Source organism: Pinus tabuliformis, chromosome 1_2 (assembly GCF_031772625.1).
Source record: "Pinus tabuliformis cultivar Carrire ecotype Pingquan chromosome 1_2, CPIR1, whole genome shotgun sequence".
Classification (NCBI taxonomy): domain Eukaryota; kingdom Viridiplantae; phylum Streptophyta; class Pinopsida; order Pinales; family Pinaceae; genus Pinus; species Pinus tabuliformis.
In genome coordinates, this window is record NC_142298.1 from 1,112,312,132 (window position 1) to 1,112,384,220 (window position 72,089).

The 72,089-nt window shown below is 37.6% G+C and overlaps 1 pseudogene; it reads right to left on the minus strand.

Moving 5' to 3' along the window:
- Positions 1-42,558: 42,558 nt before the first annotated feature.
- On the minus strand, positions 42,559-58,365 carry LOC149210043 (bifunctional riboflavin biosynthesis protein RIBA 1, chloroplastic pseudogene; annotated as a pseudogene).
- Between the last annotated feature and the right edge of the window lie 13,724 nt (positions 58,366-72,089).

The window sequence follows — 72,089 nt, forward strand, 5'->3', positions numbered from 1 at the left end:
CCATGGTAGGAGGAGAGTAAGATGAGGATGACTTAATTGAACACCTGCTCCAAAGTCCAAGTCTCGGTTCATTACCTTTATAAGAAGCAGTAAAGGAAACCCAAAACAATCATCCAATTGAATTATGCTTGGCCGATTCCAACCCACTCCATGTCCAAACAATATAATTAAGCCCAGAGAGAACCTTGAAAATCAATCCATCTCTTTCTACTCTCGAAGAGGAGAAGCTATGCAACATGTTAAAGGAAAATCTAGAAGCCTTTGCTTGGAGTTACAAGGAAATGAAGAGAGTACACCCCTTAGTGTGTACTCACCACATATACATCAAAGAAGGTTGCAAGTCGGTCCAACAACCACAAAGGAGGATGAATCCAGCTCTTAAAGATATAGTCAAAGAAGAACTGCAAAAACTACTAGATGCAAGATTCATTTACCCTATCTCCGATAGTGAGTGGGTCTCTCCTTTGGTGTTAGTTCCCAAGAAAAATGGTAAGTGGAGGATTTGTGTCAATTACAGGGAGTTCAACAAAGCCACAAAGAAGGATCATTTTCCTCTACCCTTCATTGACCAAGTGCTAGATGGCCTCACATGGAAAAGGTTTTTCTCTTCCTAGATTGATTCAGTGGGTACAACCAAATCCAGACCTACCCAGAAGACTAGGATATGACCACATTCACCTATCGTTGGGGTACTTTTGCATATAGGGTGCTCCCTTTTGGCCTATGCAATGCTCCTACCACTTTTAAGAGAGCAGTATTGAGAATTTTCGCTGAATTAGTTCATGATGCGGTGGAGATTTATATGGATGATTTTACACCTTATGGCTGTGATTTTCAAGAGGCTCTGTCTAACCTAGGCAAAGTACTACACAAATGCATTGAAATGAACCTACCTTTCAGTCCTGAAAAATTTGAATTCTTAATGACTGTATGGACCATGCTAGGTCATTCAATATCTCAGCAAGGACTGGAGGTGGACCCAAACAAAATAACTATCATCCAAAGGGTCCCACCTCGTCAAAAGTAGAGACATGTCATAAGTTTCCTAGGGTTAGCTAGATACCATCGAAGGTTCATAAAGGACTTCAACAAGTTGGCCTCTCCTTTTGGTTTGTTGGCCAAAGATTCTGAGTTTATATGGTCAAAAAGTTGTCAAGAGCCCTTAGACATCCTAAAGGATAAGTTAAGCACTGCACCAATTCTCTGAGGCCCAAACTGGGACCTCCCCTTTCATATTCATGTTGATGCCTCACACAAAGCCATAGGAGCAACCCTAGTTCAGATAGATGAAACACTGCCTTATGCTATCTATTTTATATGTACGAACTTATCAAAGGCTGAACTAAATTATATAGTGACCGTAAAGGAACTCCTGACTGTTGTGCGTTCATTAAACAAATTCAGGCATTACATTATAGGCTATCAAACATTTGTGCATACTCACCATGCTGCAATAAAATATTTAATGACCAAACCAGATGTGATTGCTCAAATTTTAAGATGGTTACTTTTATCACTGCAATTTGATCTAACCATTGTTGATAAGCCTGGTAAGGAAAATGTTGTTGCAGAATTTTTATCTAGAGTAAATTTGCTTGCAGGTGAAGAAGGAATGGTGGATGACTAGTTACGAACAAGCACTTATTTGCCATTTTAGTTCTCTCTCCATGGTTTGTTGATATAGCAAACTATTTGGTATCAACACAGTTCCAACCAAACTTGTCCTCCAAAGAAAAGAGCAAGATAGTCAAGAAAAGTGCCCCCTTCACTTGGATTTGGGGCAATCTTTTCAAACTTGGCCCAGATCATATTTTGAGAAGGTGTGTGAGAGAAGAGGAAGTCTTTGAAATCCTTCTGACCTGTCATGACGGGCCTTCTGGAGGTCACTTTGCAGCAAAGAGGATAGCATTCAAAGTGTTACAGGTAGGCTATTATTGGCCCACTCTTTATCAAGATGTGAAAAAATACACTAGTCAGTGTGATCAGTGCCACAGGATGGGAAGGCCTACTCCAAGAGATGAAATTCCTCTGCAGCCTCAAGTGACTTTTGAGCCATTTGACAAGTGGGGCATGGACTTCATTGGGCCTATTGACCCTCTTTGAAAGAAAAAATAGTACATTATTGTGTGTGCTGATTATTTCACTAAGTGGGTTGAAACCAAGGCAATTAAGGTAGCAAGAGAAGCGAAGGTGGTTGAGTTCCTAAGGGAGAATGTATTCTACAAATTTGGGTACCCTAGAGAGCTGGTCACAGACCAAGGCAACCAATTTACCTCTAAGATGAATGAAGATCTTCTCATCCATCACAAGATCAAGCATAGAACCTCCACTCCCTATCATCCATAGGCTAATGGGCAAGTGGAGGTGACCAACAGAGCATTGGAGAGCATCTTAACCAAGGTGGTGAGCAGCAGGAGGAAGGATTGGGTAGAAGGGCTAGTTGAGGCCACCTGGGCCTATAAGACCACATGGAAGACCACCACTAGATTCACACCCTATGAGCTGGTCTATGGTAAAAAGGTCTTGTTGTCCATTGAATTTGAATATAACACATTAAGGATGGCAGCTCAACTAGATTTGGACCTCAGCAGTGCACAAAAAGAGAGATTGTTTTGATTGAATGGTTTGGATGAATTCTGAATGCAAGCCGTCCTACATATAGAGGTAGATCAACTTGAGAGGAAGATCTGGCATGATAAAAATATCAAGGACAGGCAATTTCAGGAAGGCGATTGGGCATTGTTATATGATTCTAGGTATAAATACTTCAAGGGAAACTTAAGGGCAAGATGGCTCAGACCTTATGTTGTGTAAAGATGCCATGATAATGGTTCAGTGCAAATCAAAACCATAGATGAAGAAGCCATTCCTTTGCTTGTTAATGGACACTGATTGAAAAATTACAAGAGACCTTTATCAAAACAAGAGTTCGTTGATGATATCAATAAAACTATGATGATATTGGAGCAAGTTCTAGCTCCTCCCTCATCAAATCACTGAGAAAAAAGAACAAAGAATAAGAATTTAGGTGAAAGCCTCCATGAGGCACCTGAGTCCCATCATTGGGTTGAAAATCTTGAGGCAGCCTAATGATGAAAAAAAAGGGAAAAAAACAAAAGAAAAAGAGAATCAAAAGATCCCTGGGCGAAAACCTTTCTTGAGGTGACTAGTGCAAATAGTTAGGGTGAAAACCACTATGAGGCAACCTAGTTGTTTTTCAAAAAAAAAAAAAGATATCATGAAATTTCCATTTGCAGGTGGGTGAGAAGGATAGTCAAGGAGCAAAAGAAGATCCCAAGGAGATCCCTGCCACTCACATATTCATTTGTTTCACTCCTTACCATGCATCCCTCCATCATTTTTGTCATTTTTCCACTCCATTGCTTCGGTTTATAAAAAGACTGTGTTTTCTACAAGATCACCTATATTCCTATAGGATCCCCTGAAAACCTATAGGATGATCCTGTAGGAATTACAGTGACCCAGGAATCCTATAGGAAGTAATCCGAAGGAAAATAATGGACTGGTTAGGTCCCTAAAATTCATCCACTTCATGACCTAGCACCTCACCTTGTCCACCACCATCATCCCTGCACTCACCATTCAAAAAAAGATCAGTTTCAAGAGTTTTTATCTAGTCTTCACAAGAAAAGGAAAAAAAAGGAAACGGAGAGGAGTAAATAGCATCACCTGAGTATCCTTTGCTCTCTACACTCCCACTCATTCTTTCCATCCATGTCACCATCCTCATAGCCCCAACAAGCAGGATGATTAAAGAGTTTTGAGGGAGAAGCAACTGTATGACATCCTGTAGGAAATCCTGTAGCAGCCTATCCCACAAAATACCAATCGCACCAACAACAAGTCTTTGCCATGATGGCCCAAGAGCCCCAAAGGAGCAGCATTATATCTTCAACTATAGGAACCTGCAAAAACAGAGGAGCCATTAGAAGACAACAAGAGGAGGAAGATAATGGAATGCAACAAATATACACAACAACACCTCTAGTCTTCGACAACTGCAGCATAGCATTGAAACCATAGGTAAGTGTCTCGCTCGCTCTCTCATATGCATCATGTAGTCAAAAATTGTAAGGGTTACGTGATAGTTGATTTATAAGTAAAAAGGTGTCCAGTTAACCTGGCCACCTTTGTTTAGCGAGCACATGCACAACCAGGTGTCCTCTCTCATGTGGTTGTAGTCAACTCAAAGATAGAGAAGGAGTAGGACAAAAAGTGGTTAAACTACGGATCTACGAAGTAGGAGCTAATTACGAGGAGTGGGAAATGATGAGGTGGTAGTGGGGAGCAATGGTCCAAAAATGGCAATGTACCTTTGCTGCTAGCACACCAACTCACCTCGAATCACCATTAGACGAAATAAAACATTATTCCCATGCATTCATGCATTTCACCTCCTCAAAACTCCCTCACTCAAGTTGCTCTCATAACCCAGGCAACCCACCGGAAGCAAAGATCCATCGTTCACTGCATAGGAATTCCTACAGGAGCATGTAAAGGAATTCCTAGAGGATACAGAGACTGTCTATAGGATACACAGAGACTGTCTACATGATTGGATAGAAGAGTTCGGAAGGGATATCACTGAAGTTGGCCACTGTAACCACTCTAAAGAGGTAGGCTCTAAAATTACATTCCCCCCTGCAAGTAAATGAACTAAGGATACTCTATATTTAAGTGAATTTAGAAACTATGTGAAGGGAATTTAATATACAATCATCTCTATTTTTCTCCTGCATTTGAAAAATTGTTTCAACCCTCTCATTTTATCCTCAAGCTTCACTAGCAAGATGATAGGAGGGTTTAATAGGATAGAGCCCACAAAAACTGTGAGAATCTAGCAACACCCCCAAGTGCTTGAAATATTCACAAGAAATAATTGGATGGGGTTTTTCAAAAACATTAGAGGGTATGATGATGAGGTGGCTCAAGAATTTTCTCTCTCCCTCACTCCATACACCAAAATTCATGCCACTGTTGTAATGAGGGGCCTCACTATAGATCTCACCCCTGAGCTCATTAGCAGAGTCACCACACTACCCCTAGGAATACCATGGAGAAAAGAAGGCGAAGGAGATAGCCAGGTTGCCAAAAGAAAATTCTTTTTAGAAGGTGAGGAACCCACTGAGGACAACAATGGAGTAAGGAGGGAAAGTCTGCCATATCCATGGAGTGAGGTAGCCTACCAATTAATCAAATGAATCTCATGTGAGGGTAGATATAGTTTTGTCTATGGCTATCATTTCAGGATCCTTGAAGAATTAAGATTTGGAGTAGAAACACCCGCTCACCAAAGGCTCAGCATACCATATTTCTTGCTTCAATCACTCGTAGACTCAAGCAGCAAAGTGAAGGAGAGGAATTACCAACAATTAGCTCACCATGGGTTGATTAGGATCCTCATTGAAGATGCCCTCCAAAACCTCAAAACCCCTATAACATGGTTAGTTTTTAGAGACATGCCAGCAGAGGATGACATCAAAGCTCTCACTTATGATGTTAGTCCTACTCTCAATGAAGAGGAAGTAAAACAAGAAGAGGAAGACACAAAAGGAGATGAGTATGATATGGATGAAGAAGAAGATGACACAAAGGAACATGATGAAGATGAAGAAGAAGAGGGAGAAGAGAAGGAGGATGATGAAGAAACCAAGGAGGAAATTAAGGAGGAAACTGATAGAGATGATGAAGATCTACAATAAGAAGAAGACGGGAAAGATAGAGAGAAAGAAGGCAATAGAACAGAGGGCATATAACACAAGGAGGAGTCATCTAGGGCGTCTCTAGAGGCCACTAAGAGAGAGGCAACAGTTGCCCTCACTACTTTCAGCACCTCAAACAAACAAAAAGGAAAAAGGTAGAGGCAGACCCCAGTATATTTCAGGATAAGAAAGAGCACAAGAATAAGATAGGGGAAGCCACAAACATCAACCAAATTTCCTATTTAGATTAAATATTCCCCTACACAAAAGGACAAAATGCCTTCCCCTAAGTCCCCTATCACCTATCTAAGGAGGCCTACTACTAGATCAATTTCCTCAAAGGGTAAGGCAATCTTACAGGATCTACAACAAAATCTATAGGAAGCAAAAATAGCCCTATAGGATACACTACTAAATCTACAGGAGGCACAAAAATTGGAAAGAAAGGTAGGGGAGCAGCAAGAAGCTAAACAGGAGGACCCAAAGACAAAAGAACCCAGCCCCCAACCTAATGTGGACTCCTGTTACCAATTTATTGAAGGAGGAAGGGTCATACCTCAAAAATTTACCATCCCACTATTCTTCGAGCTTGAGAAGGAGAGGGCCAGAACTCACCGATGGATGCAGATTTCCAAATCAAAGGGGGTAGAAGACATTGGGCACATGGAGGAGAAACTCAAAGAAATGGGTAGAGAGCTAAGTGGCTTAAGGACAGAGAAGATATAATGAGAAATAAATTAGAGACAGAAAATGCATGGCTAAGAGGACAACTGCAGGAAAGAGAGAACCAATTAGCATGTATGGCCAGCATCTCCTTGGAGGCAATCCAGTGTAGGGTGCCAGCTAAATCCTACACTCTCTACCTCAAAGAACAATGGCTGCACTTTTAGATTACGACACTAGCACAGAGGGGAACCATGCCATTTTAGGACTACGGGTAGTTTCTCGATCTTTATCATCAAAGTACACTCGAGGATAGGGCTAGAATGGCTGAGTTTTATTTACACAACATGAACCTAAAAAACATGAATGTATGGGACCCTAATGCCAAGCTAGGAGATCTACAATTAATGGCTTTGACATCATGGATGAACCATGAGGAGTCAAGGGTTGTAGAGATGAAAACGATATTGGCAAGAGAGCAATCTGAACCTCTTTTTGATCAGAGCTGAACAATCAAATCCCATGTCCCTCATCAGTACCCATAATTTGATTGCAAATGACCCTCCGTGAGCACCTAGATATCTTGCTACCAAAGAGCAAGAAATTTCACATTTTGAGGACATGTTTAGGCTGCTAGGAGATGATAGTATACATGCTTGCCTGAGGAGATGGAACACACTGCCATACAGCTTAAAGATAAGAGAATATCACTCCCCTCAGAGGTTCAGAGAGGCACTCAACATGACACCTATGTATAAGCAATCTATGCAAAGGTTGAAGTTCAATTGGATAGGCATAAAACTCATTCCACCACTACTCTTAGGGATGCTAGAAGGGAGAAAATAAGAAGAAGAAAAGAGGCAGTGGGAAGAAGTAGAAAAGAAAGAAGGCTTCTATGAACAAGAAGAGGAGACCATAGCAGAGGCATGGGATATCAGGGAGGCTACTAGAGCCATGAAGGATATGGATATTGATTAAGTTGCACAGAGGATGAGCAACAATTTCAGTACAGGGGTGATGATGAGCCTCATCATTGGGTGATTATATGGGGCTTAATTCACCTCCTAGCTTAGTCAAACCAACTATTCTCATAACTTATTGCATACTTTTGATTATATTTTGTTTATGAGATGAGTTAGTGTTTGATATTTTGATTTGTGGTCTAATGTGCATTTAATGAAGGATTAAAGGAGAAACACAACGAATTTTGGTAAAGACCAAGGTAAAAACTCGAATAGGAGAAGGGAGAGCAATTATAGGAGGTAAATCCTCCCCATTTACTACCCCTCCATTCGAATATTCATCCATCGGCTCGAAGTGCAAACAGACAAACCATGAGGACTAGAAGGCAGTCGAGCAAGTGAAAGGCAAAGCACCAGTTTATCTCGAGTTTGGGAGCTGAGCCTCCCTAATTTTAAGGAAGTCATTGGAGACTTCAGAGGTATAAGTAGAGAGGCCTAAGACCTCAGTAGGATTCAGATTTTGATTGAAAAACTCTACTCTATTTTTCAAGATGCAAGACTTGTGACAGTTCTTCTAATGTAATTTGTTGTTCTGGTAATAAGAATGAGTTTTGTTTCAAGCCAGCACTTAGTTAGCTCAAAGGGCTGAAGCTCTTGGGTTAGGGCCCAACCCTACTAGCCAAGGGTCCTCTTTATTGTAAATGTATGCTTAGTTGTTAGTTTTCTTATTAGATGCATTCCCATTACAAGTAGTGTAGATCAGATTGGTTGTGTGATAATTTGTTTCCATTTGTGCCTTCTTTCAAGTAGGAGGTTATCAAGGAGAAAAAGGATCACAACAAGGTTTTCAGCAGGTGACTTAGCCACACTTCCTCCCTCTAGGACATGACTTGAGGAAGGGACCCTTCAGCAGCCCCAAAAACATAGATTTATAGCTCTTTTATGAGACTTGGAGTTTGTTGTCTTTAATTCAGTAGTTAGTTAATGTTGTAAGGAAGATTTCATTGTCATATTTTTCCATCTCCATTTCTACAATAAGGTCTCCGTCATGCTTTCATTCCCTTCAGCAAATTTCTTCATGCATAATATAGGAAGTTGATTCATGCTTTTATAGTATGTGAAAAATGTATCTTGTTGCATAGTTCTTTTTGGAAGGCACGCATGTTTTATGTAGAGCAAGTACTTCAACTAGAGACCAAGACATCATAACTAGTAGCCACCTTCCAATTCATCAACTTTAGCCATCCCTTGTTTCACCATCACCCTCATTAGTTTTTCATCATTTTTCATTGAAATTCTCATAAACACATTGAGCGAATCTTGCCATCTCTTATCTTGGATGTTGACTCCTGAGTGCTCCTAGATCTTCTAACGCTCCATTCCACAAATCACACACCTTTCCTAAACGTCCCAACACCTCCAACACCTCACAATTAGCTCTCGACTGTATCCTATAGGTTTCCTGTAATTCCTACAGGATCATCCTGTAGGTTTCTAGTACATCCTATAGGTTTTCCTGAAACAACCTGTTTTGAGGCTGAATTGATGGGAAACCTCTAGGAAGTCACAAAAATCCTCCTAGGACCCCTCCACACCATCCAACCACTTCATAAACCTTCTAGCCATCCTCAAACACCTTCCATCCACCTGTCACATCCACAAGAACAATTAGTTTGCATACTTGATTTTGCCTAAAAAACCAAAAAAGTGAAAATAAATTTAGTTTAGTTTCTTTCCTTGAACATTAGTATGGTTTGATGCTTTTTACTTCTGTAACTTAGATAGTAGCATTTGTTTATTGTTGATTTAGCAATTCTACTTAGCATAGCTTCTTAAATGGTTAATTAGGGTATGGTGTGGTTTAGCATTACATGTTGGCATTTTCCATTACTGCAGTAGAGTAACTCTCTTAGAGTATATTTGCCCTTCTTCCATCAAAGAATCAAGCTTCTTCTGACTCTATAAAAGTTTGGCTTGGGACCCCAATGGTCTCTCGCCAGCTGAACTGTGACAACAGACAAAACCATCACTTTTACTTGTGCATACACCACTGTCACCTCCAAGTTTGTACGAATCCCGAGTTGATAAGTAAAGTTGGTAGCCTAGGAGTTACAACATCCTTGTTGCAATACTGGTGCTCATCAATTTCCCATATTTTGAAGAAGAATAATTTCTCCTCTACTTTCATGCCACTTAATACCATTAGGAATTCTCTCGGATCAATTAAAGACCCTATTTACCCCATCGACATGAAAGGTGTCTACTCGATCCCATGTTCATGTGGGGTTCCCTACATTGGGTTGATCGATCACTCTATTAAACAAAGAATCGAAGAGCATGATGCAAACATCAGGCACAACCGATCTCACTCCTCAGCTCTCGCAAAGCATGTAGAGAAATATAAGCACCATTTTTTCATTGAGGATGTGAAGGTCATTTCCAGGGTTGATCGTTTCCACCATAGGAAGCTAAGAGAGGCTATTGAGATTGAGAAACATGCTAAAAAACTCAATAGCAATGATGGGTGGAAATTGAGAAAGAGTTGGATTCCATCTCTTTTATTTTGATTTTTCCAATCTTTTTTTCTTAGATAATTTCATATATGTATAACCATTGGTAAATATTATATTTTTAGAAAATTTTATATATGTATAAACTATTGGTAAATATTACATTGATATTTGTATAATTATTGGTTTATTTTTTTATGAAATAGAAATAAGGTTAGTCATTGTAAATAAAAATGGTTAATATAATAAAAAATGTAATAATAAAAAATTCATATATAATAATTTAATATTATTAATAAATAATTATATTTTTATTATTCGATTTATTGATTTATTAGTTTATATTATTAAAATGCTTTTGTTTTGACTCTGGTCAGTTTTAATATTATTAATTAATAATTTCTAAATGGGTTATGATAATAAGCAATATATATATATAGATATATATATATATATATATATATATATATATATATATATATATATATCTATATCTATATCTATCTATATATATATATATATATATATATATATATATATATATATATATATATATACTAATAATAATAATAATTTTAATATTAATAAATATTAGATATTTATAAATAACGACTAATTTTATAACAACTAGTCATTTGATTGGAATTTAAAAATAAAAATTTATTAATTTATTAATTAACTAATTTCCTAATGACTAGTTTCTAATAGCTAATTCTAGTCACTGATGCATCCTTGCTATTTATTCATTAGGATTTATGGATTTTTTCAGCTTTGTCTTGAGGATGAACCACATTAGCTGGTTCAAAACATCAACCAAATAATACTGATGTGATTAATCCGAAAGGCATGCATACTATAATAGTGGAATTTATTGAAAATTATTGGCCCACATAAACTTGGCCTCAAAACCTCAAAAAATATTAGAAATATTGGCAACCTAAAAAGCTTGGAAAATTTTGAAATTATTGAGAGAAATCCAAGATATTTGTAACACAACTTAGAATCAATAGATTATTAGATGCAACCCTTTGAAAGGTGTCAAAAAATTATATGGCTGTTGGTGAGATAAGAAGATTCACTATTTCTCCACAACTATAGACATCTTAATCTAGATTGTACAATGTTAACATATATTTTTTGCAATTCCATCAAATCCAAAATGCTTTTTGCTAGTTTTTAGGCTAGAAATGTCATTTTCCCTTGTTATTTTGAGTGGTTGAACAACAAGTCAATTTGTAGGTCATTTGGACTATAGGTCTAACCAAATTTTATTTGACGAATATTTTCTAGAGGGAAAATATTGAGAAATTATCTATAATTCTGCAAGCATATTTTTCTCCACCATCCCCAAACCCCTTGGGTATTCATTTCAACAGGGATATTGGTTTTAGGGCTTTCATTCTTTCCCCTATTTTATAGGACATATCTCTTTTATAGGTATGTTTTTATTTTTAATTATTGATTTTTAATTTCTTAATTTACATTACTTTAAAACTAGGGTGCATACATAACCACATAAAGAATGCTACATTGAATAAGCAGGGCATTTAAGTTCTTCATGTTTAGACATATATAATACCAGCTCCCTCCTTGTCCCTAACTATAGCACCCTAAATCTCAGGGACTCAATGGGACTCCAGAGAGTACATGGGATGGCATAAGGGACATCAACCATTATCACATGAAAACCAAATATAAAGTTTAGGGTCTAGATAGTTAGATATCATCTTTAGCTTGCCAATCCTATAATGTGTTATGCAACTAGCTCACAAAATAGAATAAAGAGATAGATCAACAACTTCAAAAGTGGTCTCTTCGAGGGGGAAACCTCCTTTTCCTTATTTGATGATATCCTCAATGAAGATCCAACTTGGTGAAATAAATTTCTCCATGTAATTCATCCAATAATTCATCAATGAAAGGAATGGGAAATTTATCTTTTTAATAGTAAGCTTGTTGAGCTCCCTATAACCCAGACACATGTGCCATGATACATCCTTCTTGTGTAGCAATACCACTGAAGAAGAGAAATAACTTTGACTAGGTTGAATTATACCAACCTCTATCATTTCTGCAGTCATACGTTCAATTTCACTCTTTTGGGCATATGGATATCTATAAGCCCTAATGTTTCGGGGAACACTTCCTGGAATCAAATGAATAGCATGATCATGATCATGAATAGATGGGAGGCCTTTGGAGTCTCAAATATCTTGGAATGATTGTCCCTATCATGCCCCTTAATTCAGCTTCCTTTCCTTCCCAAACAAATTTCAAGAAAGGTTCTTGAAAATTAAAAGCTATCATACCCAAAGATTGTAGCCATTGGACTCCTAGTACAACATCAACACCACCCATTGGAATGGAAAGAATTGAACTATTCATTACATATTCTCCCATGGATAACTTGATATTATGGCATTTTCCATAGGAATTTATGGTTCCTCCATTTGAAACCATCACTTGACACTTTGGTGCTCGATATAGGAAGCAATTCAATTCCTTAGCTATCTTACAATGGATAAAATTATGGGTACTACCCCCATCAATCAACGCTATTACCTTTTTCTTCTTGATATCTCCTTCCATCTTGAGAGTTTGAGGAGTGGTAATTCCTGCCAATGCATTACAAGATATGATCAGATTCATTTCTCCTTTCTCTAGGGTTAGTTCCTGGTGCATATCCTCTTCTTTTGACATTTTGTTTTCCTTTTATTTCTCCTCCTCACAATCTATGTAAAATATTTTCTTTTCAGCACATTTATGACCTTTAGTGTATTTTCTATTGCAACTGTAAAAAAGTCATTTTTCTCTTTTTTCTTCCAATTGTTGTGGTTTCAACATTGTAGGTTGTGGAAGGCTAGGGGAAGCATCACTTTCATCTTTATAGTTGTGAGTGGTAGGCTTCCTTATTGCCATAATTTTTCTTTCAATTTTTATTGCCATTCTAAATGCCTTCTCTAATGAATCAGGTTCCCAAAGGCGAACCTAAAGTTGGATGTTATACTTTAAAGTCCCTATGAACACATCAATTCTATTCTCCTCTAGAATATATTTTACCCTTTGTTATGCAACCAGCTCACAAAATAGAAGAAAATATAGATCAACGACTTCAAAATTAGCCTCTTCAATGGGGAAACCTCCTTTACATTACACAAATGAACAATTCTTGGATGGTACAAATGACAATACCTCCTTTCTATAGATAGGAGTCTAAGGGGTCATAATATAGTCAAGGCAACATAAAAATAATAATGTAAGGGCATATCAATAACAATAGTGAGTTTCTATGGGGCACAATAATAACAATATGGGGACAACATGGACACAAGAATAAAAAAATGGGGCTACAATGACAATAATAATAAAGGAATACAGTAGTATTATAGGGGCCTAACATGCCCCTCTTCTTTAGAAAGGTGTTGTCCTCAACGCTTGAGTAGTTATGTATGATTCTGTATAAAATTCTCATCCTCCCATGTGGGATGTTTAGCGAGTAAGTTCTTCCACTTGATGAGATACTCTAAAATTGATCGATTTCATAGCTGTCGAGTTCTTATTTTTGTGACTGCTTTAGGTTCCAATATAATTTTTCTTTCCTCATCAAGTTGTGGCAATATTGTTTGAACTGGGAGCTTGTCACCTATAACCTTTTTTAAGCATGAAACATGGAAAACTGGGTGCATTCGAGACGCTATAGGAAGCTCCAATTTGTATGCCATTGTACCAATATTTTGCATAACCTTGTGCGGACCATAATGCTTTGGTGATAATTTATTATCCATCTTAGCTTGCTTGAGGGAAATTTGTTTGTATGGTTGTAACTGTAGAAATACCCAGTCACCTACATCAAAACTTATTTCTCAACGATGTTGATTTGCCTGTTGTTTCATTCTATTATGTGCCAAGGTGAGGTTATCCCTTAAGAGTTGGAGAACTTGCTGTTGATGCTCAATGCCATCTTCCACTTCTTGAACCTTAGAATTTTCTCTTAAATATGATGTGATGGATGGTGGATGATTTCCATAAAGTGCCATAAATGGGGTCATTTTTGCTGCATTATGGAAGGAAGTGTTATACCACCATTCAGCTAGAGACAACCATTTGACCCATTATTTATATTTATCAGGTACAAAGCAATGAAGTTATCCTTCTAAATATTTGTTCACTAGCATAATTTCCCCATCAGATTGAGGATGATACGATGAGCTATGAGCTAACTAACTACCCAAACAGGAAAATAATTTTGTCCAAAAATTTCTAGTGAAAATGGGGTCTCCGTTGCTTACAATAATCTTTGGTTTTCCATGTAGCTTTTGAATTATTTCCATAAATGCAATAGAAATTGTAATGACTTTAAAGGGATGAGATAATGCACAAAAGTGTGCATGCTTGGTAAGTCTATCAACTACCACCATGATGAAACCATTCCCTCTAGACTTGGGTAAACCTGTGATAAAATCCATTGAAACCTCCTTCTAACGTTGACTTGGAATGGATAAAGGTTGTAATAGACTTGAGGTCTTAATTGTTTCAAATTTATTTTGTTGGCAAACCAAACATTCCACCACAAACTTTTGAATATAATATTTAAGGTCATCTCAAAAGAAATCCTTCCACTGGTAGAAAATGATGAAACTAGTGACTATGTGACTAAAAAAGTTAGTCACCGTAATTATTTCAAGTGAATTACTACTAAATTGAGCAATTTTAAGTGATTGAACTAAAAATGACTTAAATGACTAATTTAGTCTAGGGATAAAATATACAACTAGATAATAAGCGACCAAACTAAAATCGAATAACTTAAATGACTAATTTAGTCAAGGACTAAAATATATGACTAGATAATAAGTGATAAAATTAATAATGATTAACGTAAATGACTACTATAGTCCAAGAATAAAAATATGACCAAATAACAAGTACACCAAGTATATGAATTACTCATTTATATTAGTAATTTTTAATTATGTCACTCCGAAAATGGAAAATTGCAATTTTGATACTGAAGTGTTACATTTCACTACAGGAGTCTCTGAATCCATCTGCAATGTTAAATTTAGAGACAAATGGGTCTTTGAATCCATATACAGTGTTAAAATTATGAATACCCTTTTGTCTCTAAATTTTAACACTGCAGATGGATTCAGAGATCCCCTTCTTTGAATCAATTTGTAGTGTTAAATTTAGAGGAAAAGGGGTCTCTGAGTCCATTTATAGTGTTAAAATTTAGAGACCCATTTAAGAGGGTCTCTAAATCTGTCCGCAATGTTAAAATTATTTAGGTAGATGGATTAAACGACCCCCATAAAGGGGTCCATGAATCCATCTATAATGCTAAAATTTAAATTTTTTTATACAATATAGAGTATAAGTTTGCAATATATAATAGTTTTATACTCTCTTTGGAAGGAGGGACAAGAAAGAGAGACATAATTCTTAAATACTTATTCAAGAAAATTGATCATGGGAAGATTCAAATATGACCCAAGCACCTTATGATTCTTCTTTTACGATGTTTAAGACCCCAAGTGCAATACATGGTGTAAAAAAAATCCTAATGATATTGAGGCGAAACTTAGAGGCCCCAAGACCCAACTATGGCACAAAAAACCTTCAAATAATACCCATAACATCACATTTGAAGGCTAGATATATCTTAGATAAGATATGTGTGGTGGTTTGAGGCCTTATTCATATCCATTGAACTATTAGAGAAATTTTTTTGAGGGACTAAGGATCATATTTTCCTTCCGTATCCATCGTAAAGGCTATAAACCCCATCCTTATTATGAAAAACATACTAATTGTGCTCATATTCTCAATATAATATTTTTTTCATGGACATTAAACATGACAAATATTTATTCTAGGCCTAAAGCACTTTTTCATTCCTTGGTCAAGATATAAGCCCTAACTCCCATATATTATTTGGAAAACCCCATAATGGAGCCTTTATCCTAGATGGAGGCCTAAATTCCCTCAAAGATGATTTATATTGTTCTTTATGGTTATTTTCATGAGATGTAAGCTAAATAAGTTTCATTTTGGGCCCGAGGCCATTGTTTTCATTCCTTTGCCATGGTACAAGCCTAAGACCCATAATTCTTACTATGTAAAACATATCAATGACACTAAAGATCCCCCATAGAGGCCTAAGATCCCCTATAGAAGTTGTGTGTGGTTCTTTGAGAACTACTTCAGAAAGATTAATCATCAAAGATTCAAATAAGGCCTAAGCCCCTTATGTTCTTATTTTGACCAACTCTACACTTGTAAACATCATATTTGATTTAAAAAGACCCTAATTTCATTAGGGTCCAATGACGAGGCTCCAAGACCCAATAATGATGTGAAAAACCTTTTAATGGAAGACACATCCCTCATAGAGGCCAAAGAATATCCCTTAGAGATTATAATTAATGTGGTGGTTTGAAGCCTTTTTAATGGCCACTAATTATTTAAGACTTAAGTCCCTTTTATAAAATTTCCTTCCTTGGCCATAGTAAAGGTCATGAGACCCATTCTTATTATGCAAAAGATACTAAATGCACATATTCCCAGCTAGAGGTCTTGTTCATGGAAGTTGAGCATGAGAAAGATTGATTTAGGGACTAAGGCCCTTACTTTCCTCTCTTAATCATAACATAGACACTCACTTCCATATGTGGTGATAAATACCTCTTATGGTGCCCATATACTGACTTAAGACCAAAGATTCATTAAAGAAGATCTATGTCATTTTTAAGTCTAACTCACAACCCTTGAGACCAAAAAGCTTCTTGTAAGGCCTAATGCCCTTGATTACCTCCCCTACACATGGTACAATCCTTGACTCCTATACATGGTGTGAAAAAAATCCTAATAGAGTTGATATCCCATATTATCCCTGAAATTATTTAGAGATGATCTATATGGTTGTTCAATGTCAAATTCGTGGCCCTTGAGCACGAGAAACTTCATTTTAGAAGTAGATACCTTTTTCTCCTTACCCCATACTAATTTTTATTATGCAAAGAATAGTAGCGATGCCCATATTCATAGTCTAAGGTCCTTTTCATGTCCATTGGTAAAAGCCTTGAGAATTATTCCCTATGTGCAAAATGTGGTAATATTAGTAAGATAAAGACCCCAATAGAAATTTCTCCATTGTTCATAACATTTTGTAATGTTAAATGTGGGAAATTGGCCTCATTGTAATAGGAGGAAGCTTAGTTCAAAAAAATAATAATTGTCGAAATTTTAGGAGAGGGTATGTTATCATACATTTCTATGTCTATGTTGAAACAAGAAGAAACCTTAACATGATTTTAATGTTGAGCCTTTTAATTTATCTCAATACATGAAAATGGTGGCCACATAAAAAAAAATATACTTTTTGACACACATAAATATCATTGTAGAGAACCACAAATTACATTGATTAAAAATTAAATTTTACATATTAAATAGTTTATATACAACTAATATTGTGTTTATTTTTATTAAAATTTTAAATTAATACTATGTATAATTTTTTTTTTTATAAATATTATTATCGTATTTAATTTTTGCTATAGAATTGGATGTTCAACCCAACGAATCTTCTCGCTCTCCTTTAGTTGTTCCCTCTTATCATAATTAACACTTGGAAACCACATATAAAACCAACATAAAATTAACACGTGGAAACCCATATATAAAACCCAACTGCAATTGCAAAATATTTTGCAATAGATTGAGCGACAATTGATTTGAAAATATTTTGCAATAGAAAGAGCGGCAATAGATTTTAAAGCATGATTAGATATCAGACAATGGAATTGTGTGTAGCACTAGTGCCACCTAGATTTAGGACTCGTCCAAGCTGCTTGACATCTTGCCTGAAACGATCTCAAGACAGAAAGTTTGTTGTCAAAATGCACTGCTTTTGAAGGGCATGGAATGCAGTGACCGAGATGCATGGACTCTTTCAAAAAACCCCAGGACCTCCACAATTTTACACCTTATCGAATTATTTCCTACCACCAACATATAACATTCTTGAGATACATTACACCAACGATACCCATCTGTAGTTATGCAAAGACATGTTATATGAACCCCTAAAATCCATACCCGCATTATTTTTTGCCACTTTTGGGTCCCTGCACAATTCATCACTTAGACTATCAAAAGCGTTCCTTGTATAAAATTTCCTTATAGCCTACTGGACTTTGAGGCCTCTAGGTAGGAGACATTTTTCCCACCACAATGGTAACTTCGTTAATAAAATCTGTGAAGATATCAGGCATGGCAGATGGGATCTCTTACAACAAGATTCAGTGCCTTCCACATTACCCTAATTGATGATCACACATGTTTTGTTGAGGACACAATTAGAACTAGCAATGGCCTTCCAATTCTTCAAATGGGCAGAACAGAAAAATAGAGTAAGGCACAATTTATAGAGCTAGTGCGTCATGGTCAATATTATGAGCTTTGCTAGAATGTTTTAGATGAAATAACCCTGATTTTCCACTCAATATCAGGTCATGAGACCTGTAATGAGGTATTTGATGGGCTTCTACAGACATCAAACTGGTGTAATTGGAATCTTGTGGTGTTTGATATGCTCATCAAGGCTTATGCCCAGTGTGGGAGGGCGCATGACCTTGCTCAGATATTCAGGCTAATGGAAGTTATTGATTCTGTTCCCCACATCATTGTGTCCAATAACATTCTGAATGGTTTATTGAAGTCCAATTGCATCAATCTTTGCTAGGAAATCTATATTGAAATGGGTATGAGACAAATACCTCCCAATGCTTTTACTTTCAATATAATAATTCATGCTTTATGCAGAGAAGGTAACTTGGAAGAGGGCTTTTAGTTTCATATTGTAACATATAATACTCTCATTGGTGGGTATTATAAGCCCTCTCCACTATATAGAAGCTACAAGAGAACCCTCCAGAATATGGTACTCCATGTGTTCGATAGAATTGTAGTCACAAAAGGGTGGCAAGCCTCGTCACTCCCCTCTTTAATTGTATGTAGAGTCAATGGGGTGAGGGGTAACCTCCCCGGAACCCATTTGTCACTTGTGTATCCACCCCATAAGGGAATAATTAAATTGTATTTTTAATAATATTATCTAATTTCATTGATAAGAAAACCAATAATCTAGATATATATATGGTAAAAAAATGATAATATGTAGTTCACTCATGAGTTCACATAGTAATATGCTTATGCAATAAAAACATGTTCACATTTTAAAACTTATATTTGTGTCATTTTTATGCCGAAAAGTGTTTTCTCTATGGAATTGGTTAGGCAAACACTGTTTATCCCAGCCAATCTCCTCGCTCCCTTTTCATCGTTCCCTCTTATCATAATTCAATGCATGGAAACCATTTGTCAGTCACTTCGTACATGGTTCTTCGAGTCTCATTTACTCCACATATAAAACCCAACTGTAATTCCAAAAGCTTTTGGAACAAAAAGAGAGACAATTGATTTTCAAGCATCATCAAATCTCTAACAATGGAATTGTGGGCATCACTGGTGCCACTTGGATCTAGGACTAATTCAAGATGCTTGACGTCTGCATCAAATTTTTTTTGGTGTGTCTCACATAAAACTTTAGACACTTGAGAAGGAAGACTGTGTCAAGAACCACGAGCCATGCCAAGGATTTTTCTTTGTAGTCCAAGAACTTATGGTAGCTGCTTCAGATTCACCATTCGTGCTTCCTAAACTCCTCCAAAACCGTTGACTCAAACTTTAGTCTGTTGACTCTTTTTGAAATTTGTGAGTAGGTTAAAGTTTGTAGTGCTCCATGTCATAGAGCTCAGATCTCCAATGATGATAGGGGCTGATGGAAATGGACTGAGGAGTGTATGCTTAAGGTTTCACTGCCAATAACTCTTTGGGCACATTAAAAATGAAGATACATAATTCCTTCACTTATTCTTATTCTTCTCGATAAAAACTTCCCTTGATTTGAATAACCCAACCGTTCTCATCGATCTTCAATTGAACATCAGTTGTGGACTCCATGTTTTTGAGTCAAAAGAAAATAGTCTCACAAGAAACAAAGGAGAAGAGGTGGGAAATATGTGAGACAGTTGAGCAACTACGAAACCTTATATGGAGCTTCTTTAGTTAATGAATACATAGATCCGACTGGAGGAATTAGGTACTAAAAACTTTCCTTATTTCCTAGCTTCGAAACAACACCCCACATGGGTCCTTATACAATGTCGTTTTTGATAATATATTTCACATGTTTAACACGATTTTTAATTTACGCTGAAAGGCGTTTTCTCTATAGAGTTCATTGGGCAAACACTATTTATCCCAACCAATCTCCTCACTCCATTTTCATCATTCCCTCCCATCAAAATTCAACACGTGGAAACCATTTTTTCTTTGTCGTCAGTCCATTCATCCAGAATAGGGTTCTTCAAGTCTTGTTTACTCCACATATAAAACATATAGAACTATTGGCTCATTAGTTCCAGTGATATAAATTCCAAAACCATTCTTCAAATGCCTTTGTGCCTTCAGCTTGTTCCAACAAGTTCCAACAATTCCATGAAGATTATTGTAGAAGGAAGTTCCAACAATTCCATGAAGATTATTGTAGAAGGAAGTTCCAACAATTCCATGAAGATTGTTGTGGGAGGGCTGTAGAAGGATAGATGCTTCCCAACACTGATCTGGACAATGCAGCCGCTGAATGTATCATTTCTTTTTCCCTATTTCTACACCGAAAATCACCACCTGTTCTTTTTTGTTGGACCCCTTGGGAGCCTTCGCCTTCTTAGTGGCCTTGGGCCCCTCGACATTTGTTTCAGGCTTCACCGTAACAACTTCCTCGGTGGCGATAACAACTCCTTCCACAGGAGAATTCTCAGCAGATGTGGGGGCCATGGTTTTGTTTCACAGGATTCAATCACAAGAAAATCTCAGAGAATTGCAGGGGACTGACGACTCCAACACACAACAATGCAAACATGCCAAGACAATTGAAGAATGAGCATGTATAAATTCAAGAGAGAAATAAGTAAATTCAAGATAGCATAAGGAACGAATTTATTAAGTGACTAATGTACCACGGGTGTCTTTTGGCATATAAATTAATGGAATGAATTGTCTTGACAACCACGTGTGAAATTCCTTGTATCAACCAAAATTGAGGACAACCACCTAAATTTTGATTGCCAAACAATGCCACTGAGGTTCCTCTTCTTCACATCCAATGCCAATACAAATTGAATCATTGAATGTATACTTTAGAGACATGAGGATTATTCAATGAAGAGCAAGATGTGCTCTCAAAGTTGTCCTCTGTATTCAATGCATAAGAGTCTGCACAATCATGAACTCATGTATCACTTACTGGAACTCAAGAAGATTTCAACCGTTCTCTGAAATGTGAAATATTAAAATCAATTTCAACACATGGTCATTGGTAGAGATAGTAGCTTGATTTCAGGGTTTAATTTTGAGTCACGTTTCAAAAATATAGAATCCTAGTGTAGATATCATGTCGATTGTTTACTATGTAGCATGATATTTATCTCACAATGATCACGAATTAGACTTCCACAAATTTGAAACGGGTTGTTGATTTAGTGTACAAGAGGGTTTCCACCATTAGCCGCTCACCTCTCGGTTTAAATGGTAGAGTCACTCATGGTCATGCAATTGAGTCATCAGGGGACAACGATTGTATAACACACATACATTTTTGAAGTCCCATGGAGTATGTAAAAGCTCTAGGTCGTAGGTATTCTAGCACTATAAACAAAGGTGAAAGCTCTGCTGTAGGGCAAACCTTGAACAAGGAGGTGGATAAATGTAGTAAGGCTTCTCTTTTTTCGACTGGGATTCAAGGAAGGAGAGCTCTCAATCATTGCTTTGGGCCATATTGGACTCGAAGTATCGGGCAGGGAAGACGATTCTACTATGTGGATAGATAAATTGTACAACACTTTAGACCAAGAGGGTCGTGACGATGGATTGACAATCCACGACACCTTTTGGTTATTGTATTTCTCAGCTCAGGTCTGGTTCTTACTATTTATTTCTCAAACTTGGAAACTATACTGTATTTTCATCACAAACATTTTGTTTTGATATCCAATGAGATGGAAAAAAAGATCGGCAAAAACCAATTTGCGCAGGTGAGCCACTCTTCTCCTGATACCATTGGTGCTCTGTTATGGTAAAATGGTTGAAACTTGAAAGTATATATTTTTAGGTTATAAGTCTAGCTCCCCTTCGTTTTGTGTTGGAGTTGAGATATTTCTCCCACTACCACTATATTGGTCTTCTAATTTCCTCTTTACCAAACTCCTCTAGGGTTGAGTTGACTCAAGTCTAACACTAATCTTTGGGGAAATAATAAAATCAGGCCCATTAAGAGATAACTTGGTCCGGAGCATTGTCGCAATAGTCAAATTATCTATAAAACTTTATTTTATCTCTAAAAGGAAAAAAAAAGTCGTTATCGTTGTTTATTTATCTAATTTCATAACTTGGTCTCATAACATATAGATGGAAAACCACCTGTCGATGCTATAAAACAATAAGACTCAAGTAGAGATCACATCCATTGACATGACCCCTTTTGATTGCAAGGACTAGAGTGGTTCATGAGGTCTGGAGGTTAGAAAGTTTTTCCCCTTCAATGTGGCATTGTGCACCCCATAAGGTAACACTGATGATGTACCCTGACATGTAGGACAAGGAGATAGTTTCCTTCCACATTCCCAACTCCTTTTGGTGTTCCATTGCACCTCTTGGTGCAATTTCTAGTTTTATAAACATTTTTACTTGAGGTGGGTTTCACCCCATCCTATCCTAAGCGTTATTTTTTTTAGCCTCCACAAATTACACAATGACTTCCAGGCAGGTTTCATAGAATTTTAGGTGAGTTTCAACCATTTAAGTCGAGGTTTCACTTCGTTTCAAGAAAGTATTCAGCATGACTCATAAGTCTTGGGCGATATCAGTAATCCATCGTGAATGATTGATTTGATAAATTTGCAGGTTCCACTCTTCTATAGCACAGGTAACTACAATTTGTGGGAACCACAAACCCATACCCTCCAGTCACTCAAAACAAAGGATCACCTTCCAGAGAAATAAAATACTATGAGATCAGAATTTTTTATAGTTTAGCATGGGGATACCTTGACGTTACATCCATGAGACTAGTTTGTGTGATTGATGAACCTGCCCGTGAACAACTAGAAATGCTTGTTAGCCTGACAACCCTAAGTGTTTCTAATAACAAGTTGAGTGGGTAGTTTCCAATGAAATTGGGTACACATTCTAACATTTGGTTGATCGATGTTTCAGGAAATGATTTTGAGGGCCCTCTACCTAGAAATCTACATAGGGAGGATTTTTTTTTGAATTGGTTATATTTGCGAACAATTTTAGTGGGAATTTGCAGCCCTTTGACTCTTGTATTAACTTGGAATATCTAAACATTGACAACAATCAGTTCAGTAGAATGATTTCTACAAATATTGGGCATCTAAGGAATCTCTTAAAGTTTAGTGCAAGCAATAACCAACAGTTTGGGCCTCTTCTTGGTGAGCTTGCATACATTCCATGCCTCTTGGACCTCAATCTCACAAATAACCAGTTAACAGGTGATATTTATGCATTGTTAGGTTCCTTGGCAAATTTAAGCTCTGTTAAACAATCAACTTGATGGCGACATTCCTCTTGAATTGAGATAACTAAAAAATTTAACCTTTTATAGTGCATCTGACAATTAGTTTTCTGGGTTAATTTGAGCCAGTTTCAAGAATTTGCATTATAGATATAGTTTTCTTCATTCAAACTCGGATGTTAGCAGAGAAAGGGTCACCTTCCAGAGAAATAAAAGACTATGAAATTATAATTTTTTATAGTTCAACATGGGGATACTTTGACATTGCATCCATGAGACTAGCCTGCGTGATTGATGAGCCCATCCGTGAACAACTAGAAACGCTTGTTAGCCTGACAACCCTAAATCTATCTCATAACAAGTTGAGTGGGTAGTTGCCACATAATTTTAGTACACATTCTAATATTTGTCTAATCGATGTTTTAGGAAATGATTTGAGGGCCCTCTACCTTATTTTTTGTGTAAATCAACATTTTATATTAAGACAATAATACATATTTACAAAAGGTCTGCTCGTGTAGACAGAAGACTGCTTTCCTAATCCGCATACATCTCGTCATGACCAAAATGAACTCCTACAGAACCCCAGGGCACACCACGCAGGGCGGCAGAGACAGTTAGAGGTTGACAAAAAACAAACAGTGAACAAACTGAGACCCACATAGAGCCTTGGACAGCTAGAGAAGAAAATAGAAAAAAACTGACAAAACGGATGAATTCCAAGGTCAACGATCGCATATACAGACCCATGCCTTAGGAACTCATCCAGTGCTTGCAGCAAAGACCCGTTACATCTCTAGAACCACATAATTCTTGGAGGATTCCTGACCAGTTGGAGCCTTGGCTCATCCCGCCTGAGGTGGCACTGAAAGTGTGCTCTGACTATTTCCCGTGTTCCCCTCCACCCTTTCCCCAGCACTCTTAGCTTCCTGACATATGTAGTGACGTAGAAGACTGACCAAGACTGTTAGTTTCTTGGAAATGTTTTCGAATTGCTACTCCAAGCCACTAATCTTGAAGTCCAGGCCTTCCAATATTGCCGCATGCTCTGTAGAAGTTACAACAATTGCATGTTGAGCCTGTCGTGCCTGGCTAATGTAATGACCTTGCATGCTTATGGCTTTTGCCACCATCATTTTCATCCTCCACATTTCTGCTTGCATGGGGACATATTGGGTGGCTCGCGTTGTAGATGTTCCAGGGTCCTAGACCCATTCCATATCCTTCTCCAAATCATGCTCCTCCAAGTTCTCCTCTTCCTCAGTCACTATGGCCTCTAGCTCCTCAATCTTGCATTTTTCCCTTTGAGAGGTCCTTGTTTCATAGGCTTCCCGAGCCTGCTTAAGATCTCGGTTGGCAAACGCATTTCTGCTGCCCTCACCCACCATTATCTCAAACTCAAGCACTGAACAACACCGTATTCTATGGTCCAAGGAGAAGAGTTTCTGCAGACTAACCGAATAAATAGTGGCACTGTCGTTACTAGGGTCTGAAGATATAGAGGAGAGAGCGGGTGAGTCACTTGCTACATTCCATCTTGTCACCTGCTGACCGCAAATCCCTTCATAATTATCCTTGCTTCGTGGTTCATACTTTCGATGATGTCTCAGATTTTTGCTCTTAAGTTTGCCTCTCTTGAACTTCTCCGAAGCGTGCCAAGTGTCCATACTTTTATATGGGCGCCGGTGGCACTCATACTTTTCGCTCATGGAGTTGATGGGAGTGCCTCCTGCCTGCTTGTGCATTGAATGCCCATTTCCTGCCTGTCCTTCATTCTTCTGCCGACCCTTAATTCTCCCCGCAGTACGATTGATCGTAATCATATCTCAATACCTGTATAGAGCACTGTCCCTTTGTCCTTATCTTTCATTTACCATATCCTACCTCGAGAGCAGGGTACACCTGTTTCTTACTTCCGGGCAAGTGACGTCCTGCCAACAACTATCCATGATGCTGGTGGGGTTCTCTATACCATAATTTTCCAGATGGTCCGCAACTGTATTGGCTTTGTGGCGAACAGCTTGAAAGATTAAACCTTTCAAACGCCCAAGATGTTCGACTATACTCTCTGTTACTTTGGCCAGTCGCCAGTGCTGTGTAACTTTGCTTGCATTAGCTCCCGCATACATACTTCTGGCTACTGTAATTGCGAGCTAGGAATCCCCTTCTACCACTGCCGCGCCCAGCTGTAATTTCCTAAGAATTCTCAGACCCTGTTCCATCGCTGTGAACTCCATCTCATTATTGGTTCTTTCCCCTAAGGCTCTACTATAGATGTACTGAATTTCTCCTTTGTTGTTCCTGAGAATGCCTCCGATGCCGACCAGACGTAGATTACCCCGAGAAGCACCATCGAAATTTAGCTTGAGGAAGCCTGAAGGTGGTTGTTTCCAGATGCTTAAAGTGGTATTTATCTCCTTCTGGAAATTCACGGTAGCCACGAAGGTTTCTTTATCCAGGTTGAAAGTTTTCAAGATCTGTAAGTCCCCAGTTGATGCTTTAGTATCTTTTTGTGGTCTGCCTTTGACAAGAACCAATTGCCTGATATTTTGTATGATAATTTCTATAGAGTGATTTATATTTCTGGTTTCATTTAAGAATACTCTCCTATTCCTTTCTTTCCAGATTGACCATGTAATAAACCCTGGCATGGTTTTCCAAATGATGTTGACCAATTGATTGCTGGAGAAATTGCCTCGCCAATTTTCGATGGTTTCTTGAATGGAATCTCTTATTTTGTCTGTTTGCTGCAAAGTGGTTTTTGACCAATTCCACAGGAGGTTTGCCAACTCACATGTGTTGAAGAGATGATTCATTGTTTCTTCTTCCTTTTCGCACATGGGGCATCTAGATGGGCCACAAAACCCTTTCTTTCGGAGATTCTCCCAAGTGAGAGTTTTTCTGTGCATTAGGAGCCAGAGGAAGGTTTTAATTTTCAGCCAGAACTGAGAATCCAAAACCTTGTTGCTCCATTTAACCTTTTCTTCTTGCTCTGAATATTCGATACAGTTTCTGGCTTCTTTGAGAGTGAAATTTCACCCTCCTTGCTTTTCCCATCTTAGTTGGTCGTTGTCTTCCGCCATTCTAATTCTTATTTTGTTTAACAGTGTTTGCAAGTCCCTAATGTTATTGTTTGCTTCGGTCATGTTCTCTGTTTCATTGACTACCCAAGTTATCCACTCTAGGTCCCTATTATTAGGAGTCAAATAGTGATTCACTGTTGTTCTCCCAAGCTCCTGGTAATTTCTTTGAAGACTTGCAAACTCAGGCCTTTCTAACTTGGGGAGTTGTTGCCAGGCATCCTCCCAAAAAAGAGCATTTTTTCCATTGCGAATTTCCTAGAAGCTATTCTCCTGTATAATGTATCAATTTTTCCTTGCTAGGTTCCAGATTGGTGAGCCTTCTGGATTCTCTTGCATTCTGATCAAGTTCTGAATACTATGCATTGGAGCGTATTTTTCCTTCCAATTTCTAGCCCAAGGAAGATTGGGTTCCTTTAGCCATTTCCACCACAGCTTAGCACCACAGGCCTTATTGATGGTGGAGGGTTCTAGCAGGTTTAACCCTCCCAGTTGTTTGGGCTTACACAGTTTATTCCATGCCACTAGTGCCCACATTTTCTTCTCTCCATTTCCTGACCATAAGAAAGTTCTATGGATCACCCTCATTTGCTGAAGGACTCCTTTGGGAGCAGAAATTATGGAGAGCATATATTGAGGAATAGCTTGCAGGACTGCTTTGGTTAAGACTAACCTACCAACAAAATTGAGGGCCCTGTGGGTCCAATGATGGCATCTTTTCTCCAGGCTAGCTAGGATCTTCTACCAATGAGTTTTTTTCCAGGGTTTATCCGTTAGAGGAGCTCCTAGGTACCTAGAGGGCAGGCTGCTTCTCCAGATGACTAGAATGGTAGAGAGATTTTTTGCACTCCTAAATGAGTATTGAAAAATAAAATGGTGGATTTAGATAGATTAACTTCCATACCTAAAGCTTTGCTGAAAATTTTGAGGATCCTTTTATAGCCCAAGGCTTCTTTGACTCTGGGAGTACCATGTAATATTGTATCATCAACAAATTGTTGGTGAGTAGTCACTGGAATGGAAGGCAGGGGCTGCAATCCTTTGATACTTCCTTCCTCTATAGCGCTGTGAATGAGTCTGCTTAAACCTTCCATCAGGATAACAAAAAGGAAAGGTGATAATGGGTCTCCTTGCCTGAGCCCTCGTGAGGGGGAGAATTGATCGTCAGGGGCACCGTTTACCAGAATAGAAAATTTAGTAGATTTGATCAAAGCTAAAATCCACACTATCCATTGATTGGCAAAACCGAAAGCTTTTAAAATTGCTTCCAGGTAATTCCAGTTGACTTTATTATAAGCCTTTGATAAGTCAAGTTGCATCATCATACCTGCAATTTTCCTGGAGTGAAGCGTATGAATCATTTCTTGAGCTAGTAAAATATTGTCCAGAATTTGTCTCCCCTCAACATATCCCAATTTCTCTTCAGAGATGAGGCCCAGAAGAATAGGCTTCATTCTATTAGCAATGACTTTAGAGATAATTTTATATATAACATTGCACAAAGTGGTACGCCGAAATTTTGCCCGCGTGTTGGCCTCCTCTTCTTTTGGAATCAAGGCAAGGAAAGTAGAATTTAGATACTTGAGGATTGAGGCAGAACACCGAGAGTCTTCCACCACTTCCCAGACCTCTATTTTAACAATGTCCCAGCAAGCCTTGTAGAAGTTGATGGTAAAACCATCAGGCCTAGGCGCTTTATCATTTGGCATATCCTTCACCGCTTCTTCCACCTCAAAGAAATTTCTCGAGTTAGTGCTAGGTTTCTCTCATTAATGATTGTCTTAGGAATGGATTTGATGAGTTCGTCAATTGCTTCTGTCCTGTCAACCTCTGGCTCTTGAGCTATGCTGTTGAAATGCGTAGTAAGCAGGGTTGAAACTTCTTGATGTGTCTGTAGAATGGCTCCCTGTTCATTTTCGAGACTGAGGATTTTATTGGCTCCCCTGTGGTCCATTGCTGATATGTGGATAATTTTGTGTTCTGTTCCCCTTCGTTGAGCCACTGAATCCGGGACTTTTGTTTCTAAAGGGTTTCCTCTTATTGGCAACGAAGCTGCCATTGCTACATCAACATTTTTTCTTTGTTTAGTGTTTCTGGGTTAATTTCTCCAGTGATCCAACATTTGTGTATTTTCTCTAATTGCTCCTCTAATTTGGCTTTTTCTTTGAATATGTTCCCAAAGACTGTTTTATTCCATATTTTGATCTTGTTTTTGATGTATCTCAATTTGCCTTGTAATCTGTACATTTTGGTACCTCTGATGTCCACCGGTTCATGCCACCATTTTTCAATAAGTTGAATGAAGTCTAGATGGGTGAGCCAAGATTTCTCAAATCTAAACGACTTGTTTCTAGGAGTGCCCTGGATAGCAACAATCAGAGAAATGGGCCAATGGTCTGACCCTCCACTAGGGAGTATATCTGATTCTACTATAACTCCCTTCAATAGAATACTTTCGGAGATTAGAAATCTGTTAAGTCGAGAAGCAATTTGTCTTTCACCTCCCCTTTTGTTATTCCAAGTGAAAGCCCCACTCTTGGGGTGGACATCCACTAGCTTAGCTGTATTGATGAAATCTAAGAAGGCTTCAGAATCTTTGTTGAGTTTCCTTGTCCTTCCTTTCTTTTTCATTAGGGTAGTTATCATATTGAAATCCCCTCCTATGACTGCCTTCGCTCTGGGATATCTTAGCTTCAGATTCAGCAGAGTTCTCAAAAAAATAAATTTCTCTTCTAACTTCTGAGGCCCGTAGACATTGGTACACAAGTAGGTTTCCGAATTTCCTACCATCTGAGCTTCTATAGCTATGAAAGATCTAGTTGCTTCAGAGGAGAGGATTTTTATTACTTGCGGATCCCATAGGGTGATTAAACCTCCCTCCCATCCATGGCTGGCGGTTTCTAGGTATTCCATATGTTTGTCTAATTTTCTGCTTACATTATGAATAGTACTACTTGCACAAATATAATGTCTGGTTTTTCCTTTTGGACCTTCTTCTTTAAAAGTCACTGTTTTATTTGGCTATTAAGCCCTCTAGCATTCCAAGATATGACTTTAATTTTAAAACAATATTTAGTAGTTTAGATAAAAAGCTTCTAGAGCTTTCATCTTACCAGAGTTTAAGAGCATTTGTCCCAATTTCTGCAGTGCCTCATTATTGGTTCTGTGCCCTCTCTTTTTCCTTTGTTTGGAGATGGTGGAGGTTTGAAGTAGACCTTTTGTTCAGAGTCCCATTCCTTTGGCTATGCCCAGGTTCTTGCTTTGCATATCGATTTCTGCTCTCTGTTTTGCTATCAGTATATCATTAATTCTCCTAACTTCCTCTTCTGATATGTGTTCCATCCCCTTCTTTTTCTAGTTTTCCACCATGTCTGGTAGATTAACTACTTCTTGCTCTGGTATGTCATTAAGCTCCATCTCATCACTTTCGATGTCACTTATGAGCATTTCTGAGTCTTCATCTACCCGTTCTGTTACCTCTTGATTCTGTAGTATAATGCTTAGAGGATTTTTCTCCATTGTTTTAGTTTCAGGCTCTGTTGTAGTTTTGTTTGCTTCATAGGTGTTTTGTTCCTTATTATTGTCCTCTGCTTCGGTCTCAGTTTCCAGAACATCGAAAGCATTACTAGTATTACCTTGTGATGTGCTTGCTTTGGTTGGGCGTTTCCTGTTTTCTCTTTGTCTCGCTCTTGGTCGAATGAAGGTCTCCCTGTTATTTTCTGCCTTATCTACCTTAAGTTCTTCCGCTATTTTATTTAATGGACATTCTCTGACTAAATGACCATGCTCATGACATTTTCTGCATTGGAATGGGATTTGCTCATAATCAGTGGCTTGGAAATAGTCCTCATCCCTATATTCTAGCCACAGTCCCTCATGCAATGCTCCCGACACATCCATTTCCACACAGATTCGGGTACAGGAGGTGTATCTTCTCTGCAGTGTGGCTTCTGAAGCTTTGATGAAGGTTCCTAATTTGTCACCTATCTGTTTTAGAGCTGCATATCCCTAATAGTCTATTGGTAGGGAGAAGAGGTGTATCTAAACTGGCACCTGCTTGAAGGTTTCTTTTTCTTGCACGAAATTGGGCTTCCAAGGCCTAATGTAAAGGCCTGTAGAAGCGAAGAAGTAAGGTCTGCCATCAAATATTCTATCCTTATCCTCTAGATTTGAAAAAACAATAGTGAAAAAACCTTTGGCTCCTAAGTGCAGTCTAACATCACCTTTGGGTTTCCATTGCTGCTTTATCCATTGGCACAACGCCCTTTCTATTGGCTGGAGTCCCATGAACTTGGAGATCACTGTATATTCGATCATGTGATCCTGGTAGGCTTGAATTTCTGGGTTTGTTATCACCACCCTTATGGTTTCTGCCACCTTAGGTTTGCATGGGCCTTGAGTCTTTTTGCCATTGAATGTTTCTGTTTTGTCTCCTTGTTCCTCGTTCTCTCTATTTAGAGCCCCTTCTTCTTCTTCTGTCTCCTTCTTTTCTTGTTTGTTTTCATCGGCGGGATGTGCTTGTGTTGCCTTCTCCCTGCCTCTGTTTTCTGTTCGACCACCACCCTCCTTTCCTTTCAGTTTTTAAGTATTGTGTTCCTCTTTGCCCTCATATCTTTTCCTTCCCTTGCTGGTCCCATCCTCTTTTTGTGACCTTTCATACCTAGCTATTTGCACACCTTCCTGTGCTGTCTGTTTGTGCGTCATTATATGTTTATAAGATGGGGTCCCTATGGACCCCTCATTTACCATCTGTCGGGTCAGGATCTATCCTCCTCTGTATAGCTCTGCCACTCTGACCCTATTCTTTTCCAGCTTCGAACCCTAGATCTGAAGAGTCTGTGAACTGTAAACCCCCATTTTCACTAGGTCACGCTCCGCTTCCTCTGAATGATTTGAATTGAGGGCCCTCTACCTTCAAATCTACATAGGGAGGAAATTTTTTTGAGTTGGTTATATTTGCAAATAATTTTAGTGGGAATTTGAAACCCTTGGACTCTTGTATTAATCTGCAATATCTAAAGATTGAAAACAATCAGTTCAGAAAAACGGTTTCTACATAGATTTCACAAATGAGAAATCTCTTAAAGTTTAGTGCAAGCAATAACCAACGGTTTGGGCCTCTTCCTGAGGAGCTTACATATATTCCATGCCTCTCGGACCTCAATCTCATAAACAACTGATTAACAGGTGATATGTATGCATTGTTAGGTTCCTTGGAAAATTTAAGCCTTTTATATTTGCCAAACAATCAACTTGAGGGGAACATTCCACCTGAATTTGGATATCTAAAAAATTTAGCCTTTTATAGCATATTTGGCAACCAATTGTCTGGGTCAATTTGAGCTAGTTTCAAGAATTTGCATTATAGATTTAGTTTTCTTGTCAATCCCTACCTATGCGCGGATCTGGCTTTGGGGCTTAGGATTAGACCAAAATATCAAGAAGAAGCTCCCTAGTGAAAGACCTCTCTTGGGAGACGGACTAGGTCCTCTAGGCGTCAACAACGTGCATACTCCCCCAAGCAACGATTTGTTGGATAGTCAACACTTTCCACTGACCTTTCATCGGGCCAACAAACCTTGTGGAGTTTTCTTCAGAAACATGCTTTGTGGAGTTTTCTTCAGTTTTCTTCATTCAACCTTGGATGTAAGGAGATATGGGTATGATCCTCAGACCCATTAACTCATGATGCTCTCCGTGAGGGAATTCCATACATTATTTCTTTTATGTTCCTGCATTGTGTCTTTTATATTCATACATTATATTTTGTATAGGAGACTGTTTAGTTCTCCCACATTGTATGGATATCATTATACTCAATAGTCCCTTTGAGCTACTTTGTGGTCAATAGCTGGACATAAATATAATTATCTTATCTTCTCTCACATACAACCAAGTATTCTAGATTTCTAAAACTAATAAGCCTAGAGGGTAGAGATCCAAAGAACAAATTACTGCCCACATCCAACAACTGCAGGTTTTCATAGTCCCCCAATTCGTTAGGAAAAATCCCATAAGAAAATTTGTTTTAACATTCATGTGAGCCATAGAAGTTGGAATGCATATTTGATTGGGAAAGTTTCTGACAAGACTATTGAACGAGAGTTTGAACCCCACAAGCCTCCCACATTGTGACGATTCAAGGCATTCAAATCATTGATGACTCATAGACTCTCTTGTGGCATTTGTAACCAAGACATTTAAAGGATTTGTTTGAAGTTTGAACTTCCTGGAGGGGTATTTGAGTCTATAAATCATTCTTTATGTCTTTTAGTTTTGAGGTCAACAATCTTATCACTTTTCTTAATGTGGCTACTTGCATCAAGCATACAACTCCCTGAATTATTCAACTATTAAGAAAACAGGTTTTGTCAAAGGCCATTTCATCCATGGTGATCTTGTTATCTCCCAAGAGAGTATTACGTCAACCAACCAGGCACTTGGATATTAGTAAATATATTACCTGTTGTAAATGCTAGCCAACAAATCCCATCATACACCAACATCGATCCCAACATTTACAAAGAACCTTAAGCATAGAATTATCAGCCAGAAAAGAAGAAAGAATAGGCTTGCTTCATATATATGCATACCCGAAGCATGGAATAGTTGGCCTACCAATAGATAGCATGGAATAGTTGTCCTACCAATAGATAGCTTGAAGACTGATTCCAGGAGCAATTGGGTAAACAAGAATAGGTAAAAGGTCCTTTTTTGATAATGCATAAAACAAATTTTAGTGGGGTTCCATTCTTGATATGATATAATGGCTGAAGCAGTCAAAACACGTTCTTCAAATGCCTCTACTACTTTGTGTTAATGGAAAACTATCAATAGTGGCTTTGCTTCACCATTCCACTAGATAGGGTTGCCTTTGGCCTCTTATTTATATGTTGTTGTAGTCAATGCTCTAGGATATCTTTTTGCAGTTGTTGAACTCAATTTGTTTTTTGAGGAACTCACTTCTCAATTAAGAGCAGTTACCATTTTTTTGATGGCTCAGTTCTCACTCCCAACCTATCTAGATTCATGGATTTCTCAAAGAAAAACACTATAATAATACACCATAGGTCTCTCCAAGACAAAAATAACCAACGTAGAGTGACAATGGTGAAGGGGATGCCACATGTTTCTTTTTCAAGCAAAACACCTCCTTCGATGAAACATCTTTAACCAAGCAAGTAAACACCTCATGCTGCTTATTCTCTTCTCCTTTGGCATGCTCTTCGATGATGGCCTCATAACACGTAAAGTTGTTCCCTATGTGCAATTTGTTTTCCATCATGTGCATTCTGTAATCACAATCTTCCCAAATAACCAAAATGATCAAGCAACAAAGGTTGGGCATTTCTCAAAACATTGATCAAAATGTGGTGAGGGTTTTAAGGTGATGGATTTGTAGCCACCATAGCTCCCAGCAATATTTGTCCAAATTTCAATTATGACCCTAATTTTAAAATTCTGCAACAATTTTGCATTTATTGGCACTCATTTGGCAACAATTTGGGAACTTGTCAAAAGGTGTATGCTCAAGAGCTAGGATGCCCCTCCAATAAAGTTATCACACTCCTCCATAAGTAAATATCATAGATAAGTGGGCAAGCAATGGTCAAATAGTTGTTATGAAAACTCCTCAAAGGGTGACCTCAACATGTGTACCAATAATATGTGAGGCATTCCTCAAATCATGCCAACCAATCCCATATGTAGTGGATCTACGTAGATATAACTGTAAAGTGGGAAATGATTGTAGTCTATACCATGGAATACCATAATATGCTTATAATCCTCGAATATGGACAAGTGTGTTTACCTCATGAGCATAAAACCATGCTAGAGCATATTCAATCATCCCAAGAGTAATTTCAATTCAAGTGATAACAGGAGGAGAATGGTAGAGTGTTGTACACCATCATGAAACTATTGAAATAATTATGTGAAAACGATGTTGGTTTAAGCCAAAAATGATATGGAATTTCGTCAAGTGAGTCATACATAAACATGTATCATTAACCATGTAATGATCATAGAGGCTTCACAACTAAGTCAACTAGTATGGAAAGAAAATAATCATCATCAAGGCAACCCAAACATCAACATCATCAAGCCATTTATTGTTATGAAACCAGCTCACAAAAAGATAGAAAAGAGAGATCCACGCCTTAGAATTCAGCCTCTTCGAGGGGGCAACCTCCTTTACATTACATAAATGAACAATTCTTGGATGATACAAATGAAAATACCTCCTTTCTATATATAGGAGTCTAAGTGGTCCCAATACAATCAAAGCCTACATAACAATAATATTGTAGGGCACAACAGTAACAATGGTGGGCTTCTATGTGGCATAATAGTAACAATATGGGCACTACATGGGTACATCAATATAATAAGTGGGTTATACTAATAACAATAAGGGGTTACACTAGTAGTATAGGGGCCTAACATGCCCCTCTCTTTCAAAAAGCGTTGTCCTCAACGCTTGAGTAGTTCTTGATGCTTCTATATAAAATTCTTGTCCTCCCATGTGGAATATTCAGCGGGTAAGTTCTTCCACTTGATGAGATACTCTGAAATTGATCGATTTCGTAGCTGTCGGGTTCTTGTTTCTGTGACTGCTCCAGTTTCCAATATGATTTTTCCTTCCTCTTCAATTTCTGGCAATATTGCTTGAATTGGGATCTTTTGCAACTTTTGAATAAGTGGCCATACTTCTTCGTTCTTCTTCCATTCATCTGTTGCTTCGTTTATCCAATTTGGTTGGATAATATAAATAGCACAAAACAATGCTTCCACATCCACATCCTTGAAGCGTCTTCCCATTCGGTAAGGTCGCCATTTTTTAAGTGCATGTAGTATTGCCAACATTTCCTTCTCATAAATAGCTTGCTTGAGATGTAGCAGTAAAAATACCCAATCACTCACATCAAAAAAAATTTCACTACGATGTTGATCTACCTGTTGTTTCATTTGATTTTGCACCGAAGTGGCGTTATCCTTTAAAAGTTGGAGAACTTGCTGTTGATGCTCGATATGGTCTTTCTCTACTTGAACCTTTTTCTTCTTGATATGTCCTTCTATCTTTTGAGGAGTGGTAATTTCTTCCAGTCCTTTACAAGATATGTTCGGATTCATTTCTTGATGCTCGATATGATCTTTCACTTCTTGAACATTTTTCTTCTTGATGTGTCCTTCTATCTTGATAGTTTGAGGAGTGGTAATTTCATCCATTGAATTACAAGATATGGTCGGATTCATTTCTTCTTTCTCGATGTGATCTTTCACTTCTTGCACCTTTTTCTTCTTGATATGTCCTTCTATCTTGAGAGTTTGAGGAGTGGTAATTCTTTCCAATGCTTTACAAGATATGGTCTGATTCATTTCTTCTTTCTCTGGGGTGGTGTCCTGACGTATCTCCTCTTCTTTTGATGTTTCTTGATCCTTTTCTTCCTCCTCTTCATATTCTATGTAAAATAATTTCTTCTCAGCACACCTATGACCTTTAGTGCATTTGCTATCACAATTGTAACAAAGCCCTTTTTCTCTTTTTTCTTCCAATTGTTGTGGTGTAACCCTTGTAGGTTGTGGAAGGCTGGGAGAAACAACACTTCCATCTTTATAGTTGTGAGGGTTATGCTTCCTGGTTTCCATAATTCTGCTTTCCATTATGTCACAAAGCCCTTTTACTCTTTCCAATTGTTGTGGTGTTGCTCTAAAGAAGGTGTTGCTCTTTATATCCTCATAATGTGCTATCATCTCCTCCGTGAAAATTGACCACGTAACAAGTTTTTTACGAGAACAAAGCCCTTTGTACCATAAAAATTGATCTGGTTCTAAATATGAAGATGCAATACATACCTTTTGTAAGAGTTGTACACCATGTATATCAAAATATTGCTCCATCTGAAGTATCCAATTTACCGGATCCTTGCCATCAAACTTCCTCATCTTGCTTTTTCTTGATTTTAGGAGCTCTACCTTGAAACGACTGTAACTCTGTACTTTCGGATCTTTAAGTTCTGAACTTGTGACCTGTAGTAGCCCTCTGTGTCCTCTTTCCAATGCCACAAGTCTGATCCAAATTGGATTCTCCAAGAAAAAGTTATGCACAATCTCCCGCAGTGACCTGATTATAGACTAGTTCAGTAGAGCGAACTTGTATGAAGTGCCACGTGTCACTGTTTCAACCTTTGACTCTGAAAAATATATAAACAGAAACTACAGTCCGTCCTCTTTCTGTACCTTCTGACAAAATTTCAATCCGATGCTCAGAAAGAAAGTTATGACGATTTTCCCCAGGTCACCTGTTTTATGTGTAATTCAGGAGTCTGCAAAAAGACCAACTTCCTCAGATCATATCTCCTAAAATATCACGCAAAAAACTCTGAAATTCAGACTCAAGGTTCAGCGCGATTGTGCCTCAAATGGGTTTTTTTTGCGTCTTCTGAAACGTCACATAAAAAAAGTTATAGCGAAAATTCCACGATGACCTGTTTGGAGCAGCGAAACCCTAGAATCCAAAGCTCTGATACCAAATGTTATGAAACCAGCGCACAAAAAGATAGAAAAGAGGGATCCACGCCTTAGAATTCAGCCTCTTCGAGGGGGAAACCTCCTTTACATTACATAAATGAACAATTCTTGGATGATACAAATGAAAATACCTCCTTTCTATATATAGGAGTCTAAGTGGTCCCAATACAATCAAAGCCTACATAACAATAATATTGTAGGGCACAACAGTAACAATGGTGGGCTTCTATGTGGCATAATAGTAACAATATGGGCACTACATGGGTACATCAATATAATAAGTGGGTTATACTAATAACAATAAGGGGTTACACTAGTAGTATAGGGGCCTAACATTTATGCTTAGTACATAAATAACCTCATTAAATTCAATCACGACTCTAGGGTCATCTAGAGGTCAACCTATAAACCTCCCTTTTTGATGAAAATGACAAGAGTAGTGAAAACATTCACAATTGTAGGCCTCATATAACATGAGAGGTAACAAGCCACAGAACCAAATTATCCATGTGCAACCTGCTTGGGTGGGGTCATCAACTAGATTAATTCACATGCCATATGATGGGTAATAGGGCTCACCAATCATGCATTTATTTATTGGTTGGGGATGTCCACCATCTTCAGAGGATATGTTGTCATTCCCCTACCAAATACGTGACATGTTCACTCACACATGGGGGCACCTACCCTAACAATTACTCATACATACATCAAAAATGACATGTGACAATTTTTGTAATAGTCTATGAGTCAAGTTTTCGTACATAAATGTGCTAGATGAACTACTTTTATGATTTTATGTGTTCTATTTCTTTCACTGATAAATGACATAATCCATTCTGATGTATGCATGAGAATGTCTTTTATCCTTATCTCCTTTATCTTAGATGGGACCTATTTGCATTAAGTATGTGTCCCACCTATAAGGGATGCATCCACTGATGGAGAAATTAGTGGATCTATGCTTGTTGTCAACCCACCCTAAATGGATCCAACCACCATCAAATGCAAAATGAAAGTGGATTGGCTTAGACTTTATTGTTTCCCTATCCATGAGGTACAAGGAAACTATTGGGGACATCTCTTTTTCTTTTGGGATGTTACCCACATCCCAAAATATTGGTGATGTAAATGTCCCTGAGGATGGGCAGATGTCCCTCAACTGTCTTAGGAATGTCTAATTTCCACCTGTCAAAACTAGTTCGTCTTAAGTGCGCTTGATGAAAAGTGAAAACAAATCTAGAATTCCCTTGGGTGCGCTAGCATGGGATACAAAGGAAGGCAAGCAAGAAGTGGTGTTACTATTAGAGCTATCAGTAAATAAAAAATATTGGCAACAAAATATAGAGTTCAAGACTGTATTCTTCTACTAGTCACCATGCTTAATAATGAGACCCATTCTCTAGAGTCTCCTTGCTTAATAGTAAAGACCCCATGATGTAGAGGATTGTTGAGAATCTCACAATACTTTATTAGATGATAATCAAAATATTGTCCAAATTGCAAAAGCTAATAATTTCAAGTCACTTTCCTAATATTTGTTTGAAGGCAATATATGTTCTTTTTGAAGGAATTCTTAAAAACCTTCAACAAAGTCTCAGGTTATTGCAAAATTGTGTTACCTCCTAGGTATATAGGAGTTGTTACTTAAGCATACTTACTACTTTGGTCAGCTATTTGACATTTGTTAAGCAAGTTTTCTTGCCACATTATCATTTATATTGAAATGTTGGAAGTCGTTGTATTTTAGTTTATCCCAATGGAGTTGCCTAAATTCCTTAAACTTATCCAACAAATATTTTAGCACTCTACATGCTATTGGAAAGTGAAGTCATTTTCTTAGCAATTGATTCCTTTTCCTTCTCATTTGTGTGAATATAATTTGTTTGGTGTCTTATGATTAATCATTAACCTATAAATCTAACAAATCAGTATATGCCCATTACTTCTATAGTTATGATAGTAGTAGATGGTATTGGTTGCGTATTGTTTAGTTTCCTTTTATCATTCATCTCATTTTATTATATGTCTTTTGTAGGTTGTTGGCCATGTTTTTCTTGTAATAATATGTTTTTGGACATTTTGTCTATTGGTGCATTTTTTGGAGGTTTCTCTGACATTGGAACCAGCTTAGAGGCACCAGAAGTTGTAGCATTTTGGGTAGCAGTTCTGGTAGATTGTGAGGGAATTGAACTAGACAAACATTCTTGTTGGCTATTGGGACAAGGCCATCACCAAAACCTCATCAAATGAAATCATAACTCTAGCGTCATCTAAATTTCAACCTGTAAACCTCCCTTTTTTGATGGAAATGACAAGAGTAATAAAAATATTCACAAGTGTAGGCCTCATATAACATGACAAGTAATAAACTAGAGAGCCACAATTATCCAAGTGCAGCCTACTTGGGTGGGGTCTTCAACTGGATTAATTCTCATGCCATATGATGGGTAACAAGGCCCACCAATCATGCATTTATTTATTGGTTGGGGATGCCCACCAACCTGGGAGGATATGTTGTCATTCCCCTACCAAATATGTGAGAGGTGCACCTACACATGGGGACACCTACCCTGACAATTACTCATACGTACATTAGAAATGACATGTGACAATTTCTGTAAGAGTCTAAGACTCAAGTCTTCATACATAACTGTGTTAGATGAAATACTTTTAGTCTATTTCTATCACTGATAAATGATATAGTCCATACTCATGTATGCATGAGATTTTTTTTATCCTTGTCTCTTTTATCTTGAATGGGACCTAGTTGCAATAAGGATGTGTCCCACCCCTAAGGGATGCATCCACTGATGGATCAATCAGTGGATCTATGCTCATTTTCAACCCACCCTGAATGGATTCGGCCACCATCAGATGCAAAATGAAAGTGGGTTGGCTTAGAATTTAGTGTTTCCCTGTCCATGAGGTACAAGGAAACTATTGGGGACATCTCATTTTCTTTTGGGATGTTACCCACATCCCAGAAAACTGGTGATGTAAATGTCCCTGAGGATGGGCAGATGTCCCTCAAGTGTCTTAGGAATGTCTGGTTGTCACCTGTCAAAACTAGTTCCTCTTAAGTGTGCTTGATGAAAAGTGATAACAAATCTAACATTCCCTTGGGTGCGTTAGCATGGGATATAGAGGAAGGGAAGAAAGAAGTGGTGTTACTATTAGAGCTATCAGTAAATAAAAAATATTGGCAACAAAATATAGAGTTCAAGACTATATTCTTCTACTAGTCACCATGCTTAATAATGAAGACCCATTCTCTAGAGTCACCTTGCTTAATAGTAAAGACCCCATGCTATAGAGGATTGTTGGGAATCTCACAATACGTTATTAGATGATAATCAAAATATTGTCCAAATTGCAGAAGCTAATAATTTCAAGTCACTTTCCTAATATTTATCTGAAGGAAATATATGTTCTTTCTGAAGCAATTCTTAAAAACCTTCAACAAAGTCTTAGGTTATTGCAACATTGTGTGATCTCCTAGGTATATAGGAGTTGTTACTTAAGCACACTTACTACTTTGGTGAGCTATTTGACATTTGTTAAGCAAGTTTTCTTGCCACATGATCATTTATATTGAAAGGTTGGAAGTCGTTGTATTTTAGTTTATCCCAATGGAGTTTCCTAAATTCCTTAAGCTTATCCAACAAATATTTTAGCACTCTACACGCTATTGGAAAGTGAACTCATTTGCTTAGCAGTTGATTCCTTTGTCCTTCTTATTTGTGTGAATACAATTTTTTTGGTTTCTTATGATAAATCATTAACCTATAATTCTAACAAATTTGTATATGCCCATTACTTCTATAGTTCTGACAGTAGTAGATGGTATTGGTCTCATTATAATTTTCGTCTTTTGTAGGTTGTTGGTCATGTTTTTCTTGTAATAATAAGTTTTTGGACATTTTGTCTACTGGTGCACTTTCTGGAGGTTTCTCTGACACAAGAACCATCTTAGAGGCACCAGAAGTTGTAGCATTTTGGGTAGAAGTTCTGGTAGATTGTGAGGGAATTGAACAAAACAGACATGCTTGTTGGCTATTGGGATGAGGCCATCACCAAAACCTCATCAAATGCAATCAAAACTCTAGGGCCATCTAAAGGTCAACCTGTAAATCTCCCCTTGTGATGGAAATGACAAGAGTAGTGGAAATATTCACAAGTGTAGGCCTCATATAACATGAGAGGTAACAAGCCAGAGAGCCAAAATTCTCCAAGTGTAGCTTGCTTGGTTGGGGTCTTCAACTAGATTAATTCTCATGCCATATGATGGGTAATAGGGCCCACCAATCATGCATTTATTTGTTGGTTGGGGATGCCCACCAGCCTGGGAGGATATGTTGTCATTCCCCTACCAAATATGTGAGATGTGCACCCACACATGGGGACACCTACCTTGAAAATTACTCATACATACATCAAGAATGACATGTGACATTTTTTGTAAGAGTCTAAGACTCAAGTCTTCATACATAACTGTGTTAGATGAAATACTTTTATGATTTTATGTGTTCTATTTATGTCACTGATAAATGATATAGTCCATTCTCATGTACAGGAAGTGTAAGGCTCATAATTATGGGTAGTGTACAAAATCAATTACAACAGTCTTCCTTTTGGCTAATTTGTAGTAGTTGAAGTGTATTTACCCTTTCAAAATCATCCATGATTTTCACCTTGTTTCGATTCTCATCCACAACACACTGTTGGACATTCACATTTGCCTATTTTTCTACACAATCTATTATCGTTATGCTTGAAAACAACCTCATACTCTTGGTGAAGCCACAACTTACTGCTAGATCATGTGTATTGATATCCTTATTGTCCCTTTCCTTTTTTGAAGGAGTATTTTTTGTTTCTTCAGTTTTTTGACTTTCAGTGGAATTGAGTGGTCTTTCTAAGGTTTCTTATCTTTGCCTCCTCTCTGTGTTTTTTTCTTCCCATTTTATCTCTTGGTCTTCACTTCTCCAGATATTTTCTTTAATTCCCTTCGAATTACTTCAAACTCTTTTATTATGTCACTAGTGCTTAGAGTCTATTTTTACAAAATAGTACATGTCTCAAGTGAATCACACTTGACAAGCTCTTTCCCATGCCGATATCAATATAAACTTTGGCACATGTAATGAAGGCCTCATCTTTATAAATATTATGATAGGGAAAAAGCTACCAATAGACTCCAGGGTTCTTGGTAGCTACCCATAGACTATTAGTTGATATAATCATGAAGACCTTGTTCATATATGATGACCAGCCATCTCAAGTAGTTGTGGAGGATTTCATATCAAAAGCACTAAGAGAACCTACATTTGTAAAAAAATTTGTTACTCCTCTTGTTCAATCTGCTAAGAAACATGTGAAGGTTGGGTTGCTTTTTAGATTCCTTAGCACTGTTATTCATGGGAGTCAACAAGCAGCCAACAAGAGGCACATTAGCTTCAACAATATTTGGCTTTCATCACGAAGATTGTAAGCTAACATTTTATGTCCCAAACCAATACCAATATCCTCATGACACAAGTAAACCAACACTCCTCTCCCAGCTAGCTCAATCTATTGCATAGTTAGTTCCAGTTGGTTTTCATAGTCACACCTAGCCAACCCAAAGATATCTCCCATGAGACATTTAGAATGAACCCTCACCAATACATCTAGTCCATCACCCATGTTACTCTTAACCATGGAAATATGTTCCATGCCTTCCCACTTTGAACGGTAGCAATATGCTTGAAATGGTCTCGACATTGTAGGCAACCTAACAATAGCACTTAGTTCAGCCAACTTTTCACGTTTCTTCTTGTAACCAACGCGATCTGCAATAGATATAAGTGGTAAATTATGCTCCTTTGTAAATTTTTGCAACCTTGGTAAGTGATCCATTGAACCATCATCATCAACTATCTCATAAAGCACTGCAGTAGGATTTAATCTTGCTAATGTTGGCAGATCCACGGATGCTTCTGTATGACCAGATCTCTGTAGGACTCCCCCTTCTCTGTATTTCAGAGGGAAGGTATGACCAAGTCTCCTAAAATCACCAAGTTTAGAATATGGAGATGTGAGGGCCAAAATTATCTTCGCCCTATCTATTGTTGATACCTCAGTATTTGTACCCTCTTTTGCATCCACATATATTCTAAATGCAGTAAGAAGCTTCTATTCATTTTCTTTGTCTGGTACCATAAGTGGCAATTCAAGCCTTCTTAGGACTTCTTCCTTTATGGAAGATGATTTCTGCAGTTGATTCAAGCTAGTTATAGTTTCTACTTTAGTGTAAAGTTATATCTTCTTCACTTTTGTATTATCCCTTTTGTTTGATTCTTTTGTAATAGTCATATTTTTTATGACACTAACATAAACAAAGCTATGACGGAGTTGCAAGATGTGTGAGGTTGGAGCTTACTCGACACTTAATTGTTTTTATTCTTAGATTCATTGCAGCACATAGGTGACTTTGTCCCATCTTCTCATCGTCTTTCTTTAAACAATCATCTAACTTGTGATTATTACCAGTTGCCTCCCAAGGAGCCATATCAGGCATATCAGGTAAAGTTGTAAGGACACTATTAATTTTTCTCGCCAATAGATATTCTGGGTCTCTAACAGAAGAAACAACTGCTAGTGTATGTTCAAGGTTACTAGATGGACTCTCTGTATGTAACATAAGAATAACAGGTTCATACATAGGCAGAATATACACATGCTTCCCATTCCTAACATATTAGCGTTCATGAGCCTGCACTGCATCCCCTAATCTTATTTTAAGATGTTATCTAACAACTTTGTTCCTTTTGACATTATGCTCTTCACAAGTGTCATCAGCCACAACAATGAAAATCATATCCTTTCTCTTTTCACTCTTAACAAGGGTGCTATTTCCCCTGAAAAACTGCAATGCTTTCATAGGCTCCTCTTGCTGTAGTCCCCCACTAGATTCATTACCAGAAAGTACTTCAAGAAAGCCTTCAAGATTAGAAACACATGTCAAACTCAGGAAAGGATTATCTTTTAAAATAATTGGCCTGTCGAATCAGATAAGTGTGGGTCTTAAAAGTGATTATAGTTGCATATGTGTTTTAGGTAGATCACCTAATGGAGGAGGCTTGTCTTGAAAGTCCTCATAAAAGTCTGCCTTTATGATAATGAAATTCTCGAAGGGATATACACCATGGAACATTTCAGAGGCCATGAGTACTGATTCAACTTGGGCTTTTCGGGTTCCTTCTGCAAACTAAGATTTCTGTTATTCTCCTCTTGAAATTGATTGATTCCATATTGTCCACATACAGACCACAATTGCTCAGGGCCTTTTCTATGCATGCAGAGAGGAGCTTCAATTTGAATGGGAATAGAAGACAATGTCCAGGGTGCATATGTATTAAGGCTTCCTCTACTCTGTTGCATCTCATTCCAAAGAACACCTCCTAGGTCGTGAAGATGATTAGAAACACTTCCATATAAAGCTAAAAATTCAACTAAGATGTCCCCTTCACTAGCAATAGGGTCATCTACCCTTTCAGCTGGGAATAATAGTAATCCTAGATATAACAAACTTTGCTTTCAATTTGAATATTTGAAGAGTGGACTGCAATTGTTTAAGGTACAGTCTCTTTGGAAAACTGAAGGAGATCCGTTGGTTGGTTTATACTTCAAATGATTACCCTCATCCACTATAAATTTTCTTTCAACATACATTGAATTTCTACAGTGTTCAAAAAAATGGTGTAATTTATAAACAACCAGGTCAGATTTACAAATCCCACACCAACCTTTGCTAAAAAACACCAAGGCATCCTTCACAAAATAGTGTTGTTTCGTTCATTGCAGACCAGTAAAGGTTTCAATGGACAATGTTGTTGCTACTAATTTCTTCTTCTCAAGTTTTGAGACACGCTTGAGCAAAGCCTTATTTAGACCTTCCTCATTATTTCCACTATGGAGGTTTTTATTTATCTGTAGATTTTGCTTTATATTAATGACATCAGAGGCATTATTTACCATAGGAATCTCTTGCTCAAGCTCCGAGCCAATACCATTTACATTATTCACATCAGTTTACATAATCTGTTTCTTGGGAAATCCTAATTTTGGTTGATGCAACTTTCTACATTTTTCTATAGCGGGAGTTAATTGTTATCTTCCTGGCACATGGTTCTTTTCAACCAGGATTCCACCCAAAACTTATACGTTCTATTGTTATGTTTCTGCTACTTCGGTATTGGATGCATAAGTTCAACTTTGGTATTAGATGCATATCCTAGGAAAATTATGAAATGGATAAAAATGTTCCTTGACAGAATAATCCTACCCCCTTCTCTCCACAGATGTTTCCTTAAGAATCTCCATCAAAGAACCCAATCAGGGGGGTCATGTGAGGCTCCAGGAAATTTGGTCCTTCTTAGAATTTTTCTAGTTTGAAGAGAAAAATATTCCATGTAGATAGAAACAATCTTAGAAGCTTGAAGAAGAATGAAAATACTCACATTTTGGAAGATTACCATGTTCTTGAGCAACCAGATACCCCAGGCAACAGAAATAGGTATAGTGAATTTTTTTTTTATACTTCTCCCCCATGTGAAAAAGAAGCAACTCAAAGGGGATCTGATCCAGATTCTCCCTAATGCCCAAAACTAGAAGAACTATGTTGGGTCCCTATAATACTAGTGATTACCCCATTACTATTGTAGTTATACCCCTTATTTATATTGTTGTGCCCCTATTACCCCCATATTGTTATTTCTGTGCCCCATAGAATCCCTCTATTGTTATTTTTGTGGCTTTATATTATTATTGTTAGGTCGGCTGGATTATATTGTGACTCCTTAAACTCCTATATATAGAAAGGAGGTTTTGTCATTTGTATCATCCAAGAATTGTTCATTTATGTAATGTAAAGGAGGTTGCCCCCTCGAAGAGGTTGAATTCTAAGGCGTTGTTCTTTCTTTTCTATCTTTTCTTGAGCTGGTTTCATAACATTTAGTATCAGAGCTTTGGATTCTAGGGTTTTGCTTCTCCAAACAGGTCATCGTGGCATTTTCGCTATAACGTTTTTTCTGTGACGTTTCAGAGGTCGCAAAAAAAACCCATTTGAGAAGAAATGGCGCTGAACCTTGGGTCCCAATTTCAGATCTTTTTGCGCGATATTTGCGGAGATATGCTCTGAGGAAGTTGGTCTTTTTGCAGACTCCTGAATTACATTCAAAACAGGTGACCTAGGGAAAATCGTCATAACTTTCTCTCTGGGGATCAGATTGCAATTTCATAAGAAGGTACAGAAAGAGGACGGACTGTAGTTTCTTGTATATCTTTTTCAGAACCAAAGGTCGAAAATTGTACACGTGGCACTTCATACAAGTTCACTCTTCTGGAGATTGTGCATAACTCTTTCTTGGAGAATCCAATTTGGATCAGACTGGTGGCATTGGAAAGAGGACACAGAGAGCTACTATAGATCACAATTTTAGAACTAGATGATTGGAAAGTACAGAGATACATCAGAAGCAATATCAAGCTCCTACAAAGTGAAAAAATGTGTGTATATTTTTTTAAATTTTTGCTTAAGCTTGGTTTGAAAATTTATTTTGAAGGAATTAAAAGGGCATAGTAGAGCATTATTATCGGTAACTGATGCCCCGAGGAAAGAAAATGCAAACACCTAGTAAGGAACCTGAAAGCTCTAGCATGACTCATGAAGAAGAGGAAGAAATGAAACATGATATATCAAAATTACAAGACCAAGTGCAACAACTATCCTTTACACAAAAAGGAACAGAATCTAAGATGGATGGTTTAAAGAAAGATGTAGAAGCTAAGATGGATGGTTTAAAGAAAGGTGTAGAAGCTAAGATGGACTGTTTAAAGAAAGGCGTAGAAGCTAAGATGGATGGCATGGAAGCTAAGGTGAATGGCATGGACGCTAAAATTGATGGCATGGATGATAAGATGGAAGAATTGAAGATAAATATGAATAAGTTGCTACAAGAAATGGTCACTAAGGGTGAAAGAGTACTAAAGGAAACTCATGATGAGAACAAAAGAAATGTTAATCATGATTCCATAGACTCTAATGTTGGATCGAAGACTCACCATTTTCCAAAAATCGATATGAGGAAGTTTGATGGCAAGGATCCCGCCACATGGATATTACAGATGGAGCAATTCTTCGATCTCAATAATGTGCAAAACACACAAAAGGTACGTATGGCAACTTTATATTTGGAACCAAATCAGTTTGTATGGTATCAATGGCTTTGTTCTCGTAAACAATTTATCACTTGGGCAATTTTTACGGAAGAATTGATAGCACATTATGAGGATACAAAAAGCAACACTTTTTTTAGCCAATTGATAAGTCTCAAACAAATGGGTTCAATAATGGAGCACATTGAGGAGTTCCAAAAATTGAACATAAGGGTAAAAGATATTCTAGAGGAGCATAGGATTGATGTGTTCATAGGGTCTTTAAAGGATAATATCCAACATGATGTGCGCCTTTGGGAACCTGATTCATTAGAGAAGGCATTCAGGTTAGCAAGAAAAATGGAAAGCAAAATTATGGCAACGAGGAAGCATACCATTCACAACTATAAAGACGTAAGTGTTTTTGCCCATAGTCTTCCACAACCTACAAGGTTGACACCACAACAATTGGAAGAAAAAAGAGCAAAAGGGCTTTGTTACAATTGTGATAGCAAATACACAAAAGGTCATAAGTGTGTTGAGAAGAAATTATTCTACATAGATTGTGAAGAGGAAGAAGAAAAGGAGCAAGAAAGGTCAAAAGAAGAGGATATATTCCAGGAACAAAGCCTAGATGAAGAACAAATAAATCTGACCATATCTTGTAATGCATTGGCGGGAATTACCACTCCTCAAACCATCAAGATAGAAGGACAAATCAAGAAGAAAAAGGTAATAGTGTTGATTGATTCAGGAAGCACCCACAATTTTATTCATTGTAGGGTAGAAAAAGAATTGAATTGCTTCCTATATCCAGCACCAGAGTGTCAAGTGATGATTGCAAATGGAGGAACAATAAATTGTTCTGGAAAGTGCCATAATATCAAGCTATCCATGGGAGAATATGTATTGACTAGCCCAATGCTTTCCATTCCAATGGGAGGTGCTGATGTTGTACTAGGAGTCCAATGGCTACAATCCTTGGGTACAATAGCTTTTAATTTTCAAGAAATTTTCATGAAATTTTCTGTGGAAGGAAAGGAAGTTGAATTAAGGGGTATTGCAGGGAAACCAGGAAAGATAATCAGCTCTAATGGCATGACAAAGCTTCTAAAAAAGGAGAAAAGAGGTGTAATTGCACAATTATGTTCGCTAGATGTTTCCACATTGGAATCATCTATTTCTCCAGATCTCCAAAAAGTCCTGGACAATCATTCCAAGGTATTTGAGACTCCCAAAGGTCTCCCACCTATGCGTGATCATGATCATGCTATTCATCTGATTCCAGGAAGTGTTCCTCCAAACATCAGGCCGTACAGATATCCATATGTCCAAAAAAGTGAAATTGAACGTATGGTTGCAGAAATGCTAGAGGCTGGTATAATTCAACTGAGTCAAAGTTATTTCTTAGCTCTAGTAGTATTGGTGCACAAGAAGGATGGATCATGGCGCATGTGTCCAGATTATAGGGAGCTCAACAAGCTCACTATTAAAGATAAGTTCCCCATTCCTGTCATTGATGAATTACTGGATGAATTGCATGGATCAATTTACTTCACCAAGTTGGATCTTCGTCGGGATATCATCAAATCAGAATGAAGATTGAAGACATTCCGAAAATGACATTTAGAACTCATGAGGGTCATTATGAATTTTTGGTCATGCCTTTTGGCCTTACCAATGCACCTTCAACATTTCAAGATTTGATGAATTCAATTTTCAAACCATTCCTTAGAAAATTTGTGTTAGTATTTTTTGATGATATACTAATCTACAGCAAGTCTTGGAAGGATCATGTTGAACATGTTGACAGGGTGCTACAACTATTGGAGGAGAAACAATTATATGCAAAAAGATCCAAATGTTTCTTTGGAGTCCAGGAGGTGGAATATTTGGGTCATATTGTATCTCATGAAGGAGTTAAGGTAGACCCTAGCAAAATTAAAGCCATTAAGGAATGGAAAATCCCCACATCCATAAAGCATCTGCGAGGATTTCTTGGGTTGACAGGGTATTATCGCAAGTTCGTTAAGAATTATGGGAGAATAGCATGACCTCTAACAACATTATTGAAGAAAGATTCATTTTCATGGACTCCGGAAGCAACAAAGGCCTTTAAACATCTTAAAGAGGCAATGTGCCAAGCACTGGTCTTAGCTACACCGGACTTCTGTTGATGCCTCGAAAATCACTGCAACAACATTGGGGGATAACCACCCGGTCCGGACCTTAAAGCAACTCCTTTTCCGTTTGGTGTGGTGGCTCCGACTGGTTTAACTAGGTCCAGTTACCTTCTCCCTATTGCTATTGGTTTATGATGTATCTTTACATACCAATAGACAGGGATATCAGATCACTTCTTCTTGCTGATCAGGCAAGAGAATGACCCTTAAGCTGATTTGGGTTCAGCCAAGCCACAACTAAAGTTTTGCCTCTTTGAGGAGAGGACTTAAAAGAATGTAGAATTTACTCTAAATGCAAGCTTATTCTATGATGCAAGCAAAAGAAACTAATCTAAATCCTATCTTAATTAGGCAGATATAGATCTAACCCAACTAAGAGCAAGATAATTAAAGTATTGAGATTTAAATGTCTTGTTTATAATGAATATCAAGTTAATGAAGTAGTTCAATTAACTGATATTATAGTTACCAAAACACATCCTATTGAGACCTCTTAACTGAAATAATAAACCAACAACATTCAAGAAGTAGTTCATAAAAATGATATTAATTATCAAATCAGTAAATCCAATAATTGAATAATGATATGTGGAAATAGTTCACAACACATTACCATTCAATAAATCAGTTTTATAAGACAGATTTCTGAGTAAATAGTTACTCAGAAATCAGATTTTAATTCATAAGAACAGAGATACCTAATAACAAGATTGAGACAAATTACCCATATTGACAATAGTGCACAAACATGAATAAAATGAGACATTCCTGTTACCATAAAAATGAAACTGATATTTGAAACAGTAGTATTAAAAATACCAATTTATTGCATCCATTTCTCTGATCTTGGTCTCCAACAGTCCTTTACATTGCTTGAACTTCTGCCTTCAAAGCTAAAGCCACAATAGTGAAAAATCTTCCCCTCATACATAATTCAAGATACAAAGGAAAAAACCTCAATAATCCCCAGATCTGAGATTTTCTCTCCTCTCTCCTACAATTCTAAATTCCTATTACAGTAGTGCTTTTTTTAGAAGTCTAGCATTGCAGAGGAGAGCAGCCTTGATTCCCTTTTGCAATCTATTACTTATACTATTTATGAAGGAATTCTTGAGAGAAGAGTTTGTTGAAGAGAAATCTGTTAAATACAATTTTACTTGCTCAAAGTTCTGATCTTCAATTGCTGGAGCATTCTCATAGATTGAGATCTTTTTCTCCATATTCTTTTCACCATTTTCCTGCAAAAAGAAATCAAAATAAATTAAAATGCAACAATAAAATCAACATGGCATTGCTGGCATTTAAATTAAATCCAATCAAATTCTATTTAAATAAATAATTGAAAATAAAATATAAACTTTCTCTTGATGCCTGGGATGGTTTAATTAGACAGAGATATGATTAACCAATGGATCTGCAATTAGAAGAGGTTTTGGACAAATGAAAATGAAGAAAATAACTCAGAAAATTGATTTTGTTTTCAAAATTCGGAGCTTGATCTTCTGCCTGATTTTTGACCCAATAAATGATTAAATCTGTTAGTAAAACCTCTTCAAAAATGTTCTCTTCGATTTTCTCTTTCCAATGGGCCGTCCTGGGCCTCATTTGGCCAAGTAAACCTCATTCTATGAGCTTCCAAAGCTGATGAGTCAAATCTGGCATGAATCTAGAAATTCTGTTGCTGGGCTAAAAAAATCAAAATTCTCATTAAAAATTAAATCCTAAATTAGAATTCTAATTAATTCTAAATTAATTGTTAATTATAAACTAAACTAATTATTAATAAACTATTTATTAATTTAACTAACTGATATTTAATTAACTATTTATAAACAAATTTAATCTAATTAAAAAAAACTAATTAATATTAATTTAAATCAATCAAATTAATTAAATATTATATATTAATTAATCTGATTAATTTAAAATTCATTAATTAAATAATATATATTAACTAATTTAAAATATTAAATAATTACTTTAATATGTTATATTATAACTTAAACTAATATACCAACCTACCTTTTATTAACTCCACTCATACGTATGAGTGAGTTGAAAAAAACAAATGGAGTATAAGCTTTATAACCTAAGTTAATGCCCCATTGAGTTATGAAGCCATCGCATATCGGCCATCAGGAAGGAGAGGGATATCGGGGGTTTATAAAATGCATTGCGAACAAAACTTCCGACCCGATATCGCATCGGGGGTATGGTGTGTATCGGGGGTTTTTAAACTTGCCATATATGAAACTCCCGATGCGATATGTTTTTTTTTATATATTAAATTTAAGTTTAATTAAATTAATTATATTTTAAATAATAATTAATTTAATTAATCTGAGATTTAATATTAACAATCAATTTTGATTTTGATTTTATTTTAGGAGGGTTATTTTATAAACTACAGCCACTCTTAAAAAAAATAACTACAACCACTTCGAAAATTTTGGGTTTTCGAGATTAATAATTGATTTAGAAATTGGAGTAAATTTCTTAAATCTCGATACTTAATGATTTGGCCGCATAACTAAAAATGAAAAATGTTAGTAAAAATTCGCTACGGGTTAATATTTAAAATGAATACCTTATTGAACTAATTTATTTACAAAATGCAATATTGTACATTTTATGCATTTTTAACCCAGGCTAGATAAATGATGAGACTTCAAAGGAGTGCCATTTTCAAACCAATTGACCAAATGAGGGGAAACAAGCGTCAATGGGAAGCTTATAAAAAATCGATTCTAACAAAGCAATCAAAACAAGAATCCAAAGAAAATGTAAAATTAACAAAAGCGTAGGGCAATCAACTAAATAAAAATCCAAAAAGGTGTTTAGCCAAAATTTTTATAGAGAGGGTCCCCATTATTTGAAGTGAACAAGTCAAAAATGGGGGGGGGGTTGTGTTTTTACCATAACAACTTCACAAAAACCTTTATTGTGGAATGTGATGCTTCAGGAAATGGAATTGGTGCTGTTCTAATGCAAGATGAAAGACCCATTGCTTTTGAAAGTCGTCCAATCAAGGGAAAGTTTTTAAGCAAAGCTATTTATGAGAAGGAAATGTTGGCAATACTCCATGCACTTAAGAAATGGCGACCCTACCTAATGGGAAGACACTTCAAGGTAAAAACGGATCATGATAGCCTTAAATACTTTTTAGAACAAAGATTATCCTCTGAAGAGCAACAAAAGTGGGTCACAAAGATGTTGGGTTATGACTTTGAAATCATCTACAAAAAAGGGAAGCAAAATGTGGTGGCAGATGCACTCTCAAGAAAGGATGAGGATATGGAAGCATTGTTGTGTGCCATTTCTATTATCCAACCAGATTGGATAAATGAAGCAAATGAGGAATGGAAGAATGACGAAGAAGTGTGGGCACTTATTCGAAAGCTACAACAAGATTCCCGTACTTCTGATACATTTAGCTGGAAAAATGATTCGTTATGGTACAAAGATCGCTTATACCTCTGTAAGAATTCCCAACTAAAACAAAAGATTCTTATGGAATTGCACACTTCTCCCTTAGGAGGGCACTCAAGATTTTTAAAAACTTACCACAGGGTTAAGAAGGAATTTTTTTGGGATGGCCTTAAATCAGATATTCAAAAGTTTGTGGCGGAATGTTTGGTTTGCCAACAAAATAAAGTTGAAACAATTAAGACACCGGGTCTATTACAACCTTTATCCATTCCAAGCCAACGTTGGGAGGAGGTTTCAATGGATTTTATCACAGGTTTACCCAAGTCTGAGGGAAAGAGTGTCATCATGGTGGTAGTTGACAGAATTACCAAGTATGCACACTTTTGTGCATTATCACATCCATTTAAAGCCAGTACAGTTTCTACTGCATTTATGGAAACAGTTCAAAAGCTACATGGAAACCAAAAGATTATTGTAAGTGACAGAGATCCCATTTTCACTGGAAATTTTTGGACAGAATTATTTTCTTGTCTTGGTACTCAGTTAGCTCATAGCTCATCTTATCATCCTCAATCTGATGGGCAAACTGAGATAGTAAACAAATGTTTGGAAGGATATCTTCGTTGCTTTGTATCTGATAAACAGACACAATGGGTCAAATGGTTGCCTCTGGCTGAATGGTGGTATAACACTTCCTTCCATACAGCAACAAAAATGACCCCATTTATGGCACTTTATGGGTACCAGCCACCATCCATCACATCATATTTAAGAGAAAATTCTAAGGTTCAGGTAGTGGAACATCACATCGAACATCAACAACAAGTCCTCCAACTCTTAAAGGATAACCTCGTGTTGGCACAAAATAGAATGAAACAACAGGCAGATCAACATCGCAGTGAAAGAAGTTTTGATGTAGGTGATTGGGTATTCCTACGGCTACAACCATATAAGAAAATGTCCCTAAAGCAAGCTAAGAAGGATAATAAATTATCACCAAAGTATTATGGTCCATACAAGGTGTTGCAAAAGATTGGTACTATGGCATACAAATTGGAGCTTCCTGTAGCTTCTCGATTGCACCCAGTTTTCCATGTTTCATGTTTAAAGAAGGTTATAGGCGACAAGCTCCCAGATCAAACAATATTGCCAGAACTTGACAAGGAAGGAAAAATTATATTGGAACCGGAAGCAGTCACAGAAACAAGAACTCGACAGCTACAAAATCGATCAATTTCAGAGTATCTTATCAAGTGGAAGAACTTATCCGCTGAAGATTCCACATCGGAGGATGAGAATTTTATGCAGAAGTATCCAGAACTACTCAAGCGTTGAGGACAACACTTTTTTGAAGGAGAGGGGCATGTTGGGTCCCTATAATACTAGTGATTACCCCATTACTATTGTAGTTATACCCCTTATTTATATTGTTGTGCCCCTATTACCCCCATATTGTTATTTCTGTGCCCCATAGAATCCCTCTATTGTTATTTTTGTGGCTTTATATTATTATTGTTAGGTCGGCTGGATTATATTGTGACTCCTTAGACTCCTATATATAGAAAGGAGGTTTTGTCATTTGTATCATCCAAGAATTGTTCATTTATGTAATGTAAAGGAGGTTGCCCCCTCGAAGAGGCTGAATTCTAAGGCGTTGTTCTTTCTTTTCTATCTTTTCTTGAGTTGGTTTCATAACAAACTGCATGCCAAATTTTCTTATCAGTAGGACAACAAATAAAAAGATGTTCAATAGATTCATCGAACTATTTTCAGAGGAAACAATAGTTTGGTCTAGTGAGGCATATTTTTTGCAGGTTCTCCTAGGTTAGAACTTTGTCTTGAAGAAAAAGCAAGGTGAATCATTTTAGGTTGTTGGGAATATTCCATTTCCAAATAAATTTGTTCCACCAACTGGAATCTTGGACCACTGCAGAATGGGCTATTGTATCATATTAAGCAAGACCAACCGTTTCCTTACCTGAGGAGGAATACATCTCCAAACTTGAGTTACTTAAATAGACCCCATTGATAATTTATCTCCTTAATGAAAGAGTTCCACTCCTCTGCCAAAGAACCATCCAGTCCCAATTTAGCATAACTCAACCAGTAGTTCTTAGAAGATAGAGCGAAGACCATTCTTTAGCATTATGGAGGGAGAAGAGGCATTTTTCATTTAGGCATTGGATCAGATCAGAAGATAATTTGAAGACACAAGAACCACCTATAAAGGGGTCCTTTCCTAAGATCACTTTCTTACCATCCCCAACTTTCCAAGAAAGCCAATTAAAAAGGAATGGGAGAGAGTCAATAAGGGTCTTCCAAACAATGGATCCCCTCTTGACAAGTTTGTTTGCTTCTCCTCTAAAAAATTCCATCACCAACATTCTTTTTAGATGCTTTTCCTTTAAAAATTGGCCCCAAAGTCCCACACCAAATAGGCCTCTCCACATAAATTTTAGGGCCAAAGCTTTACCAAACCAATGTAGATTTTTAAAACCCCACCCACCAAGACTTTTTGTTTAGATAGGGAGTCCCAACAGGCTAGGTGAATACATTTCTTACTATTTTACCATTCCTCCATAGGAAGCTGAACATTTTTTTCCTTACGTTATTTATAATAGAAATAGGGATTTTAGCTACAAACAACAAATAGAAAAAAAAAATGCAACGCAGATTTTATTGAGACTTGAATGGAGTAAAAATAATGAAGAAATAAGTTATTATTGGTTTCCTCTCTAGATCTACAAAGGAGACATATTCCATGTCTTATTTCCACTTTAAGAAATTGACTGCAATTAAGGATTTTACCCATAAGAGTATGCCACATCAATATTTTGTTTTAGCTGGTAAAGTTGTCTTCTAAAGATTACACCAACACCACTTAGCATTTACTTCTAAATTTAAAGCCGATTTATATCCTAACTCTATTGTGAAAACACCTCCAACTTCATTCAAACTCTAGATTAAAGAATTGTAGTCTTGTATTAATATAAACCGATCCATTTCTAACTCACATATAAATGTATGCAAAGTAGGAATAAAATCCCCAATCAGGCCTAATATTTAGCAAAGAGCCACCCTTGTGACTATCAACTTGTAGACTTTAGTTTGTTGATTTGATTTAACATGAAATAATTGTATTCATGTAGGTGACAAATCAGGTTCTATAACAAAAGTATGTATTGACTCTAAAACATAATAGTATCTTTTCCCAAGCTAATTTGGAACCATTCCCAACCCTCTAGGCTAGAAATTTCTTCGCAAGAGGGAACACTAATGAAAAATATTTCCAATGATTAGAACCTCCCTAAAATCATTTTAGCTCCTAGTGGATCGAGTCAATAATTGAACCAAGAGCAATATAATTTTGCACAAGAATCTTTTCTGAAGTATTTTAGAGGAAATGAATAGATTTGGCCATTAATGAACACCCAAAGGTAAAATATACTTCAATCCCCAATCTCCCCTAGCCTTAGGTTTTGTTATCTTTTCCTAGCCATCCCAATGATACCTCTTAAAGTTTAAGCACCCTTTCTAGAGGAAATTGTTACAACAATTTTTTATATTTTTTCTACCACTCTTTGGGATTGAGGAAAGAGTGTTAAAAAATAAGGATAGTTTCTAGAATGGATTTGACCAAAACCAACCTACCTCTATGAGAGAGACATTTGTGACACCAAATACTAATCCATTGTTCTAAATTTTTAACAATCCAAAAGGTCTTAACTTTGCTTTGGCTCATAGAAAAATTCCTGTGAATGATATTATTTGTGACATTGAATTCGAGATTTGAGATTTAACCAATTCCACTAAAGATATTATTAGGTAGGATTGCACATTAATCCTTAGAAAGGCTAAACCCCCTAGGAGAAACTTGAGCAAGCTGGAGTTTGAAGCTCTCAAATCTTTGAACAATAACAGGGACATTGTTGTTCTAAAAGCTGACAAAGGGGGTGCAACTATCATTCTTAACAAGGAGGATTACCAGAAGAAGATGTTAGATCACCTTTGTAATAGCGGAAGCTACAGAAAGCTTGTGAAGAACCCCCTAAAAAAGATTTCTAAGGCTGTTGCTCTAGCCATAAAATCGAGTAGTTCTGTTAGCTCCCTTAGCAAGAAGCTTATTGAAGGCAACCCTCTTACCCCCAGGATCTATGGTCTCCCTAAGATCCATAAAGAAGGGGTCCCTCTTCACCCCATTGTCAATACTATTGGTGGGCCCACCTATCTTTTAGCGAAATTTATTGCTAATAAGCTCAAACCCCTCGTTGGATAGACATAATATTTTGTTAAAGATTCAGCTTCGTTCATTAACGAGTTAAAGGATTTTAGATTTGACCCTGAGGATCAACTAGTGAGTTTCGATGTGGTCTCCTTATTCACTAATATTCCCATTAATGAGGCCATTGATGTTATCTATCGCATCACTGATCCCGATACTGCCTTTTTAGTTAAGATTTGTCTCACCTCTACTTTCTTTAGTTTCGAGGGTGAATTCTTCGAGCAGACCTGCGGAGTGGCTATGGGTTCTCCCCTATCCCCCGTTGTGGCCAATCTCTTCATGGAGCATTTTGAATCCAAAGCCCTATCTTCGGCCCTTTACCAACCCAAACTTTAGAAAAGGTTTGTGGATGACACTTGTGTCATTTGGTCTCATAGTAAAGAGAAGTTGGAGCTGTTTTTCCATCATCTTAACAGTCAATCTAACAATATAAAGTTCACTGTTAGCTCTGCTACGCAGCACTAATTTTCTAATGCCGTAGAGAGGTCTTGTTTGTTTGGTTGTGTCCAAAATAGGGCTTACATGGGTCATTTTCCCCTTCTCCTCCTGCTCTGCTCACTCTCCACCACCTCCGTTTCCCTATTTACCTTCTAAACTTGAGAAAGCAAACCCTTTTGGCCTTAGCCCCAAGCGCAAAACCCCAAAGTACCCATAAAACCCTACCATATGTCTTCACACGCTTGTAATCCATCATGCTGCATCCCCACCATTGATCAACCCCTAGCAATCCAACGGCTCCTGTCGCACCTGATAAAGGAGACCTGCTCTACCACTCTCTACCGTCAGATCACCTCTGCCAAAACCTTACAGTCTTTGCATTCATCACGCTGACAACTTGATCAAGCGATAGCATGCGATGGGAGCGGTTTTTCTCTCTCCTCCACTGCTACATGTTGGTCATTGAATGGAATCACTCAGGCCCGGGCATTTACCACTCATCGTCCGAGAGCAGTGTGATGAAAACTGTTACCGCCCAACCAAACCGCCCTCGCCCATTAATCGCCCGTGCAACTCCATTGCCTGATGACTGTCTGATTTGTCTGTTGGAGATCTAATAGCCCAAACACACCCCACTCCCATCTCGACCAATAGCCTCCACTGAGCCATTTCCGCCGTCCATTTTCCCGATCCGATGGTCATCCTTTTCTCTTATTCCAACTGTCTGTGTACCCATGCATCCCACGTCATTGACCATTCTATTTTCCAAAGAAGGAGATGACCATCTCTGTTAGCATTAGTTACAGTAATATCCCCAACAACCATATTTAACATAAAGCATGGCCAAAGGAGAAAAGGACACAACACAACTCTGTAACTGAATTTATCAGTCATGGACTCCACTGGTATGAGCACTCTAACCACCTAAAGGACAACACAACAGTTGTGCAGATCCGATTTACACAGTAAAGAAAGCAACCTTGTTCAAAGACTCCATTAGGCAGTTAAATGCAATTGGTGGTCAATTATGACCCCCCATACCTAAATGTCCAAGTGCCATTGTAATGAAAACTTATAAATATCCAGGAGCAAGATGTAATCATGGTTGGCATTTGATGTAAGGTTCAACTTCTGGAGACTGGAGACATTTTGTCACTTGCAGCGTTTCATCTCCATTTTTAGCAAATACAAGCTTCTTTTGTTGTTAACTGCTTACTGTCCATTTTCCTCTGTTGTAAGCCTGTACTTGATATGATATGTTCTTGATCTCTTGATGTTTAGCACTAGATAACTATCATCTTATCTTTGTGTTAGAATCTTGAATGCATCACTAAATAGGTTGCTCAGGTTTCTTTCTATCTAATGTAGGAGATTTGTGATCCTCTCTTTGCATTAATAGATTAGATTTGCAGGTTTTTGTACTAGTTGCAGCTAGCCATCACATGGTCTTGTGTATCTACTAGTGTGGTTAGTATTCTCCATATTCACCTAATATCTAAACTGTGAGCATTGGTGGTCTAAATCCTTATAGTCTGAGGGTGTTCATGCATGTCTGGAGTGAAACAGAGTAAAAGTGGTTATCTGGCTTGAACCAAACCATCATTCCATCCATTAAAACCTTGTAACAATAGTTGAATTTATATGTTACCAGGCATCTCCAAGCTACAACCTAGGAGAGTTTCTTGGAATTCTAACATAATTGGCGTCGTTGTCGGGGAGAGGAGATTGAAGATCAGGTTCCCTGGGAGAACGACACAGATCCAGCTTTGATGATAGACAAAGTCTGGACACATTTTTTGTTGTAATCATCTATCTGGCGACTCTACTGGAGATCTAACCTTTTGGCGACTCGACATCACAGTTCTGGCTCAGTTCATGAGACATACTTGGAGAAATCCGCAGAAATCACCAGCTGACCCAGTACCTGACCCTGAAAAGATTGTCAAGAAGAGAAAGATATTACAAAAAGGAGCATCAGGACCAAGTAAGCATAAAAAATCTTATGTATCTCTGCAAGAAAGGATTGTAACTGAGCATACACATGTTGAAAACATAGAGCCTAGCACTATCAATGAAGAAATACTCTCAGAGATTCATAAAGCTCCTTGTTCAATAAGTTCCCCTTTGGATCTTAGTCCAAAGGAAACCTCCCTTCCAGTCCATCATATTCCTTTAGCCCTGTCAGTCATTTCTCAACTCCCTACCTTTCAGACTGCTAGCACCCTTCCATCCACCCCAGTCATGGCAGGTCCACAAGCACCCACCAAAATGGAAAGAATCATAGCTACTAGGTATGGACCCCTGGTCCTACCTATTCCTTTGAATGCCATGCCTGCAGGAGAATATCAGAAATACATGCCTAAGTTCACTAGTACAGAGGGAGTAAAGTTGAAGAACACCTCGAGTCTTTTTATAGTTATGCTGATAACCTAGATATCAACGAAGATGATGTGTGGATGAGAGTATTTGTCCAACGTCTTGATGGAGAGGCTAGAAAGTGGTTCAAAGAGTTGACCCCTAGGTCTATAGTAGGCATTAAGGAATTAAATGATGTGTTTTGAAATCATTGGGGAGATAAGAAAGACCTGCTATACTACCATACTGAGTTTGGCAACCTGAAAAGGGAAAATGGGGAGTCATTATCTGACCTTAATAAAAGATTCAATTGTATGTATAGCAAGATACCAGCCGAAGTGAAGCCTATCCCCACCTATGCCAATACCTTTGATTCTGATTTCTGACTGTTGTTAAGAGAGAGAAGATGTGCTTCCCTAGTTGAAATGCAAGATGCAGCCTTGGAGGTGGAATCCAATATCATGGTTGCAGAAAAACTCAAAGGACATGCTGATAGAAGGAGACAGAGAGGTGAATCTTCCTCTTCTTCTTCATCTTCAGATCCCAAAATGGATAGAATGTCTAAAATGATAGAGTCATTGGCCGTTGAAATCTCCAAGCTGAAGGTTGAGCAGAGTTCTGGGAAATCAAGGCTTCCTAATACATTTTCTCTTAGAAATCCAAATCCATATAGAAGAGCAAATGAATGATTACAGATCATTTAGAGGGGCAAAGAGGCTAGCGAGGAACAAAGGGTTAAGACTGCCTTCCACTATGTAGTCATGGAGGAGGAGCAGTTTGAAGAAGAGGATGAGATCCACAATATAGAAGATAAGGGCAGTGCCCCTTTTTTAACCAAAGCTGGCTATGAGAAGTCATTATTCAAAGGTCAAATCAACTAAGAGTGGGATGGAGGAGCTGTTTTACAAATTGAAGATCAACAGAGATATAATTTGAGGTCTTTAATGGATAATGTCCGAGCAGCTCCTACTCATAAATTTGTTGTCCCTGTGGAACAACAAGCTAATAAGCAAAAGCAACTAGCAGTAGATCCCATCATCCTCAAAGCTCCAACCATAGAGGTAAGAGGCCTTCACAGGTCCCCTTCTTCTTTCAGTTCTCAATCAAAAAGACAGAAGCCAAGAATACCCATGCCTCTGATTGAACTAGTGAAGAATGAGTCCCTCAAGAAATCTACCGTTGAAGATCTTGAGCCTAAAGCCAGCCAAGCTTCCAATGACTATCTAAATCTAAAGATTGACCAACCTACTATTATTCTCATCCCAGTGATAAAATATTGTGAAGTCATCTCCCCATCATCCTATGCTCCCCTGACTATTCAGGATAAAATCCTTCATGATTTCCCTTTAGGCACTGGAGCCAGCCATAATTCAATGCCCAAGGCTGACATGGATAAGCTCAGCCTTGACATTACGAAGCCTGCCCAGTTAGCCTCCACACAGCTTAAAAACGCAGCTTGTCAAATCATAGAAGAAGAAGGCCCATAGATTTGGGACACCTTCTTTGATGGGGATTGTTCTAAGAAATCTATAAGAGCAGGTGAAGTCTCTGTGTCCCCCACACAAGAATACCTTGATTCACCACTTATATTTATTGTTCAGGTCACAAATGACACATCCAAGTATACAACAAACCTTATTTTTCAGTAGGTGTACAAAAACTTCCAAGAAAAACATCCAAGGATGAGAGCATACAGAGAGGGGGTGAAATATAAACCATCTCTTCCTGATAAGGTCAAATGCCCCAAAATATTTGAAGTGGGTGATCAAATCAATATGATTTTGCAAGTCTTTGATGAATTGGCTGATGTGCACATTGACCAAGAGAAAGAAACCTTTCATAGAAAGGTAAAAAGGGCCAATCGTCAGTATGATGACTGTTTTCTCAAATAGGATGCACTAAAGGAAAAGAAAGGCAGGGAAATCCTGGTAAATTTGATGCTCTGTGGATAGAAACATTTGTCATCTCTTAGGTCTAGGGGAACAATACTTTCAGGAGGAAAATTTTGGAAGGAGAAATAATTTTTGATGGCCCCATCAATGGGCGGTTTTTGAAAGTTTATTTTGTTTAAGGCTCTCAGGCCTCAGTATTGTAAATACGTTATTTTTATAGTTTTAGTGTAGGCTTAAATAGACTCCATGCCCAATGGAATACTAGGCAATGTTTCTGATCTTGTTTTTATTTAGAAGGTAGTGGTCTATGGTTCTTGAAACCTCACAGGGAGGATTTCATCCCCAGAAGGAGCCATTGTTAGCTCTACTACGCAGCACTGATCTTCTAATGCCGGAGAGAGGTCTGGTCTGTTTTGTTGTGTCTAAAAGAGGGCTTACATGGGTCATTTTCCCCTTCTCCTCGTACCCTGCTCACTCTCCACCACCTCCATTTCCCTATTTACCTTCTAAACCTGACAAAGCAACCCCTTTTTTCCTTAGCTCCAAGTGCAAAACCCCAAAGCACCCGTAAAACCCTACCATATGTCTTCACATGCTCATAATCCATCACGCCGTGTCCCCGCCATTGATCAGCCCCCACTAATCCAACAACTCTCGTCACACCCGATAAAGGTGACCCACTCTACCACTCTGCACTGTCAGATCACCTCCGCAAAAATCTCACAGTCTTCGCATTCGTCATGCCGACAACCTGATCGAGCGATAGTGCACAATGAGAGCAGTTGTTCTCTCTCATCCATTGTTACGTGTCGATCATTCAATGGAATCGCTCGACCTTGGGCATTTACCACTTAGCGTCTAAGAGCGGTACGATGAAAACTGTTACCGCTCGACCAAACCGCCCTCACCCGTGCAACTCCGTCACTTGATGATCATCCGATCTGTCCGTTGAAGATCTAATGGCCCTAACACACCCCGCTCCCATCTCGACCGATAGCCTCTACCGAGCCATTTCTGCGATCCATTTTCTTGATCTAATAGTCATCCTTCTCTCTTATCCCAACTGTCCATGTACCCATGCATCCCACGTCCTTAACCATTCTATTGTCAAAATAAGGAGATGACCAGCTCTGTCAGCATCAGTTATAGTAATATCCCCAACAACCATATTTAACATAAAGCATGGCGAAAGGAGAAAAGGACACAGCATGACTCTGTAACTAAATTTATCAATCATGGACTCCGCTGGTACGAGCACTCCAACCACCTGAAGGAAAGCACAACAGTTGTGCGGATCATATTTACATAGAAAAGCAAGAAACCTTGTTCAGAGACTCCATCACGTAGTTAAATGCAGTTGGTGGTCAATTATGACCCCCCCATACCTAAACGACCAAGTGCCATTGTAACAAAAACTTATAAATATCTAGAAGCAAGATGTAATCATGGTTGGCATTTGATGTAAGGTTCAAATTCTAGAGACTGTAGACATTTTGTCACTTGCAGCGTCTCATCTTCATTTCTAGCAAATACAAGCTTCTTTTTCTGTTAACTGCTCACTGTCCATTTCCCTCTGTCCCAAGCTTGTACTTGATATGTTGTGTTCTTAATCTCTTGATGTTTAGCACTAGATCATTCATCCTATCTCTGTGTTAGAATCTTGAATGCATCACTGAATAGGTTGCTCCGGTTTCTTTATATCTAATGCAAGAGAGTTGTCATCCTGTCTTTGCATTAATAGAATAGATTTGCAGGCTTTTGTACTAGTTGCAGCCAGCCATCACATGGTCTTGTGTATCTGCTGGTGTGGTTAGTATTCTCCATATTCACCTAATATCTAAACTATGAGCATTGGTGGTCTAAAGACTTGTAGTCTGAGGATGTTCGTGCATGTCTGGAGTGAAACAGAGTAGAAGTGGTTATCTAGCTTGAACCAAACCATCATTCCTTCCTTTAAAACCTTGCAACAATAGTTGAATTTATATGTTACCAGGAATCTCCGAGCTACAACGTAGGAGTGTTTCTTGGAATTCTAACATTCACCATGGAATTTGATGTTGATAATAGCCTGCCTTTTCTTGATGTTCTTATCTATAAGAAGGATGATGGCTATTTTTCCCATCAGGTTTTTCTGAAGATAACTCACACAGAGCAATATCTCCATGCTAGTTCCCATCATTTTTCTACTCAAAATCTAGGCGTTCTCAACACCTTAGCCACTCGGGCAACGCGATTTTTCGACGAAAATCACCTTGAAGATGAGAGATTCCACCTCCTTAAAGTTTTTAATAAGAATGTTTATAGTAGGTCTCAAGGTCTTAAGGCTTTTCAAAATTCTGAAAAAAGCGCTAAGAATGAAATTGACACCAAGGATTGGTCTTCTGGTGTTTGTTTTCCTTTTATTCAAGGGAGCACAGATAGAATCGCAAGGATCTTAAGGAAGCATAAGAATCATTCTTCCTTTAGACCCCTTAACACTATTCGAAGTTCTCTTCGTTCTATTAAAGACCCGATTAATCCCAGGGATGGAAAGGGTGTTTACATTATTCCCTGTTCTTGTGGAACTCCTTATATTGGTGAGACCGGCCAATCCATTAACCAAAGGATTTCTGAACATGTTGCCAACCTTAGGCACCGAAGAGCTCGCTCCTCTGCTTTGGCAGAGCATGCAGAAAAAACAAATCATCACATCTGCATCGAAGAAGCTAAGGTTATTGCGAGGATTGACCAATTTCATCATCGTAAATTCAGGGAGGCCTTAGAAATCGAAAAGAGACCTGTTAATTTAAATAGAGATGATGGCTGGAGTATCAGCAGAAACTAGATTCCTGCGCTTTCTTCCTAATTTTTTTTCTTATAGATTATATCTATTTATTTATTTATTTATATTTTTGTAATTTTTATTCATTAATGAGGTTATTTAATATAGTATTATATTCATTAATGACGTTATATAAGGTGTTTTATCATTTTTATATATGAAAATAAATTTAATCAATTAATTAATTAATTTTATGATAATCTATTCTCCTTAATTAGTTTTCCCTTAACCTTGTGGTAAACTCCCTTTCTATTTTTTCCCTATTCAACATGATTATATTATATAGTTTTATAAGGTTGGCTATCAAATATTAATTAATAATTATTTGAATAATATTAAAATATAATTCCTTTTAGAATATCATTTATTGATAGTACCCAATTTATGACTCTTAAAATTATTTTTAATATATATTAATTAATTTAGTTATAAAGGGTTATTATTTTTCTAAATTATAACTTTTTACATCATTAATTTATCCAAAAAATAATAATAATAACCGTTTTATTTCTTTCCCTTCCTTTTTGGTCATTAACCTTTTCTATTTCCTACCCTCAGTCAAACTAGTTGTTATCCCTAACGGCTAGTTAGTAGCTCTCTACATCTATTTATCTAAATGCCTAGATCAGATTCCTCATCTTGTCCTGAAGATGAACCACACTGGCTGGTTTGAAACGCGTCGACGAGAATCTCTCTTATGTGATTTCTTCCAAAAGATGTTATGATAATTATTATGGATCATAGAAGTCTAAGTTCAAAAATCCATTTCAAGTCATTTCATCTATGAAGCAAACCCATGCCACATCCTTGTTTTTCCAAGGTTATTCAATGTCATCCTTATGCAAAAAACCCTCCAATCTTTTCAATTCTTTGAACACTTCCTATGAGAATCGTTGGACGAGAACTATCTCCCTTGAAGTTGTAGGTTCATTCTCACTTAATATGGGTCATATCTCATTTTTTTCAACCAATCACACTAGCCTATCTTCCCATGAGTAGTTTTTAGCCAAGAGGATTTGATTTCAAAGAAAACACACAATGTATTTGTTTGTTTTCTTTGGCTATGTTATTTTTGCAATAGTTCCATTTGAGTAGAGTTGAGCACCCTCTCTCCTAATCACACTATCCTCTAATCACCAATATTAAACTGTCTCATCCAAGACCTTGGCTTCCTTTCTTGGTGTTTCTTGTTCCTCCATTGATTCCATAAATCATGCCATATTTCCTGACTATCGATAGTGCTTCACATAATGATTTTGTGAGCAATAGAAGCCCTTGATCAATTTACCTCTCCTTGTAAGCATGTTGGATCACTCCATTATTGTCGCAACCTGTTGTTGGTCATTCTATGTGTTATTCTCAATGTGTTTTGCATATCCATCCTTGGCTTCACTCATAAAAAATTCTTGGCATGATCCAACCATCTGCAAAGCTTGTGGTGAATGTGGTTCTTGCATCTTACTTTGTAAAACATTCGACCCAACCTTGGTAGGATTCACCAACTCATTCAATCAAGTCACCTTGTTTGGATATTATTCTACAAAGTGTTCTCCTTAGCATAGACAACATCTAATGGATTCACCAACTTTCTCAACTAGACAAGGTCATTCCAAGATGGCAAGGCTATTAGCTTGGCCATATCCTATCTCGATTATGTCTAAGACTGACAAGTCTTGTAGGTAAGCTTCAATGTTAACAATAAAATATTTTAGTTAACTCACCCATGACATCTATCACGCGATGATATCAACCATCCTCTTTAGTCTTTGGTCCACTACTTCTCTATCTACTTGTCATTCTATGTCATCAAGATGATGCCCCATTCCTGCTAGAGTCATGTCTCCTATACTATTTCCATCACTTGTCTCACATATCAAAAAATCTCACGCATATATATGAGATTGTTCCATAAGTTTGAATGTTGCAATGTTCCATATGGCATAGGCCAATCATGTCACATTGCAATACTCATCCACATGTGAAGTCAAGTTGACCCAACTTTTGTGTGGTCCACAACTTAGTGAGTTTTCCTGTGCATCCTCCTACACACATCATGTTGACACATGCATATCATTTCAAATTGATGTCAAAATATGTGTCACTTGCTTCATTGTAATACCACCTGGTTTGTCATATAATTCATTCTACCATCCACCAACATCATGTGCTCTGCACAACTAGACTGTAGGCATAACTTGTCTAATAAACCTCCATATGACCCCCTTGGAACTTCATACACCTAATATTCTCCCTTTGCTCATTACATATATCGATTGCTTCATCATGTATCAAGTGCACTCATCCACCTAGTCCATAGTTGTTTTGACCATTTGTTTAAGAACATGTTGGTTACTCGATTATGGTCATTCCTTTTCCTACCACACAATTTGTGTTGATGATCCTTATATAGGTCTATCACACAATGTATGGGCCTAAAACTAATATTCATACACAACTTGATATGTGCATCCACAACCCTTGTTTTAGTTTGTTACATGGTGTGTGAACCCAAGCCCTAGTCTTGACTTGTCACATTGTATGTGTGCCCAATATGTTTGACCATCCCCACGAAAGCCCCTTAGCATGTCAGATGCCTAAGGTTTACCAACATCCATGTTATAGGGTCCATCTCAACCTTTGTCATGTCGAGCACATTTTGCAAGATTGTAGACATTAATGCCATGACTCAAGCTCTTATGTTTCCCTTGACAAGGGCTTCAAAAAATCCATTTCCAAACATATATTTTGATTTTTTTTTAGAAATAAAATAAATGAAAGGAGTATTACCATTTTTATCACGGTTATAAATAATAAAAATGAAAAAAAATTGTACCAATTCTCATTAAAGAATGTGAAGTATTTGACAATATATTCAACCTTGTGATGTGAACAACTATACCCTTGGGGCTCCTATCTCAACCAACTTTGAGTGGGCCATGACAAAGTCATAGTTTTGAAACTGACCCCACATTTTTGACCACTAACAACTCTACAAAATGAGGATTTTTTCATTGGTTGGGATTTTAGAACATGGATACTCCTTTCCTCTTCGTTGTTAAGTAATTGAAATTTCTCAAAACGTCCATGAGTTTGTTAGTTCCATGAAGATGTACCAATATTACTAGATATTCTGCTATTTTTGTAAAGGTGGAATGAACTTCAATGTTGATGCCTCATTAGTTGATGACAATTTCTCCAAATTTAGGTAGTCATTGTTGCTAAACAAATATTTCCAAAACTTCCTTGAAAATCTTCTAATTGTTTCTTGACAAGTCCATTTCTGAAATTTAGGAAGCCCATGATGAAGATGTTGGTTTCTCTCATGATGAAGATGATGACAAAGACCAGAGACAATGCCAATTGTCCATTCAATTTCGATCCAAACTGATTGAGTTTATGAGTAGCCCAATCTGGCCATTGGTATGAAGCCTGCAATGTAAGTTGATGGAAAGCACTACTATAACTAGATAAAAAACCATTAGAAAATTCGTTTATTTATTTATATTTCACTATGAATTTAGATGCAAGCACCTGGACCCTACATATTTATTATCCCAACTAAATTCATTCATGTGCTACATTTTCCCACTAAGTGGACCTGCATTGTCAATCATCTAGTTCAAGTAGTATTGGCCTTCTGTTGATTCATGAAGCCATGCTACTGCCCATAATAGTTCATCCTGAACAAGGTAGACCACAATATCCAAACCCAAGTAGGAGATCTATCTGTTCATGCACATAATTTGTGCTAGCTTGCTTTGAGTTGAAAAGAACTTACAAAATATCCAAAAATTGACCCATAATATTCTCTGAATTGTTTAATACTGCTATCATACTTGAGCATTTGTATGGTTGAAAATAGACTCATTCATCATATCTTGTATTGCTGATATATTCTACAGCCTTCGTAGAGCTGAACAATTTGGATTTTAGGGATTTTATATGCCCTTTTAATTTCAAAATTTATATGTCAATTAAAATATAATGTATTTTTTCTTTCCAGTGCTAGTTTTCATTGGAATTCAAGTTCAAGGGCTAATTTATTTGGTGTTGTAATAACTTTTGTTCTGAAATGTACTATCTTAATTGCAATTATTGCAACAACCATAAATTTTTCTTCATTTGTAGTGTTTGTGGTTTATTCATTGACTTATGCAAACTTGATAAACATCCCAAAATGGTATTGGAAGGTTTATATGCTAAAATATGCAAAATCCCTTCACAAACCATTTTATTTCTTACCTTGAATGTTAGGTTTAAGTTGTAGTAATAAGTAGTTAGTATAGAAGGCCCTAGACTTGATTTTGTCTTTCCTAAGGATTCCTTGAGGCTACAAGGGAATCCTCCCTTGTGTTGGATTTATATTTCACTAAAAAGAGGAACTGGTTACTTATGTGACAGTGGTAATATTTTGTCATAACAATCCCATAGCAGATATTTCTTCATGGTTGAACGGAACACTGAGTCCTTGCACAATCTATCTGTAGCTGAGAATTTTGATTTTTTTTGTAAGTTTACTATTTCTAACATCTTGGTGTACCGAGCATTGAGTCTCCTCTTGTAAGATCAATTGGCTTGTCATTATGAAGCTGGAGGAGTGGATCTTGATGAATTGCTTTATTTCTTATGATTTATCTTCCATCCATTAAAATATAGAGTGGTCATTGCCCTGTGAATATACTTTCTTGATGCTTGACACCAATCCCTAGAGAAGGAAGGATAAGGATCTAACATACTTCCTTCCATATATTGTCCAGCAAGACAAGTTGCAAAATATTTAGAAATGACAATACAAAAACCCATTCAATAGGTCAATTCCATCTACATTTGTTGTTATGGAGCTAACTGACATGTTAAAAACAATCTTATCCAATATTTGATGGTGATGTTGGGACTCAGAATTGACCTATTTTGACCTTATCTTTTTGCCATATTATTATCCTTTTTACAGTCATAGGTTGAAAGCTTTTGATTTTATAATGACTTAATTACCCCAAGGTACGAAGTAACTTCCCGCATATCTATGTTTAATTTTTCATTGCATATTCCTGAATATCTTTATATTTATCCTTGGAAAGCTGACTAAATTGTCAAGTAATTGTCTTAAGCTTGCAGGAAGTATAATGTATAGTTGCTGTAACACCAGAAACAGAAACTACGCAGTTGCTGCAACACCAGAAATGGCAACTACGCAGTTGCTGCAACACCAGAAACAGCAACTCCGCAGTTGCTACAGTCAGCAACAGCAATCATTTAAAGCAAGCTATTTTGCAACAGCCGCGAATAACAGATGGCAACTATCTAAAGAACTCTGACGCGGCATAATCAAGCAGATGTCTAAAGCAGGAAGAACACAGTCATCATTGCCTAAATCAGGAACAGCATGGGGAAGCGGCAAAGGAATGCGGAGATCCCGAGAAGACGGTCGAAGTCAGTTACCAGCTGTGTAACAGCCAGAACCCAAGAAAGAACATATTATTATACTGTTGTAACAGCGTTCTGTAATTCTTATTTTTGATAGAATGGGTTAACTGAATGAACTGTAATTGTCTATTGTAATAGATGTCTCCTCTATAAAGAGGAGACATCTACATGAGAAAGGGGGAGCCTAGAGTCTATAGTCAGTCTGTAAGTGAGAGTTTGAGAAACATCAGCAAGTCTGAACTTTATTGTATTTAAATCCCTTTTGGCAGATGAATATAAAATTGTTTTGAGCACTTAATCCAGTCTTCGTGTTCCTGGGGAATCTTGTGAGAAGGACTGGGCCCACCTTCCTCACAAGATTCACCCATTTGCTTTCCTGTCAAGTGTGTAAGTGTGTAATAGTTTCTTTCTTTCTGGTACTCTGTTTGGATTCTGTAGCATTACCTCTGGTATTTCTGTTTTGCTAGTACTTTGTTTCATTAATTGCTTGAGGTTATTTCTCACCGGTGAATTAGAGTGCAGTGTGCATTAGCAATCTGATTACAGGGGCAGGTGCTGAACGTCCCCACCTGGAGGATAGGGTCCTGATCCTCTGTCAACAGAGCATCCATCACTTTGCTTTCCATATTTGTAGTTTTAATTAATTGCTTTCATTTTAACAGTACTATGATGACTTAGCGTAAGGATTACGTATACTACAGCTTTTCAATTCTTTTAGAGTTTAAGTACATACAGTACGTGGTAGCCTTTGGAATAAAAAGACTTTCCCTGGTTGACAATTAATGTGGTACTTGAATGTTTAATCCATAAACAATTCAACTAGCCAACATTTTGGCGCCGTTGCCGGGGAAGGCAACTAAAGATTTCTAAAAGCATTAATGGTTTCTTTGTGAAAATAACAGGTGCATGAGAGGACGCAAGAAACCTAATTTCTCAGGCGGCAAGGGAGGAAGAAAGACTTTTATCGACGAGATCATTTCAAAGGCCGAAACATCACAGAGGACGAGTTCCCGGAGACCGCAAATCCAACACTCCTCACAGACAGACCAACAGACGGAGGAAGTACTGGGACCTGAAAGGAAGCTGGAAACAACAGAATACAATGAGGAACCGGTGGAAGAACCTGAAGATACAGAAGACAAATTAAGTGATTCAGGAAAAAGACCAATGGAGGATAACAGAACAGAAGGAAGAGGGGAAAATTCGCTTTCTACCCTGGAATTTCCTATTGGGGAGCTCCCGAGAGGAACGACCCCTATGAAGAATATTCCACTCTCAGCACTACCCAACTTCCATGGGTTGTCCTCTGAGGACCCAGACGAATTCCTCTTTGAATTCGACATACTATGCAGAAGTTATGATTATGTGACTCCTAATTAGAAACTTAAATTGTTTCCAGCAACACTAAAAGGAAATGCGCTGAGGTGGTTCATGAGCTTAGGAGCTCAGGTAATCACCACCTGGGACCAGATGAAAGAAGGATTCTTGGCCAAATATCAAGACTATTGCTGAACGAGAGAAAGGAAGGAAGAACTGTTCAAAATGGTTCAGAAGGAAGACGAGAGCTTAGAAGATTTTGTGGAAAGACTGCAGTATAATCTGTAGAGGTCTGACCATCCTAATATGAGTAAAGATATTCTAAAGACCATATTGCTAAAAGGGGTAAGAGATGACTGCTTGGATATGCTGAACATGCTAGGAAAAGGGGATATTTCCAAAGAATCATTTGATGAAATCATCAATCTCTGCATGAGATGCTCAAGAGGAGCAGGCAGCAGATCAAAGAGCAGAGATAATGTGTATTCAAGAGTTCAGAAGTCAGCCAGTGGAGGAGTGACAAGAGCCGAAATAGGTAACCTATTAGAAGAATTTAAAACTGAAATGCTAAGCTCTTTTGCTTCACAAATCGATGCTCTGCAAGTTAAGAAGAAACA